This window comes from Prionailurus bengalensis, chromosome D2, assembly GCF_016509475.1.
Source record: "Prionailurus bengalensis isolate Pbe53 chromosome D2, Fcat_Pben_1.1_paternal_pri, whole genome shotgun sequence".
NCBI lineage: Eukaryota > Metazoa > Chordata > Mammalia > Carnivora > Felidae > Prionailurus > Prionailurus bengalensis.
The window spans coordinates 45,198,554-45,249,540 of NC_057351.1; the positions used below are offsets into that span (position 1 = coordinate 45,198,554).

At 45.3% G+C, this 50,987-nt stretch overlaps 1 protein-coding gene across 2 annotated transcripts; it reads right to left on the reverse strand.

The window, feature by feature from the left end:
• Window positions 1-16,624: 16,624 nt before the first annotated feature.
• On the reverse strand, window positions 16,625-50,061 carry LOC122492952 (anthrax toxin receptor-like). 2 transcript variants are annotated; one of them, XM_043596797.1, is made up of 16 exons: window positions 49,890-50,059; window positions 48,493-48,564; window positions 45,939-46,020; window positions 45,805-45,838; window positions 45,052-45,131; window positions 44,907-44,975; window positions 44,498-44,578; window positions 44,334-44,394; window positions 26,659-26,754; window positions 25,356-25,425; window positions 24,709-24,787; window positions 22,894-23,109; window positions 21,590-21,625; window positions 20,375-20,458; window positions 18,847-18,924; window positions 16,625-17,075 (listed from the first exon to the last, which is right to left on the reverse strand). In XM_043596797.1, the coding sequence occupies exons 2-16, from the start codon at window positions 48,555-48,557 to the stop codon at window positions 16,848-16,850; spliced, it is 1,359 nt and encodes a 452-aa protein (XP_043452732.1). In that variant the 5' UTR covers window positions 48,558-48,564; window positions 49,890-50,059; the 3' UTR covers window positions 16,625-16,847. The 2 variants fall into 2 exon arrangements, with proteins under 2 accessions (XP_043452732.1, XP_043452733.1); XM_043596798.1 differs by lacking the exon at window positions 21,590-21,625 and having other exon boundaries at window positions 16,675-17,075; window positions 49,890-50,061.
• Between the last annotated feature and the right edge of the window lie 926 nt (window positions 50,062-50,987).

Genomic DNA, 50,987 nt, shown 5'->3' on the forward strand with positions numbered 1-50,987 from the left:
AAACATCTATTGAAGTAAACTAGAGGTTCAAAGTATAGTGAGTTCATTGGTTAAGTTGAAATAGACTCACTGGCTGGGCTGTTGCCAAGAGTGGAGAAAAGCTTTTCTACCTCCTGCTGGGGTAGTAAAGTAGTAGCTAAAATACTATGGACTTACAAGGTTCATCTTCTCTTGGGTTTGCAATTCATGATGGGCGGTAGGGCACAAGAGCTCCTCCTGCTGGCCTCCTAACTCCATTTTAGTAAGGTTTCCTTTTATTAATTTCCACATTTCCCCCTTTTGATCAAAATCTTTTCAAGCATCACTGAGTAAGAGTCAGGTTTTCCACATTTACTGGTTTTTTCCCTCAATGCCAGGAAAGACCTTACCTGGTTATTATGTCCTACATCAGAGGAACCACTTACAAACACATTTAAGCAACAAGAGCTCTCAGACACTTCCCATATAAAGTCTATGTCTTCTCAAGGCATCTGGGTGGCTTAGTCTGTTTGGCATTAAAGTTTGGCTCAGGTCATGATCTCATGGTTCCTGAGTTTGAGTCATGCATTGGGCATTATTTCCCAGTTCGTGAGTTTGAGCCTTGAATCAGACTCTGCACTGTCAGTGCAGGGCCTACTTTAGATCCTCTGTCCCCTTCTCTCTCTGCCTCTTTTCCACTTGTGCTCTCTCTCTCTCTCTCTCTCTTCCTCTCTCTCAAAAATAAATAAATATTAAAAGAAAATAAAATCTGTGTCTTCTCAATGTCATAAGTGTTGGAAATCATCTCAAAGTGTTGAGCTAGCCAGTCAGTTGAGTGTCTGACATCAGCTCAGGTCATGATCTTGCAGTTGGTGACTTTGAGCTCTGTGCTGACTGCTTGGAGCCTGGAGCCTGCTTCAGATTCTGTGTCTTCCTCTCTCTCTGTCTGCCCCTCCCCTTATTGTGCTCTCTCTCTCTCACTCTCAAAAATACATAAACATTAAAAAAATTTTTTAAGTGTTGCGTCAGCATCACCTTATGGGATATGTCATCTATACAAAGTCTGACAGACAAGTAAAGAATAAAAAGTAATGTGACAATTCCAAATTGCATTATGGTTCTAAGCCAGGACTCCACTCTAGGTCTGCAAGCCACCAACTGAAACATTTATTGGCACTTATTCTGACTTAGGGGAGGAAAGTTTTTCCTATGAAGGCTAACCCAAAGTCATGTATGCTTCCTGGAAGTTTCTGTTTACAGCAGCCATGAAAATGGAATAGTGAACACTGCAGAATATACTGAAAAAAACTGAGTGCATTTGGGAAGATACGGTGCAGGTATAAACATAAAGCAATAACTAATGAACTTTTTGCAAGAATAGCAAAACTTCAAAAATGTTTAAAAACAATATTTCTCTCAAAAGAACTGTTTACAATCAAATGTATTGTCAGTAATACAGTCTGTAAAATTGTAAATTCAGAAATCATGAATTTGGATAAGAGTCCAGGGTCAGTTCATAGTTCAGATAAAGAAAAGACTTTTGTGAATTCTGAACCTTCTAACCCTTCAGAAAAAGCAGGTGGAAGAGTTATTTGTTATAGGATCATGATAAGGCTGTTTCTAAAAGACTATAATCATGGAAGAGTAGTCTCCCTTTTGCAAGAGTTATGGAAAGGAATATAAGGGTCCCCCCGCCCCCACCCCAGAAAAGAGATAGAAGAAACAACAGTGAGAATAAAGGCTGGTCCAGACATCTTGGGAAAGCTGTCTTGTCAGATGTCATCTGCTTCAACTCTAGAAAATCCTTACTTTCTCATCACCAGAATAAGTACAGGTCCAGTCAGGTTTGGTGCTTTCTTTATATGTGTCATATGAATCCAAGAATCTATTCCTGGAGTTTGGCAGCACAAGGGTTGGTTAGCAGTTCCTGATAAGAACCTTTCCAGCAAAGATAAAGAGTCTTTCTGGAGGTGTCCTTTCCAATAGACAAAATATCCAGGTTGCAAGGTATGATGCCTAAGGTCAACATCTGGGAGTACACTATGAAAAGACTGTTCTACCAAAGCATGATTATTGTGGGACAAAGGAGGCAGGGGCCAAGTGCATTCAACATCCTGTGACTAGCTCAAGGGATGAGTCCATGAGTATCAACAGGGATGGATCTGAGATTTAGAAGGACTAATAGCAGTGCTTTTGGCAAGATGGTTGAAAGTCTCTACACATTTTGCCAAATGAGTCTTAATAGTGATGTTTATGTGTCTGACTAACCCTGAGGATTAAGGATGGCATGCACAATAAAAGTCTTGTGAAAACTCTCCAGACAGCACAAATTTGTCAAGGCACCCAATCAGTAAAATGGGTTCCCCAATCGTTATGGAGTTTGAGGGTGGTTCCCCAGGTAGGGACAACATTTTCTTGCAGAATTTGAGCTACAAAAGAAGCACTGTCCTGTCTATAAGGGAAAACTTCAGTCCAGTGAAAAAACATACAAACCATGACTAAAACATCTTTACATCCACAAGATGGGGAAAGCTGTATGAAATCTATTTGTGCAAACAGGTTTAACTGGATTATACTTTGAACAGGTGGGACAAGAGAGGTCTTATTAATGCTTTTTATGGTCTTAATATCTCCACACAAATACTGGATCATGAACGTTATCATTTTTTCAGTAGACTAATGGTTTAATGTATGTACAATGGTAAGTAGTGAGAATTTTAGAATTTCTGGTAGGGCTGGACTGTTATTTCGTACAAACTAGAGTTTTTATCAAGCCAACAGTTATTAGATTTCCAATATTGCTTTTCCCTTTCTGGGGCCAACTGTTGGGTATCTCTTGTCAATTTTTTCAAATTATCATTTGGGGGAATATTCCTTTGGATATGACAGAGGTTTGGCTATTGGTTTCCTTGACAGCAGAGTTTTTGGTGGAAGTATCAGTGAGGTGGTTTACTTTTGCTTCTAGGGATTGAGCCTGGAATGCCCAGGAACCTTAATAATACCCAGAGCAGCCAGCAAATGTATGGTATCTAATAAATATTGGGCGGAGGAGCCATTTTAAATTTTATCCCCAATTGGAGGTAAGAATACCTCATTGTTTTCATAATATTCCAAAGTCATGAACTACCTCAAAGACATACTAACTATTGGTATAAATGTTTGTGCTTTACCCATGACTAAGGTAACAAGCTCAAACAAAGGCATATAACTCAGCCTGTTGGGTCAAAATAGCCAAAGGTAAAGGTACTGCCTGAAAGACTTCAAAAAGAAGTTGCAATAGCATACCAATCACAATTTTTATCATTTTCATACTTGAAATAAAAACCATCAGTAAGCCATGAAGAATCCGCAATTGGTAGAGGAGATTCGTATACATTGTCATGGGGAGTCAAAAAGTAATATGTCAGCATCAAGCAGTTGTGAAGGGTTTTGTTTAGATCCAAATGCATTCCTTGCTCTGAGGTCAAATGCCCTAAGTATTGAACCTGAATTTGAGCAAAGTGCAATTTTCTCTAGAGCTTTTATGTCTTTTTAAGGCCAAAGATTTTAACAGGTGGATGCTATCTTCCTGTGAAGAGGTGTGAGAAGGGGAGTATTGAAACACACTGTCTAAGTATTTTTAACAAAGTAGAGCCTGAAGAAAATGTTCTATCATCCAAATCAGCTTCTAAGGTTTGTAAAAAGTAAGAAGGACTCTGTGAAACCCTGGGGCATTACTGTCCTGGTGTATTTCCATTCTTCCCATGTGAAAGCAAAAAGACAGTGGCTATCCTTCTCAACTGGAATGCTAAAAATGTGTTGCATAGACTGATTACAGTGAAAAGTTCTTTCAGTGGGAATGGATGTTAGTGGCACACGGAGGTTAGGATCAACAGGGTACCAAGGGATAATAGTGCCACGTATTGCTTGAAGATCCTGGAAAAACTTCCATCCCAAGTCACTGGCTTTTCTCACAGGAAAATAGGGGCACTGCAGAGACCAGTGCAGGGAATAATCAGGCCTTAATTCTCATAATCTTCTATTATGGGCTTAATGCCTTGAAAGGCTTCTTTATTTATAGGGTATTGATTAATTCTGGGGAGAGGTTTTGAGGGATATATATGAATCTTTATGGGAGATGTAGTGTTGATTCTTCCAGTATCAGTTGTAGATTTTTCCCATAGAGGGGATGGTAGCTGATCCAATAGGAACACATAATCATTGTCCCCAGCTCTAGTGCCATCAGAGATGGAGCAAACAAAAGATGTTAAAATGTCACTTAACTCTCCTGGTTGGCTATTTTGATTACTACTGTCAAATTCCAGGATTATTTCCCCCTTTTGAAAGATATTCTGGCATGATAACTTTTCTAAGAAATCTCAGCCCAATAAATGAATAGGGGTAGAGGAACTAAGGAGAAAAGTGTGGGTATATCTCAAAGGGCCTAGATAAAAGGGAATAGGTTCAGAGACAGGAACCTGTTGAGGTTTATTACAGAACCTTACTATCTTAACTGTTTTAGCACTCTGAGACTGGGGCTGCTTTATAGGAATGGGGTTGAGCCCCGAAGAGCATAGCTTCAGTGTCAATGAGGACAGAGACAAATTCATTCTCTACCTGGAGACAAATTCATTCAATTTCTCAGCCATTTAAGAGGGAGATTTGGGAAGCACCCCTCTAGCTCCTTGGAAACCCATCATTAGGAACTAAGAGGACACTGGAAAGACTGAGTAGAGGCCTGAAGGTTTATGGAATGCTCATGTTTGTAACAACCTTTTGCTCAATGTTCTGGTGCTTTGCAATAATAACAGAAACTAGGAGGTTTTAAGTTCTGCTTAGGGCCCTTCATTTTCTGGGGCTGAAAACTGAGAATTGTTGTGGTCTTTCTTTCAGGTGAGTAATACAGGATGCAAGTGAGCTGGTTTGCCAAAGTCCTATCTTGGTGGATTCAGTGTATAAATGAAAACAAGAATTTCCTTTAAAAACAATTTATACTCAGTTGTAATGGTCATGGACAGGTTCATCAGGCTTTTGAGGACAAGACTGAAGTTTGTTCTAGTCAACAGGCTTGGGAAAAGCTACTGTAATTTCTCACTGGAGATTTTCAGCAAGTGTTCTAGCATCTTGCCAAAAATTAAGGGGCTGTTTCTCTAAATTCTTCCCAGGATGTTATTTGACTAGTTTCATCCAGAGTTTAGCCTTGACCTTACTAAAAAGCATGTGGAGTAATTGATATAAATCTGAGAAACTGGGTTGGTAAGTTTGAAGCACTTCAGCAAACCTACGGAGGCCCTCAATTAGTTTAGAAGGCTCTTTATGCCTTGAAGTTCAGCCATAGTCCAAGGAACATAAGAAATTTGGGGTTTATTTAGATCCTCAGAAGACTTAACTTTAAAGAGTCAGGTTTTAATATGTTCAAGAAAGGAGGGTGTGGGGAGAGGTTTAGAGCAAAAGTTAAGTTTGGCAGAGAGGATAGAGGTGGAGTCTGAGCACAAGGTGGCTGCCAAGTGTCTGTAGAAAAAGAAGACAGGGGAAGGGGGAAAAGGTCTTAGAGACCATTTTGACTTCTTTTAATTGTTTGCCTCAGTTAACTTAATAAATAGTGTTTTTGTGAAGGAGGAGTTAAGATGGCAGAGAAGTAGGGGGACACTGGGCTTTCCTCGTCTCTCAGACACAGCTGTATTGAGGTCAGATTACTTGGAACACCCAGAAAATCGATCTGCAGAGTGGCAGAAGGATCTCCACTGTTGGAGGGTGACAGCTTGGCAAGGGAGAGGTGTGTGGATGTGAACTGGGGAAGAGAAAAATGATGGTGCTGTGGAAGGGAGGGAACCCTTTCTGTGGAGAGAAAGAGAGAGGCATTGAGATAGTGTGGCATTGATATTAGCACAAGAGGAAAACCTCTCTGGAACATGGACTAGGGAGCGAGAAGTACTAAGTGTCCCAGTTCATTTTTGCAAACAGCTTTTGGAGCTCAAACTCTGAGGTTTTGGAAGTGTGTGACTTTTTCTAGATAAGAGCTGTGGTGTGTGTTCCTGGGGAGGAGGGAGCTAGCCCTGGAGTGCATAGTGGGGTGTAGAGATCTCTGGGGTGCACTGGGAGAGAACGATCCCCTTCCTGGAGTACTTTTGGAAGAGAGTTGATTGCCTCTCTGAGGACAAAAGACCTTCTAGGTGCCAGCCAAAGGCCTTTTATCAGCAGGGTGGAGAGGCTCTACTTTGGAGGAAGGGATCCACACCACGCTAGGTCCTTTAAGACTTTGGGTTGTGGAACCTAGCCATGTGCCAAAGAAAAAATGCAGGAGAGCTGTGGCTCAGGGTGAGCTACTGCCCTCGCTATTCTGTGAGAGCTACCTGAATAGTGGGGGTTGTGATTCCTGGTCCAGGCATTCGAGATTGGGGTGGCACCATTTACCCCCAAACACCAACATGGTGGGACTTCAGGGAGCAACACAGCAGCCCCCATTGGAAGCAGAACTGGCTTACATGAAACCCTGCCCCTTGGTGCCTGGCAACTGCTTATTTACTGGGGCAATACTGACTCTGACTCTCCTCCAGACAAGCACAGCCAGCACCCTCCATGCAACCACAGAGAGCTCTTTTTTTCTTTTGGAATTGGGCTCATAGTTTATTTGTTTTTTGTCATTTCATCTATTTTTTTTTTGATCAGGCTTTTTTATTCTTTGCTTTTTACTTCTTTTCCATTTTCTTCTGCTTTTTCCCCCCATTCTTATTGTTTGCTTGTTTGGAATCAGCCCTACAGTTTTTTATTCTGTTTTTGTTTGTTTTTGTTTCCCTTTCCTTTTCTCTTTTTATGGGATCAGGTTCCCCCTCCCTTTTTCCCCAGGATTGTTTCAACAAACAAATCAGAGCACACCTAGTTAAAGGTCCAAACATTCCACCACTGGAAGCAGGGAGGAGCTCTCCAAAGGACGGACCAGTGGGAAAGAGCAGCCAAAATGCAAAAGTAGAGTGCACACAGCATATACCAGAAACACTTTCTGATGTGCCAGGCCCTGGGCAGTGTATGAATCCTTTTTAATATAATAGTATTCTTAGGTGCATGAAACATAATAAGCTTTTAAAACATGCAAAAGGCAGAAACTTAGACAAAATGACAAGATGGAGAAATTCTACCCAAGAGAAAAGCCAAGAAAAAGTCTCAGCCAGGGACTTGCTCAAAACAGATATAACCAATATATCTAAACAAGAATTTTGAGCAACAGTCATAAGACTAATATCTGGGCTTGAAGAAAAGCATAGAAGACGCCAGAGAAACCTTGTGGTAGAGATCAAAGACCTAAGAACTAGTCATGATGAAATAAAAAATGCTATAACTGAGATGCAAAATAAGTTGCATACAATGAAAGCAAGGATTGAAGAAGCAGAAGGGAGAATAGGTGAAATAGAAGATAAAATTATGGAAAATAATGAAGCTGAAAAAAAGAGGGAAAGGAAATTACTAAAGTATGAGGGGAGACTTAGAGAACGGAGTTATTTCATGAAATGAAACAATATCTGTATCATAGGAATCCCAGAAGAAGAAGAGCGGGGAAAAAGGGGCAGAAGGTTTATTTGAACAATGTCTAGCTGAGAACTTCCCTAATCTGGGGGAAGGAAACAGGCATCCTAGTCCAGAGGCACAGGGAATTCTCTTCAAAATCAATAAAAACAGATCAAAACCATGACATATCATAAAGAAACTTGCAAAATACAAAGATAAATAATTATTAGAGAAGCTAGGGAGAACACATCTTTAACCTACAAGGGTAAACACATAAGGTTAGCAGCAAACCTGTCCACAGAAATTTGGCAGGCCAGAAAGGAAGTGCAGGAAACATTCAATGTGCTGACTAGGAAAAATATGCATCCTAGAATCCTTTATTCAACAAAGCTGTCATTCAGAATAGAATGAAAGATAAAGAGGTTCCCAAACAAAAACTCCAGGAGTTCATGACAACTAAACAAACCCTGCAAGAACTTTTAAGGGGGACTCTAAGTGGAAGAAAAAAAAAAGAAGAGCAAAGCAACAAACATTACAAAGTATCAGAGAACATCACCAGAAACACCAACTCTACAGGTAACACAATGACACTAAATTCATATCTTTCAATAATCGATCTGAATGCAAATGGACTAAATGCTCCAATCAAAATATAGGGTATCAGAAAGGATAAAAAAATAAGATCCATCTATATGCTGCCTATAAGAGACTCATTTTAGACCTAAAGAAACCTGCAGATTGAAAGTGAGGGGATGGAGAACCATCATCTACCCTACTAATGGACATCAAAAGAAATCTGGAGTAGCCATACTTACATCAGACATATTTTTAAAAAATTTTTTAATGTTGATTATTTTTTTGAAAGAGAGAGAAAGAGTACAAGTGGGGGATGGGCAGAGAGAGCTGTAGGCTCTGAGCTGTCATCATAGAGCCCAATTTGGGGCTTGAATCCATCAACTGTAAGATGATGACCTGAGCTGAAGTCAGACACTTAACAAAGCCACCCAGGCACCCCAGACAAACTATATTTTAGTTTACTTAAATTTTTTTTAATATTTATTTATTTTTGAGAGACAGAGAAAGAGCACGAGCAGGGGAGGGGCAGAGAGAGAGGGAGACACAGGATCTGAAGCAGGCTCCAGGCTCCAAGCTGTCAGCCCAGGGCCTGATGTGGGGCCTGAACCCATGAACTGTGAGATCATGACCTGAGCTGAAGTCAAATGCTCAACCAACTGAGCCACACAGGCGCCCCTGGGAGAAACTTTTTTTAAAACAAAGACTATAATAAGAGACGAAGAAGGGCATTATATCATTTTTAAGGGGTGTATCCATCAAGATCTAATAATTGTAAATATTTATGCCCCCATTTTGAAAGCACTCAAATATATATACCAATTAATCATAAACATAAAGAAAATGAATAATAATACCACAATAGTAGGAGACTTTACTACCTTACTTACAGCAATGAACATATCATCTAAGCATAAAATCAACAAGGAAACAAAGGCTTTGAATGACACACTGGACAGATGGACTTAACTGATATATTCAGAACATTTCATCCTAAAGCAGCAAAATACACATTCTTCTTGAGTGCAATGCACATGGAACATGCCCCAGAATAAATCACATACTGGGTCACAAATCATCCCTCAACAGGTACACAAGGATTGAGATCATACCATGCATATTTTCAGATCACAATACTATGAAACTTGAAATCAACCACAAGAAAAAATTTGGAAAGCCCTCACAGACACGGAAGTTAATGAATATGCTACTAAAGAATGAATGGATTCACCAGGAAATTAAAGAAGAAATAAAAAAAAACATGGAAGCAAATGAAAATAAAACAAGACAGTCCAAACACTCTGGAATGCAGCAATGGAAGTCCTAAGAGGAAACTACATTGCAATTCAGACCTATCTCAAGAAGCAAGGAAGGTCCTATATACACAACCTCACCTTGCAACTAAAGGAGCTAGAAAAGGAGCAGCAAATAAAGGCCAAAGCCAGCAGAAGAAAGGAAATATTAAAGATGAGAGCATAAATAAACTATAAAAACAAACAAACAAATAAAAAAACAACCCGGTAGAAAAAATCAATGAAACTAAAAGTTGGTTTTTTGAAAGAATAAACAAAATTGATAATGTCCTAGCCAGACTTCTCAAAAAGAAAAAAATGAGAGGATGCAAATAGATAAAATCATGAATGAAAGAGGATAGATCACAACCAACACCACAGAAACGCAAACAATTATAAGAGAATATGATGAAAAATTATATGCAAACTAACTGGACAATCTGGAAAAAACTGGACAAATTATTAGAAACTAATAACTGGACAAATTATTAGAAACTCACACACTACCAAAACTCGAACAGGAAGAAACAGAAAATTTGAACAGGCTCATAACCAGCAAAGAAATTAATCAGTTATCAAAAATCTCCCAACAAATAAGAGTCTTAGGCCAGATGGCTTCCCAGGGGAATTCTGCCAGCTATTTAAAGAAGAGTTAATATCTATTCTCATCAAACTGTTCCAAAAAAATAGAAATGGAAGGAAAGTTTCCACACTCATTGTATGAAGCCAGCATTAACTTGATTCAAAAACTGGACAAAGGTCCCACCAGAAAGGAGAATTACAGGCCAATATCCCTGATGAACCAGGATGAAAAAAATTCTCAACAAGATACTAGCAAATTGAATGCAACAGAACAGTAGAAGAATTATTCACCATGATCAAGTGGGATTTATTCCTGGTCTCAGGGATGGTTCAATATTTGCAAATCAATCAATGTTATACACCACATTAATGAAAGAAAGGATAAGAACCATATGATTCGGGGCGCCTGGGTGGCGCAGTCGGTTAAGCGTCCGACTTCAGCCAGGTCACGATCTTGCGGTCCGTGAGTTCGAGCCCCGCGTCAGGCTCTGGGCTGATGGCTCGGAGCTTGGAGCCTGTTTCCGATTCTGTGTCTCCCTCTCTCTCTGCCCCTCCCCCATTCATGCTCTGTCTCTCTCTGTCCCCAAAATAAATAAATGTTGAAAAAAAAAATTAAAAAAAAAAAGAACCATATGATTCTGTCAATATGATGGAGGAAAAGCATTTGGCAAAATACAGCATCCTTTCTTGATAAAAACCTTCAAGAAAATATGGATAGAAGGAATATACCTCAACATCACAAAAGCCATATATGAAAGGCCCACAGCTAAAATCATCCTCAGTGAGGAAAAATTGAGTTTTTCCCCTAAGGTCAGGAATATGGCAGGGATGTCCAGTCTCACCACTGCTGTTCAACATAGAACTGGATGTCCTAGCCTCAGCAGTCAAACAAAAAGAAATATAATACAACCAAATTGGCAAGGAAAAAGTCAAACTTTCACTCTTTGCAAATGACATGGAAAACTCGAAGGACTCCACCAAAAAACTGCTGATACATGAATTCAGCAGTTACAGGATATAAAATTAATGTACAGAAATCAGTTGCATTTCTATACACCAATAAGGAAGCAGCAGAAAGAGGTATCAAGGAATCAGTCTGATTTATAATTGCACCAAAAACCATAAGATAACTAGGAATAAACCTAAAGAGGCAAAAGAGCTGTATGCTGAAAACTATAGAAAGCTTATGAATGAAATTGAAGAAGACACAAAGAAGTGGAAAAACATTCCATGCTCATTGACTGGAAGAACAAATATTACTACAATGTCGATACTACCCAAAGCAAGTTACACAGTCAATGCAATCCCTATAAAAATAACACCAGTATTCTTCACAGAGCTAAAACAAACAATCCTAAAATTTGTATGGAACTAGAAAAGACTCTGACTAGCCAAAGTAGAGTTAAAAAGAAAACCAACGCTGGAGGTATCACAATTCCAGACTCGAAGCTGTCTTACAAAGCTGTAATCATCAAAAAGGTATGGTATTGGCACAAAAACAGATACATAGATCAAAGGAACAGAATGGAGAACCCAGAAATTCATCCACAAATGTATTGCCAACTAATCTTTGACAAAATAGGAAAGAGTTATCCAATTGAAAACATACAGTCTCTTCAGTAAATGGTGCTTGGAGAACTACTGGGCAGTGACATGCAGAAGAATGAAACTGGACCACTTTCTTACATCATACACAAAAATAAATTCAAAATTGATGAAATACCTAAATGTGAGACAGAAAACCATCAAAATCCTGGAGGAGAAAACAGGCAGCAATCTCTTGAACTTGGATGCAGCAACGTCTTACTAGACATGTCTCTGGAGGCAAGGGAAATAAAAAGCAAAAATGAACTATTGGGACCTCACCAAGATAAAAATTCTCTGCATAGTGAAGGAAACAATCAACAATACTAAAAGGCAACTAATGGAATGGGAGAAGATATTTTCAAATGACCTATCAGATAAAGGGTAGTACCCAAAATCTATAAAGAACTTATCAAATTCAACACCCCCCCAAATAATCCAATGAAGAAATGGGCAGAAGACATGAACAGACACTTTTCCAAAGAAGATATCCAGATGGCTAATAGACACGTGAGAAGATGCTCAACACCACTCATAATCAGGGAAATACAAATCAAGACCACAATGACATATCTCACACCTGTCAGAATGGCTAAAATTAACAACTCAGTTAACAACAGATGTTGGCAAGGATGTGGTGAAAGGGGAACCCTCTTGCACTGCCGATGGGAATGCAAACTGGTGCAGCCACTCTGCAAAACAGTATGGAGTTTCCTCAAAAAATTAAAAATAGAAGTACCTTAGAGCCCAGCAATTTCACTACTAGGTATTTATCCAAAGGATACAAAAATGCTGAATTGATATGGTACTTGCACCCTGATGTTTATAGCAGAACTATCAACAATAGCCAAATTATGGAAAGACCCCAAATGTCCATTTACTGATGAATGAGTAAAGAAGATATGCCATATATATATACATATACATATATACATATACATATATATGTATATATATGTATATGTATATATATATATATATACACATACATACACACACACACACACACACACACACACTGAAATATTACTTGGTGATGAAAACGAATGAAATCTTGCCATTTGGAACAATGTGGGTGGAAATAGAGTGTATTATGCTGAGAAAAATAAGTCCATCAGAGGAAGACAAATATTTTATGATTTCACTCACATGTGGAATTTAAGAAACACAACAGATGAACAAAAGAGAAATTAAGGAAAAATAGGAAAGAGGGAGGGAGGGAGAAAACAGAGGGAGACAAACCACAAGAGACTCTTAAAGAGAAAAAGTTGAGGGTTGCTGGAAGGGAGGTGAGTGGGGGGATGAGCTAAATGGTGATGGGTATTAAGGAGGGTACTTGTTAGAATGAGCACTGGGTGTCATATGTAAGAGATGAATCACTGGATTCTACTCCTAAAACCAATACTACACTGTATGTCAACTAACTTGAAATTAAATAAATAAATAAAAGTAAAAATTAAAAAATAAAAGAAAAAATAAAATACTATGCACATATATACTTATGTATACATTGATTAACTTTGGAAAGAAACAGAGGGGTTTGTAACTGAGGCTGCCTTCCAGGAAGGGAACTGGGCAGGCGTAGTGGCGGGAGACTTCTTTTTCATTGCATACCCTCTGTAACTTTTGAATTTTGTATATATTATGTATCCAAATGAATTTTTGATTAGGAGTAAATGAGTTAAAACACCCCCCAAAAAGACAGAGGCAAACTTAGAATCCTGAAAATGTTTGGAAGTTTCAAGATACCAGTTAAAACAGACATCCCATTCAATTTGCTTGTTTGTTTTCATTTGTTTTTGTTAGCTGAAGCCATGACTTTCTAATTTAATTTTGAAAAAAACAAGTGTGGGAGACTGAAAATTCCCCACAGTGGTCGATGCAGTTCTAAATTACTTTTGGTTAAGTTGGTCCACTTAGTTATAAATGTGCATGAGGAGGCACCACAGATCTTAAATCTAAAGTCCCAGTGGTGGTGGGGAAAGTCTCAAAGCATTTTGATGACTGGGATCCCATTCTTGGAGGGTTTGTTGTTGTTGTTATTGTTGTTGTTGTTGTTGTTGTTGTTAATCTAGAGCAAAAAGAACAATTTCTAAATGGTGCAGTTTCAATAGGAATGGGCTAGTTCCCAAAGAAATCAGACCAAAGGCCAGTACAGTTCAATAGCAATAGTCCATTTCCAAAAACGTGTCAGGCCAAAGGCTATACTCACAGAAAGGACAAGGCCTGAAAACAGATTCTGAATAAAACCAAGAGAACTCATACACAAAGAGTGGAGCACAAAATCCAGGAGAAAACTTACCCTCAAACTCCAGGGTTGGCAAGAAAGCAGTGAGTCCAATTAGCTCTGGGGGGTACCACCATCTGTTTGCTCACCAGCCTTGGAATTGTTGGGGGTCTTCTCTAGATCCCACTTCTGATTACCAATTATTGTTAACCTTAGAAATAAAACTGTCAGTTATTTTACCAGGAATAGCAGAGAACTGCAATTTGGAACAGGCAAGCTACTGCAAAACCACAGGCAAATCCTGAGAACAAAGGAGAGGACTGCTCTTTAAATAGAGGAAAAGGGAAGTTTGGAGGGCTGTTATAAAAAAAAAAGTCACTGGAGTAAACTGGGAATCTGAAGTATAGTGAGTTTCCATTGGCTGAGTTGAGACCAGTCTCTCATTGGCAGGGCTGTTGCTGGGGAAGGAGGAAAACCTTTCTTCCTCCTGTCAGCATAATAAAGTAGTTGTGGACTTTCTCTTCCTGTGGAGTCTGAAATTGAGGAGGAGAGGTAGGGCCTGAGAGCTCCCCCTGTTGGCCTTTTCAATTAAAAAATTTTTTTTTTAATTTTTTAGTATAATTTATTGTCAAATTGTCTAACATTCAGTGTGTAAAGTGTGCTCTTGGTTTTTGGGGTAGATTCCATGTTGGCCTTCTGACTCCATCTCGGTAAGGCTTTCTTTTCACAATGTTTCAATTTCCTTGCTGATCTTCTCATTTTGTTCATGTATTGTTTTTCCTAATTTTGTTTAGTTTTGTGCCTGTGTGTTCATGTAGTTTACTAAAGTTCTTTAAAATGATTATTCTGAATTCTCTGCCATAAAGTTCATATATCTCCATTTCTTTAAAGTCAGTTACTGGAACTTTATTAGTTTGTACTCACTGTGTCATGTTTACCTGATTGTGATTTTCAGATTCATTGTGTTGGTATGTACACATTTGACTAAACAGTCTCTTAGTCCTGACTTTACAAGTTTGCTCCGGCAGACACAGTTCTTCACAAGTCAGCTCAGCTTGAGGTTCTGGAAGGGTCAGTAGACAGTGTATTTGAGTAAGTGGGGCTTGCTATCAGGCTTTCTATTTGGGTGAGGCCACTGTCCAAGCCCTGAGGTCAGTGGAGTGATACTGGCTGGGAACAGTCAGATAGCACTGTTTTCTTGATTCCATGCACCAGTGTGGTTGTAGAACGGGCTCTGTAGTTGCCCAAGTTCTCTGGTCAGACTGCCTAGTGCTCTACTCAGTAGCATGTGGGGCCATGAACCCATTTCCCTCTCTAGGCAGGGCAGCAGAACAGACTCCAAGATGGTTCATTGGTTATAGACAAAAATCAGGCAGAACTGCCCACAAAGTTCTCTGGCCAGATAGGGCCACCACTTTGGTTCTGCAGTTGGGAAGAGTTGCTGGATGCATTCTTTGCTTGGATGCCACTGTAAGCAGTGAAATAAGATGAGCTATGCAGCTTTCAGGTATTCTGGTTAGGCTTCCTGAGTGTGAACTGGAGGCCATATTCACTCGTAGATGGGGGTAGAAATTTGCTTCCCTGCCTGGGTGAAGGGCTACAACAGGCTGTAAGGGCTGTATGGCTTGTTGGCTGGTGGCCTGAATCAGGCAGAACTGACCAAAGTTTCCTTGACTAGATGGGACCATTGGCTTGGTTCTCTTTGAGAACTACTTGCTAGTATCTGTATTCAGGGATCACCAAGAGGGGGAACACAATCTGCCAATTTCTGAACACTGGTGGCTATGAGACCTTCCTATCTATTCCATCCAAATCAAATTCCACACTCAATCCCTACAGCTTACACCTGTGATTCTGGTTAGGGAGACCAGAGTAGGTTTTCTGGGAGTGTCCCATAAAGGTGGGAAAGGCTAGATGTTCACCTTAGTCTCTCTCTCTACTCCCCCCCCCCCCACCCCGGAGAAACCATAGGCCGAAGGGAACCCTTTCACTGTAGTGCAATGACAGCCTGGGAGAGGGGTGGTGAGGTCAGAATGTAGTAATTTCTCCTGCCCTTTTCAGACACCATGGTCCAGGGAAATGCTATAATGTCACTCCCATGTTCTGGAATTTTAAAAATGGGGCCTTGTCCATGGATGGTTTTCAAACATGTTAGTGTAGAAGAAAAACTTTGATCAGGTCAACACAGACTTAATGAGAAAGGGTTTGAACAACTGGGAAGTCTGCCTCTGTCAGGAGGGAAGCAGATTTGAAAGCTCAGGAAAGTGGGCACCACGGTTCTCCTTTGTATCATGAGAAATATTAAGGGTATGGAAAAGGAATTAACATTTTTGAAGGAGGCAGTAAATACCATGGCTTTTCCCACTGGTGTTTTGGAGGTTATGTGGGTGGTGAACCTGGGGGTATACCAACCCCATGCCCTGGTGGCCAGAGCTGAAAGGCTCAGGCATGGTCTCCATTCTGACTGTCCTGACCTCACCAGATATTTCTTGATATCTCTGAGCTCATCTTTCTGTCCACTCCTAAAACAAAAAACAAAGACATTAGCTACTGTACATCTGAGTCTTTAGTAGGGATCTGGCCCTGTGCTAGGCACACTGCAGTGCACACCATCACCCTAAAGGCCATCCTGTAGAGAAGTCACCATTATCTCCATCTTTTCAATGAGGTAATTGAAACACAGAGAGATTAAGTAACTTGCCCCAAATATTAAATAATAGCCAATGACTGGTTGACACAGGGCATATTCACATTTCAAAGACACTATGGGTTTTCCTCAAAGAACAGACTTTGGCTAAATCTCCACATGACAGATAAAGAGTGGGCTGTGGGGACTCGGGCGCATCAACGTCTGCATCCACAGAACAACAGGGTGCTTTGTCCTGGCAGGAGCAGTATAGATACGTCACATACAGCGAAACAATGCTTACCAGGCAACAAATTCTTGTTGATCAGCCACAATTCCAACTCCTTTGATCGTAAACCAAGACTCAATATATATATATATCCAATTCGGTACACAAAGAGCTCTTAACAGTCTTGGGTCTTGGGGACTTTAGAGGCTGGGTTATGGGGGTGGGAGTGACAAAGTAGTTCGGTACACAAAGAGCTCTTAACAGTCTTGGGTCTTGGGGACTTTAGAGGCTGGGTTATGGGGGTGGGAGTGACAAAGTAGTTCTGGAGAGTGCATGGGCAGGAGGAGGGAGCAGTGACAGCATCCTGGAGGGTGGCTGGGAGCATATGAAGGAGGAGTGTTGGCATTGTGAGCAGCAGCTGTTGAGATGAAAGCACTCCTGGCTGGGTGGAAGGCAAACGTTTGGGCTATAGGGCAACTGCCCGCAGAAGGGATTCACGAAGTTGAAGATGATATACTTCCCCTATAGGAAAAGAAGAGAGAGAAGGTCACTGGGAAGCCACTGGAATTAGGACCAGAAGGCTTTGGTGTCTTTGGCTCAAGGGATTTAAACCCTTTGGACCAACACAGTAGGCCTTTCTTGATGCCCTTCTTCTCCTGGGTGCTGGTTTCCAGGCTGGGCTGCTATTTTAAGACTCTGTTCAGCTGCTGGAAGTCTTCCCTGTGTCCCCCAGCCACCCCAGGTTTTCTGACTCAGAACACCCTTTCCCTCTGTTATTGGACTTGATGTTCCCTGTTGGACTGGGGGCCTGGGAAGCAAGGAACAGGCCTTGCAGCTCCAGTGTTTCCCAGGCTTTCTGTGGGAGTATGTGATGAAGGGATAAGCCTTCATCTCAGCCCTCAGGCCAGGATCCAGGTCCCCCAAAGCCAGGGAGTGTAGGGGTACCTTTCCATGGGTGATGGGAAGATGGCAGCAGAACCCATCGGTCTCTTGGTGTGGGAAGAAAATGATACTGCTCAGCATTCTGAATGTCCATCTGCCCAGCCAGACAGTAAGTATTCATTGAATGTGACCAGGGAAGTCCTCACTACAGATACTGGGGACCACAACATTCTCTAGGCACTGGGCCCAGTCTTTGAAAAGGGTGTGATCATGGGGAAGCCCAGGGAATGATTCCCAGGCAAGCCTGGATGTGTGCTGACACACATCCAGTGTGTCTCCTCGGCAGGGTCCCCACTCCCAGGCATGCCCAGGAATCCTAATGCTCACCTGGCCACCAGGGACAGTCATGCTTGCCTGAACCAAGCAAATGACTAATGCAGCCCTCACTATAGATACTGGGGACACCACGTCCTCCAGGCACCTGGCCCAGTCTGAGGTTCTGATCATGGGGAAACTTAGGCACATGATTCCCAGGCAAGCCAGGAGCATGCTCTTCATGGGCCCTAATTCTGAGCCCTGCATTGTTTTTGGGGAAACCATTATGGTTTCATGAGTGCTGACCTGATGGGGGGCAGGCAGTGAGAAGGGTGGTGGCAGGCCCTGGGGTTCAACTCCAGCTCTGCCACTCCCAGGTTCTGTGACCTGGGGCAAGTTGCTTGATTTCTCTGTGCCTTAGTTCCCCCTTGGAAAAGGTGGCATATTAGTACCTGCACATACAGTTACTGACAGGATTGAACGTGAAATTATGGAAAGTTCTTAGACTGGCAGCTGGCATAGGAGGAACTCTGTAACAATTAGCCATCACAACTATTAAATTCCAAGGGGAACACCTGTAACATGCAGGCTTCTCCCCATTGTCACAGGCAGTGGCATGTGGAGGGACTCTACTAGCTGGCAAAAGCACGCAATGTTGGTCAACAACATGGGGGTGTCACCATGCCCTCCAGCATTCCTGGCACATGAGGGAGCTGCCAAGGAGAGTCTCAGAGGATGAGGGTGTGGATCCAGCAGACACAGGTTGGGGAGCTCGGTGGGGAGGGATGATGGCTGGGGGTCAGGAGAACTTGCTGGCCTGCCTCCTTCTCCAGCCTCTTTCACTTAAGCTTGGAGGCACTGGGTAACACTCTCCCCAAGAAAGTTTCTTGTCCTTCTGATGGGGACCAGCAAGGAAATGCAGGCGCCGCATCCAGAATCCACACGGGAGGCTCATGAGCACCGCGTCTCCTCCTCTGGGGCGGCATCCCGGAAGATGCCTGGACAGGGCTCTCTGTCCCATAGTCCCTAAGCTCAGCTGTCAAGGGCAAAGAGAAAAGGGCGCCTGCCCAGGGAACATCCCTGTGCCCCTGCTTACCACGTTCCTGGGCTGACACCACATCAATGGGATCTGGTTGCAGCTTTGCACAAAGTCACACAAGGTGTCCAGTTTGCCCTGAAAAGCAGATGTGGCTGTGAGGAAGCTCCAGGGCCTGGCCATCACCTCCAGAGGGGTAGCGGCCCCTCTGCCTGAGATGGCTCCAGAGGGCTCTGTCCCCAGGAACACACCGAGGCCGCCCTGTAGTCTCCGCCTGGGGCAGGGGCTTGGTGGCCTTGTGGCAGGGGCTGGCTTTCAGGGCAGGCAGTGTCACTGTAGGTCACAGATTGTTTTGGAACCCGAAATGAGTCTGTATTTCTGGTGTAGGAGGGGAAGGCAGGGGCTACTTTGAGAGGAAGGGTCCAAGGTGGGGGACACGCGGGGTCGCAAGGAGAGGTCTTGCAGGGGAACGTGATGTGGGCATCAGGGAGCTGGGCAGGAGCTGGGAGAAGAGGACAAGGGCCTGCACTGGGGCACATCAGGAGCAGGTGGGGACGAGGGCTGATCCCGGGGCTTCTCCGGAGAGAGGAGGGGAGGACACCAGTGAGAGGCCCTGGACCCAGGGGCAGGTGGCCTCCTGACTTCAGGACCTGCAGTTCAGGCCTCTCTGGGCCCTACTGAGGGGGCAGGTGGGGCTGTGCCTTGTGAGCAGGAATAAGCCCCAGGCCATGACCTTTGCCCTGTCTGGAGGCAGTTTGGCTTCTTTGAGCCCCCAGGCTGAATGTCTGCAGGCTGTCATGTTGCCATCTGGGGCTCCTTGCAGGGTAAACAGGGAGACAGCGGGACTAGGACTAATGTGCCCGGGCCCTGGTACAGCGGTTCCAACGGGTGCATCACCACAGATGCAGGACCAGGAGGAGGGCACAGCCCATAAAGGAAGAATATGGGGTTCTTCCTTTCTCAGCCAGGGCTGCCTGGCGCCTCCCCACCCTGTCTTCATGCCCCCCTGCAGGGCTGGGAGCTCCCTCCCAGGGTGCGGCCCTAGCACTTTCTGTGAGGATGTTTCCTCACAGCCTCCTCCTCCTTGAGCCCCTTGTCCCCATGTCAGTGCGTCCAAGGACAACGTAGTTAGCTTAGTCCCTCACTTTGCTGAGCTGACTCATGGAACAAACTTTGCTCAGAATTTTCTTTAAACGATTCTTTTTCTGACCTGTGGGAGACTGTTTGTGATTGAGCTTGTGTTTTACTCCTCTGCCTGGTGGCCAAGAAAATGGAAGCCATTGTTGGAGCTGCTGACAACCTCAGACAGCCTGGGACTGGTGGGCTGTGGCCAGCCACCAACATCTGCAGACCTGGGCCCCTTCCAAGCCTGGTGCCGGGCTCCAAGTGGTGTTGGTGATGGCAGGAGCCCTCACACTCTTTGACCTCTCCTGGGGCCCAGGATTGGGATGGCCTCGGCATTTTCTCTGGTGCCCAGCGATTGATGTCGTGCCCACAAAGCTCATCTCCACCCAAGCGACGGTTCATGTGGGGCCATGGACTGGCTGCCCTCCCTTGTCCCTCAGCCCCACCTAAAGGCCCTTCTCACCTCTATCCGTCTTATAGTGTCTTCCTGGTACATACAAGAAGGGACAATCACCGGGGTACGTGTCTGTATACATGTCTCTGGCTTCTAGGAAGAGAAAGCACATTCTGCCGTTTTGTCTGGGAGCTTCTGGTGCAGACATATAACATCTGTTGCTCCCGCACCTCTTAGTGGCCACTCAGCAATGGTGCATTGGGAGATTTTAAGGACACATCAGTAGCATCCTACACTATGGCAGTGTCCCACATGGTAAAAACCAGGAAATACAATTTATTTGTAAATATGACCTTTTCCCCAAAGGCTGACAAAGTCTCTCCTGTCCCTTTGGTCCCGGGGTCTGCCTTTGGTGGAAAATCCTGGTCTTAGGGCTGTGCAGTGGACAGGAGGGCTGTCAGGGTGGGAGCATTTGCAGGGGCCCGGGCTGCATTCATTTGCCCCTGGCAGATCCAGCCTCCTCAGGAAACAGTGCCATCAGTCAGTACAGCGCTGGCCAGTGGGGTCTTTTTCCTACCCAAACCCAGGCCCGGTCCCCTTCCTCTGACATAGTGTCCTGCTATAACTACTTCCTCTGGATCTCTTTTAGGCTTCTACCCTGAGGATCCACAGACAGCTCACTGGCCCTGGCTCCTTGTGCTCATCTGGGCCGGGCCTGCCTCACACAGCTCAATGCCAAGTAACACACTCTCCCCCCACCCCCCCAGCCTGTAGTCACTAAAATATAATTGTGGCCAAACCTCTTGCCCTGGCGGGTGACAGGGATGGAGATCAACAAAATGCAGCCCAACATACATCAGAGCCTGGGCAGGGACCAAGTTCTGAAATCGACGGCTCCTTTTCTGAAAGTTCACCTGTGTACTATAAATAGTCCTTTGGAAATTGATAAAAAAATTAAAAGCCACTAATATTTCAATGAGGATCACAGCACTTGCTGAAACAGGTTATCTCAAGTTACTAATTTGGTGGCAAAGGCCCTGGATCAGGCTGTGGCGCACACTTGGGAAAGGTGTTTTGAGTCCTAAGGCCTCCTGAGGCCCCTCCCTGCCGCTCCATCACCCTCTTTTTTCAGCCAGCTCTCTCTGCCCAGGTAGGTGGCAGGCAGTGGGGCAGGGGGTAGAAATGTCCCACAGGCAGGTTTTGTGAAGGTCTGTGTGGTTCCCTTTTGTGAAGGTCTGTGTGGGCACTGGGCACGCTGACATGAGGACAAAAATCAGGACTTACCATTACTATCTTCTGCACTGGTAGCTCCTTGCAGGGCTAGAATGTTAAAGAGACATGAACATAGGCTGGAGGAGCATGAAGGGCACTGGCTCAGCCATGCAGACAGAAGGGGACCCTACTCAGCAGCAGTGGGACAGAACGTGGGCTTTGGGTGTCAGTCTGCGAGCCCACTATCTATGGGATGGGGCCAACCGGCTCCAGCATCCCGAGGCTCAGGCTCCTGGGTTATCAAAGGGATATCGGACCTCCCTGGCGGTGGACAGGGAGACAGCCAGACTAGGGTGCCTGGTCCCTGGCGGAGGTGTCCACGCAGTAGTTTTCATTAGGAGCCCTTCCATGACATGAAGACAAGAGAACACATCCAATTCCCTTCCTCCTCTCCCCTCACCCCCCACAGCCCGCAGCCTTCCCTAGTCCCCACTCTGTGCTGACAGCCCCCACTCCCGCTTTCTGTCCTCACAGCTCCCCCTCCACAGCAATCCGGCCTGCTTCTGTCTTGCTGCTTTGCTCTGTCCTTTCCCACCTCTGTGGTTTCCTCTTCCTTCACCCAGCTCTGTCCCATGTCCTTGCAAACCCAGCAGCCAGTACGTCTGCCCTTCTCCCTCCCCGGGGGCCAGTGTCTCTCCTTTGCTAGGGCCCTGATGCCACAGCCTATGAGGCTGACATTTTACCCGCCACCCCCAGGTACCAATACCAGAGCAGACACCAGACTGTGAGCTCCTGTGTGCAAGATGGTGGCAGCTCCTTTCCCGTCCCTGTGTGCCAAGTATGGGGCCCATCATGTCCTGGCCCTTAGTAATGACTGAGGAAGGAAGGAGGGATGCACTGGTTGTGTGCAGAAATCTGTACGGGTTTCCAAGGCTCAGTTGCCCCAGAGGCTAGGAATCATCCCTTCCAGCAGATTCTCTTTTGTGGGCCCCAGTGCCTTCTATGGGACCCGCTTTCCTCTCTCAGCATCAGAGGCCTCTTCTGGTGCTTGGTCTCCCTGAGTTCTCCAGAAGCCTGGCTGCTGTGATGCCTCCCTTGTCACTGGGCACTGGGGTGACTTCTCCCCAGAGGACAGGGCAACTCATAGGCCACTTCTGGACACAAGCATGAAGCAGGGGGTCCCTGAGATGCAAGCTGAGTCTCTGCCCAGGAATGGTAGACACAGTCTGTGCCTGTGTTTGCTCATGTGATGAACTGGGAGCTGATGGGAACCTACCCACTGGCAAGATCATGGGGTGAGTGGGGCTTGGTTACCTTGTGGCCTGGGGACAGTTTGTGTCATAGGGCCGTGTGGATCACTCACAGGGGTCACTCACCTTCCTGCAGCAACAGAGACAGCAGATCACCACCACGATAATGATCAGGGTTGGGACGAACAATGGGAATAGGTAGTCAAGGGTAGGCTTTTCTGTGACAGCCATGGGTGCTGGTGCCTCCTGTGTGACAACTGTGGGCACTGTTGTCTTCTGTGTGACAACTGTGGGGACTGAAGTCTCCTCCTTTGGGGCATCTGTGGGCTCCGATGTATTGCCCTGCAAAAAGCACCAAAGTCAGAGTCCTGGGTGGGTCTGGATGGCCCTCACTGGGTGCCTCCCCCCAGCACCTTACACTACACCTGCACATCGCGTGTTCCCACTCAACTCAGATTTCCCCACCTCCAGGGAGCACTGAAGGCCTGGAGGACAAGACTGCACTCAAAGAGCCGCTGTGGAACCCTGGGCCACAGAGCCCACCACTGGCTTCGTTCCGAGGCTCTGGCCCAGAGTCCTCACAAGGACCAGAATCCCCATGTGTGACATGCCAGCCCTCACTGCACGCCTCAGCCGCACGCGGTGCAGTCCTGCCCTAAACCAAATGCTCGGCTTTCCCTGAGGCAGGGGAGCTACAGGGGACAGAGTCTGTGCCCAGGAGGGGGAAGCAGGGTGGGGGCCCATGAACTCAGGCTCCTCCTGAGTTCTTTCCTAAATGTGCCTGCTGAGGGCGGCCTGTCAGTTAGGTTCCTGAGGGTCAAATGGCTGAGTGTGATCTACTGGTTGATGAGTGCCTGTCCTGGCACAAGCAAACACACAATCAGAGGACTGTCCATGCTGCTGGAACCCTCCCAGCTGGGACTGGACACCAGGCTGGTGGCAATCAGGCACGGGCATTGCTCCTCCCAGGCAGCCCTCTTCCTGTGCCTGTCGCCCATGTCATGCTGCCCCGCCCCAGGTGCCCGGGTGATGTGGAGCTCCGAGAAGTGGGCACCTGGGAGCAGCACCCTCTTTCCCACGACCCGTCCCTGAGCTGAGTCCCAGGACCTCCCCACAGCCCTGGCAGTTTCCCACCTAGTGCCGGAGAGCAAAGTCCAGCAGAGGTCAGAGAGTTAGCGGAGACAGATGGCTGAGGAGCACGAGAAAGCAGCAGAGGCAGAGGGGAGGCTGATGCCCTCTGCAAAATGACAGGGGTGTTCCTCAAGTGGGCTTGGGCTTGCGGGCAGTGATGGGCGTGTGTGGGTTCAGCTGTGTCAGCAGCTGCTGAAACACCCTGATTGCACAGGGCCACAGTGGGTCCCGCCCTCCAGATCCCCTGTGTCTGGGGCCCGGGTTTGGAGCACCCCGCTGCCCCAGAGGTCCTGGACTCGGGCTCCTAACACTTGCCTCCAAGCCTCTCCCACTTGCCCAGCTGGAATGCAGGATGGAGCCCTGAGCTCCCCACCACTATTCTTGGGCCAGCAGACGTGGCAAGGGGCGAGGCGGGGTGGCAGAGCCCCAGCACCATTTCTGGACTCTGCTTAGAGCCTAACCGTTCCCTTTCCTTTGCCTTCAGGGACACCTGGTTCCCAGAGAGAGACAGCAGAGGTTCTGCAGCACCTGCTGGACAGGAAGCTACATGGCAGGTGCTCTTGTGGAAGTGCTCCCAGGGCACCTCACAAGCCCGATGTGCGGATGGTTTGCCAATAAAGGGCTGAGGGCCCCAAGCTGGCTGTGAGAAGTCGTCCCAGCTGCCTGTCTGCATAAGCTACTTTCTCAGGCCCTCCAGCATGTGTCCTCTTTCCGTGCCCCCCCCCCCCCAAAAGCCAACTATCTTCTCCTCCAATGCCAGTGCTCTTGACAGTCCCAGGATGGAGGATGCCGCCCCACCGTGGCACTCACACAATTCAGGCTGGTTACTTTCATGCTCTCCTCAATGAAGGTGACGCCATTGTTCAGGCTGTATTGAACGATGACCACCCTAAAGCACAGAAAGGTCATGTCGTGTGTACTACCCTGCAGACGTTTTGCTCTTGCACTTGGCTCAAACCACAGCCTACAGCTGTCCTCATTGTAAAGACTCTGATAAGCAGGCTTTTGGTCCATCATTGAGCACACAGCATGGATAAGAGGGGGCTCATCCCAAGCCCTACAAGGTCAACCTCTACAGTGAAGGCTGACGAGGCATGAGGAACCCTGCATGGGTCAGATGCCATCGTGGCCATAGGCTAAGTTTCCAAGGAGGTCGGCTTGGTGTCACCATCCTGACCCTTCTCTATTTACAAAGTTTTGGCTTAGCCCTGATAGGCTGCATGTAGCAAAGGCACCACCCTTGGGAACATCAGGTCTCATATTCTGCCCTCCTCAGCAGAGACTGGGCCACAGCAGAACCCTGAGCATCTCAGGGGAGGACCAATAAAAGTAGTTATGAAGGATGCCCTGAGCCCTCTGAAACAGACATGTAGTGTCACAGCAGAAGTAGCATCCCACATTCTGCATAGCACATGGTGACAAAAACTTCCCACTGGTTCCTGACCTGAGGTACTTACTGTCCAGGCTCCTTAAATACATGTCCTGGGCAAGCTAAAGATTCATCATCCTTAAGTAGAGGTTTTTTATCTAGGAGAAAACCACAAGAGAATAATGTCAATGAGCATGCCCATCCATCCATCTCCCCTCAGCTGGCCCTTGGCAAGCAGACTAACACTGGAAGATGCCAGCTTCTCTTTGCTGCCTTCCTCTGAGCCCCTGCCATGCACCAGGCCCTGTGCAATGCCTGGTTGGAATGGAAAAGGTTGAGTCCCTGCTCTCAAGGGCCCTACATTTGAGGAATGGGAGGGAGACAATGAAATAACAAAGAAGAAAATAAATGTGGAGAGGGACACTTCTTGAGACCACAATAAACAACAGAAGGCACAGCGAATAGAGGGGAAGGGACAGCTGCTTAGGAATGTGGGGCCTGTCCTGTCCCTAAGAGACACCATTTCTCTTAAGGGACTGAAACATTTACTGTGTAATGTTGTGATGTCTGGAGGTAGCTCTGGGTTTACCAGATGGCCCTGCAGTAAGACATCACGGCACACAATCTCATCAGGTCCAATGAATGCACTGGGGGGGCTCAGTGGGAGATAGTCCTACTGTACCACCCTGCTCTCTGGGCAGGATCACACCCATCTCAGCATGAGGGCACATCTACGTACCCAACATGTGCTTCTACTGGCCACTCACCCATCATGGAGGAATACCTGATGCCTGAGTATTTCCTTACATTATAGGCTTACATAGGGGATGTGGTTTAGCTCGACTGTCATATTGACTTCATCTTGCAGTAGAGGAAAAAGAAGCTGAGAATAGAACCCTCATTTGGTCAAGGTCAGACAAGTAATGTGTGCCTGTGCCAGGATTCCTGGGCCTGGGCCTGGAAGCTGGCATCCTGTCTCAATCCCAGATGCACACATTCTCCTGTGAAGCTCCCAGTGTACCTGGCCCAGGGCTGCCTGTGTTTCTCGCCAGCAGACTCAATGGATTCGGGTCCTTGTCTCTCAAGGCCAGTGAAAGCTGAGCCAAGGGAGGGGGAATACAGCTCTGGGGCACACCCAGCACACCACAGCCATTCCTGGCAAGGGTTAAAGCCCTGCTAGGAGAGGCTCTTGTGGTTGATGACTTCCCAGCTTTGAGGTATAGGTCACCAGGCTTCCCAGCCAGGTCTCTCCTTCTACTTGTCCATGCTGATCTATCCTCACAGGACCAACAGTGAACGGTCAGCAAGGGCTTTAAAGGCCTGGCTGGCTGAGGGGAAGGCAGCCTATTGTAGGGAGTTTGTCACTTAGAGGCACCAAGGTGGCTACTTACGGAGGATATTGTCGACATCCAACTTATATCTGCAAACAATTTCATCCATCGTGTGTTGATGTAAGTCAGTATCATAAAATCTCATATCATATTCTTCTGCAAAGTCAATATCCAAAGATCTGTGTGAGGGAGGGATGAGGGCTGTCTTTCCTCTGATTGGCTACTAATAGCAGGTCACCCAAAAACTGCATTTCCAAGGACTCCTCATAAGGAAGCAACTACGTCAAAACCAAGATGTGTGACCCGTGTGGTCAGATCCTCACCTGATTTCACTGAGGGTCCACTATGAGTGCTGAGGGGGCTTGAGCACTCAGGGTCCCCTCACCTCCACCCTTGATCTTTGGAGCCCATTAAGGCATTCAGCCTCATCTCCTGCATAGGGGCAATGCCAGCCCTGGGTTTCTTACCCCGAAATGTCCAAATACTCTCTGAAGGGTGTAGGAGGTCCCCTCCATGGGGTCTACCATATACATGAGAGAAGAGCTAGGATAACAAGGCTGAAAACAGCCCTGTCCCATGCCGGAGCTGGTTGTCCAGGCCTGGGTGCCTTATGACTTCCTGATGCATGGAGTTTCCTCCTCCTCCCAGTCTTTCTGTTTGCCTATCACAGGCTGAAGGCCCAGTAGCAGAGATGGGACTCAGGTGAGGCAGGCAAAGAGCCCAGGACTCTGTACAGAAGAATCTCCCAGGTAAAGATAAGTTCTGTCTTAGCTGTGGTTCTGGAAGTCTCACATGATTGCTCTTCCCCTGCCTTTGCCTGAGGCTTCATGGACTACAGACGACCCGCCCAGGATTCAGGAAGCACTTACTCTCTCAGTGTGGAAACACTGATATGTGAGGTGCAAGTCTAGGCCCTAGACCTTTACCAGGGTGCTGAGGCTTCCCTAGTGCTTCCCAGACCCTGAAGTAAACACCAGGAGACAGAGAGGACAGATGGTAGACAGGATCCCAAAGGATTCGGCCAGGATAACATGCAGGTCTTCAGCTGCAAGCCCAAAGTCATTAGCCTCCACTGCTGCACATGTCCAAGACTGGATCATTCCAGTCCCTGAAGCTTGATTAGCCTTAGGTCGATGAACTAATGGAACAATTTCTCAAAATTCCAGGGCAACCTTGGATATGGCTATCCTGATTTCTCCTGCTTCAGGTCTTCTTGCAGCTCCCACTGATTGAGGCAACATTTACAAATTCTGCTTTAAAGAAAATAGATTCTTGCCTGTAGCTGAGCAAGTCCTGCTGATATGGTATGTTAGTCTTTCAAGTATTTCCCCAAAATTGAAGTCAACATTGAAAGTCTACATATTGTCCCTAAAAATCCATATTACTAGCTTTTATGGAAAATGGGAGCACCTGGCATCAGCGGGTTCATATTTCTACATGTCAACCATTGGCTTGAACATGGGCCACTGTTTTGTTCACAAGGGAGCAGTTTGCCATGGCCAGCAGACCACCACTCCAGAACCAATCACACTGCAGTGAATCATCCTTTGTTTGGCCTGAGCCCATCCTAATGTGCATGGAACCTGCCTGGCACCTAAAGGCTCCTGCTGGCAGTGGCTCTGCCCAAGGAAGCTCATGAGTCCTATAGAAGTGAGAAGAGAGCACTGAGGTTTTGATAGAGGGCAGGTAGGGCCAGCTGATGGCCCTGTGCTAAAAAAATCTGCATGTTGTCCATCTAGGCAGGATTGATGTCCTTAAGGAATATGTTCTCTCTAACCAAGCTTCAGGGACTGGAATGATCCAGTCTTGGACATGTGCAGCAGTGGAGGCTAATGACTTTGGGATTGCAGCTGTGTAAACTGTGGTATACAGTAACCAATACCACAATTGTGTCAGGTTGCCTTCTCACTGTTCACACTTCATAAGGACCCTTCCCATCATGACACAGGGCTCTATGATTGGCCTGGAAGGAGCAGTTGGCCTTGTCTCCTGCAAACCCCTTCACCAGCCCAGCTAGGAGCACCCTCAGCAGAGCTGCTGGCCCTCAGTCTCAAGGAAGTGTCATCTGCAATTTACATTCCAGGATTTTTTGTTGCAAAGAAGCATTTCCTTGCAAGACAGAACTGTAAATTGATAGCCCACATTATAATTAGATACAGGCAGAGAAGGGAAAAGTCAGCTGGCTGCATGTGGACAGATCAGGCTACAGAGGAGGCAAAAGGCAAGTAGAGCCTTTCTTCCACAAGCACACAGGCAGAAGGAACCCTAAGTGGGCAAATCTGTGCCAGGCCCAAGCCATGTAACACCGGTGTTCATCCAAAATGACACTCCTCACTAACTGAGCATATACTATGGGCCAATCTACACTTTCCTTAACCTCCAACACCCATGAGTTAGGCATACCTATCCAAGCTTACAGAGAGGGAAACTGAGGCTAAGAGAGGGCAGATGGCCTCTCCCAGACCCCTGGCAGGTACAAGGCCAGGATCTGACATCTAGAGCTTAATCCAGGCCACTTCTGCCCCCCTCTGTTCTTGTCTTAGTTCCGAGCAGCTATCATGCCATTGCTCAGGATGTAGGGCAGCCACTGAGGATAGGACTGCTTGACAGCCTGGAACCTTGCAGTGTCTGCACTACTCGGGAAACTTGCACACTGTCCATACGTCTGTGACCTCCTTCCCACCATGTATGCCCTGCAGCTCTTCAGGCCCTGCTCAGTCATTACTTCTCCTCTACAGCAGTGCCCTCTGTGTCCCCAGGCACTACTGCTCTCAGAAAACGTCACTATGGAAAGTCTTGGTAAGTGGAAGACAGGGTGATGGTGTTAGACTTTCGAGCAGAAGGGACATGGAGTTAAAGGATTTTGCTTTGAAGCCAAGGACAGATGAACACTGGCTTTCAGGGAGCTGTGTTTCCAAGGTAGAGTCCCACTGTGCACCCGCTCTCGGGTGGCACAGGGACCATCCAGTCCCTGGCAGGGAGACCAATCCTTCTTTATAAGAGCTTTCTTTCTGGAGGAAGAGTTCTACACCAGGCCTCCTGGGCTCCAGAGAGAGGAGATGGGAAGGCAGGCAGCCCGCTGACAAGGTCAGGAGGAAGCCAAGCAGTGAGGAAGGACAACCAACCAACCATGAGACTGACAAGGGCACTGGGTGGAAGTGACCTGCCCCGGGAGGGTCAGGCTCTGGGACACCACCTGCTGCTCAGCACCGGCTCTTTGGGAGAAATTCAACTCTACTGACCAACGTTTAAGCTGTGTGTCCTCTTAATGATGCAATTCTACTTCTGGAATTGATCCCGGGAATCCTGACCCAGGCCCACAGAGAGGTGAGCCTCAGGGTGTGCACAGCTTGCTGTAGCCACAATATCGACCAGGGGAGACTAATGAAAGAAATTTCCTCCATCCGTGTAATGGAGTATGTGCAGATGGCTGGAAAATGTTATGAACTGCATGATCCCATTAATGTAAAAATACCTTGAAAAGCATATATAAATAGCTATTTGCATCTGTATGATCAATTATATATGGTAGCTATTTCTGGGAGGCAGTAATAGTAGAAAAAGGGGAACCTCATTGTAGAGGGACAGTAGTTATCCAAGCTGGTGGCAATGGTGTCTTTGCACTGCTTTTGCCTTCTGGGTCCTACTGCCCCACAGTCTGCTTTGCCTTCTGCACACAGTGAGTCTCCTGGCCACCCTGCAGGACCTTTCCACCAGCTCTCAGAGAAAAGCCCGCCTCTGCCCTGTGTCCTACTATGTGCCACCACTGATGTGCCATGGTTGTTGGGCTCTGCAGACACTCGCTCTGGGCCAGCCACACACAGGAAAAAGAATGAGAAGGTGCCACCTCCAGCTGTCCTCCCAGACACAAATATCGAAGTATATCCAGCAAACATACAGGAGTGATGATTCTCAAAACCACTGTGCCCAGAGTACCTGGCCAAACAGAATGTTTAAATACAATGTTCATATTACATGAGTCTACTGAGAAGAGATTTCAAAGGACTAAACAGCCTATGGAGGAAAAACAGAAGAATTGCCTTCAGGGGTTGGGGACAAGGATTGTCTGGCAAGTGATCTGAGGGGATTTTCCAGGGACAATGGTAAATTCTGTCTTCCTGGAGTGTGCATTTTTCAGAAGTTGTCAAAAAATACACTGAAGTTTGCTGCAATTTAAGGAGAGCTCTTAAGAAATATTAGTATAAATAGGGCCACCTGGATGGCTCAGTCAGTTAAGCATCTGACTTTGGCTCGGGTCATGATCTCGCAGTCTGTGAGTTCGAGCCCCATGTCGGGCTCTGTGCTGACAACTCAGAGCCTGGAGCCTGCTTCAGATTCTGTGTCTCCCTCTCTCTGCCCCTACCCCACTCATGCTCTGTTTCTCTTGCTCTCAAAAATAAATAAAACATAAAAAAAGAAATATTTGTGTAAATAAAGATATGCAGACTGATGGGTTTTGGAAGTGAGGTAGCCTGATGTCTGTAATTGACTTGAAACACATAAAAAAATAAGATGCAATGTGTGTGTGTGTGTGTGTGTGTGTGTGTGTGTGTGTGTAAGAGAGAGAGGGAGAGAGACAAAGCACACTGGATAAACAATAAAGAAATATGGTGAGATATTAAACAGTAACTGCAAAATCCAGGTAGTATAGACAGAGGTGTTCATTGTACAGTTGTTTCCACTTTGCTGTAGGTTCGAAAGCTTCCTTCATAAAAGGTTGGTAACACATCAAAGAACTGAATGAGAAGAATCAACCGTGACACAGCCAAGCAGAAGTCATGGCACGTTCAAGGTGAGAAGTGACTGAGAAGGACAGACCAAGGGCTGTGGGAATCCAGAGGGGCCAGTGAACCAAGAAAGGGACAAGGATGAACCTCCTGTGAGTGTGGCGTCAAAGGATGGATGGGCTGGACCCTGTAAAGTGGGGGGAAGTAGGGTCTTGTAGGAAGCCTAGTGACACCCCAGCCTGAGAGCTGAGGGAAGACCTGACTGGCCCTGCTGTGGGGCTAGGGGCCTCAGACTTCCAGGCCAGGCTGGGGTTAGGGAAGGGGCTTTCTCAGTGCCCTGAGGTCCTGTGCAGAGGATGGCCTGGAGCACAGGCCTAGAGGCAGGAAGGCCAGCAGAGGCCTCTCTGCCTCATCCTGGAGAGCACCCTGAGAGACTGAAGAGGTCAGGAGTCTCGTGCTCATGCCCTGTCTGCTTCCCAAGGCACCCTGACCCACTGATTTATTTCAATTGACAGCCTGATGAAATGCCTCTTTCTATTTCATTTGGGGTCCAGGTTCCTGCCTTGAGCTTTGCCTCCAAGTGACTGTCATGTCGTGTGGCAGCTTTCGTCAAGAGGGCGACAATCTTAAAGGTCAGAGCAGGAAATGCTGAGTTGAGCTGTCAGCGGGTGTGTGGCAGGCACCTGTAACCCTGGCCAGGCCGCCATGGGGGATGGACAACGACTGATGTTTGCACCTGCAGTTTGACATGCTGCTCAGATGCCATGACCTGCGTGTGTGCAGGGGACATAATCAGAGGAATGAAGCTGTCAGGTCGGCTGCACGGCAGGGTGCTTTAAAGCAGAAGCAGGGCAAAAGCCTACTTGTGTGGGAGTCTCCTGCCCGCCTCCAACCTCTCACTGCGAGTTGGTTAAGAAGACAGGAAGAGTCGGAGAGCTGCTGCCAACAGCTGGCTCAGTGGGAGATGCTTTCATACTGGTGATGTTACCCCCGCCCCCCTCCCCCCCTCCCCACCCGGCCACATGAGCTCAGTCTTGGGGTGGAGGCGTCAAGGATGGTGGGACTATTAGTACCACTACTATTGGTTAGGGCTTCCCAGTTTCTAGATCCTGTGCCGGTCCTTGTAAGATCGCCCGGCCTTACGTCTTACGAGAGATGTGCTAGTGGGTGTTGTTGGAGACGAAAGGGGAGCTCACAGATGTTTGGTAATTTGCTCCAGGTTGCAGCAGAGCCAGATCTGAACACAGCTGTGTCTGACCCCACGGTCTACTGCACGATAACCTTACAGTTAAGAGCACAGAGGCCGACCCGGTCTCTGGGTCTGCGTTTGGCCAGATCCAGCTGTGTGTGCTGTTACCAGGGGAGTAAGTGTGCTCATGCACCCTCCTCAGTACCAGTCTCCATGATGAGACATATAAGCCTGTACACACAGAGCTCATCGCAGGGAGGGGGCTTCTATCACAAAAGTCACTGCACAGGATGTCCTCACCAGACTGACTCAGGGACCTTTGTAGCGGGGGAGATGGCACACTTGTGAAGTTCCAGATGTCAGGAAGAGGCGTTCCCCATAGAACAAGGTGTGTTTAGTTGTATTTGTGTGGATACCTTTTGTTGGACTATGTTTCTAGTATGATGCTGGCCATTGAACTGTATCTAATTCTTTTATTTTTTTTCAAATTTTTGTTTAAGTTCTAGTTAATATACATTGCAATATGGGTTTCAGGAGTAGAAATCAGTGATTCATCACTTACAGATAACGCCAAGTGTCCTCATAACAACTGTCCTCCTTAATACCCATCACCCATTTAGCCCATTCCCTGCTTACCTCCCCTATCAAGCCTCAGTGTGTTCTCTACAGTTAAGAGTCTTTTGTGGTTTGCTTTCCTTTCTTTCATCTCACTTTCCATATGGTCATCTGTTTTCTTTCTTAAGTTCCACATAAAATGAAATCATGTTATTTTCTTTTCTGACTGAGGTATTTCACTTATCATAATACACTGTATCTCTTTGCAAATGGCAAGATTTCATTCTTTTTTATGGCTGAGTAATACTCCCTTGTGTATATATAGGGCATCTTCTTGAACTATTTATCAGTCCATGGACATTTGGGCTTTCCATAATTTGGCTATTGTTGATAATACTGCTATGAACATCAGGGTGCATGTACCCCTTCAAATCTGTATTATTGTAATTTTGGGGTATATACCTAATAGTGAAGTTTCTGGTCATAGGGTAGTTCTGTTGTTAAATTTTTAGGGAACCTCCATACTGTTCTTCAGAGTGGCTGCACCAGTTTGCATTCCCACAAACACTGTAAGAGGGTTCCCCTTTCTCCACATCCTCACCAACACCTGTTGTTTCTTGTGTTGTTAATTTTAGCCATTCTGACAGGTGTGAGGTGGTATTTGTTTTTGTATTTGATTTTGTTTTGATTTGTATTTTGATTTTTTTGATTTGTATTTTCTGTGATGATGAGTGATGTTGAGCATCATTTCATGTGTCTGTTAGCCATCTGTATGTCTTCTTTGGAAAAATATCTGTTTATGTTCTCTGCCCATTTCTTCACCGGATTATTTGTTTTTTTGGGTGTTGAGTCTGATAAATTTTTTTTATAGATTTTGGAAACTAACCCTTTATCTGATATGTCATTTGCAAATATCTTCTCCCATTCAGTAGGCTGCCTTTTAGTTTTGTTGATTGTTTCCTTCGTTGTGTAGAAACTTTTTATCTTGATGAAGTCCCAATAGTTCATTTTTCCTTTTGTTCCTCTTGCCTTCGGAGACACATCTAGTAAAACGTTGCTATAGGAAAATCAAACAGGTTGCTGCATGTGTTCTCCTCTAGGGTTTTGATGGTTTCCTGTTTCACATTTAGGTATTTTATCCATTTTGAATTTATTTTTATATATGGTGTAAGAAAGTGGTCCAGTTTCATTCTTCTGCATGTCACTGTCCAGTTTTCCTGACACCAATTGTTGAAAAGACCATCTTTTTTCCATTGGATATTCTTTGCTGCCTTGTTAAAGATTAGTTGACCATTTAGTTGTGATTACATTTCTGGATTTTACATTCTGTTGCATTATCTATGTGACTGTTTTTATGCCAGTATCATATTGTCTTGATGACTACAGCTTTGTAATATAGCTTGAAGTCCGGAATTGTGATGCCTCCAGCTGTTTTTCTTTTTCAGGATTGCCTTGGCTATCTGGGGTCTTTTTTGGTTCTATGCAAATTTTAGGATTGTTTGTTCTAGCTCTGTGAAAAATGCTGCTGGTATTTTGATAGGGATTGCATTAAATGAGGAGATTGCTCTGGGTAATATAGACATTTAACGATGTTTGTTCTTCCAATCCATGAGCATGGAATATTTTTCCATTTATTTGTGTCCTCTTCAATTTCTCTCATAAGTGTTCTATAGTTTTCAGAGTATAGAAATTTTACCTCTTGTTAGGTTTATTCCTAGGTATCTTATTGTTTTTGGTGCAATTGTAAATGGGATCGAATCCTTGATTTCTTTTTCTGTTGCTTCACTATTGGAGTATAGAAATGCAATGAATTTCTGAACATTGATTTTATATCCTGCCACTTTGCTGAAATCATGTATTTGTTCTAGCAATTTTTTGGTGAAGCCTTTAGGATTTTCTACATAGAGTATAATGTCTGAAAATAGTATGGGTCTGTTCAAATTTTCAATTTCTTCCTGTTTCACTTTGGTAGTTTGTGAGTTTCTAGGAATTTATCCATTTCTTCCAGATTGCCCAGTTTGTTGGCATATAATTTTTCATAATACTCTCTTATAATTGTATCTGTGGTATTGGTTGTGATCTCTCCTTTTTCATTTCTGATTTTGTTTAATTGGGTCCTTTCTCTTCTCTTTTTGATAAATCTGGCTTGGGTTTACAAATTTTATTAACTCTTTCAATGAACCACCTCTTAGTTTTGTTAATCTGTTCTATTATTTTTGTTTGTTTGTTTCTCTATTATTTATTTCCTCTCTAGTTTTTATCATTTCCCTTCTTCTGCTGGCTTTATGCTTTATTTGCTGTTCCTATTCTAGCTCTTCTAGGTGTAAAGTTTCATTGTGTATTTAGGACTTTTCTTGCTTCTTACGGTATAGCTGTTTTGCAATATACTTCCCTTTGGGACCACTTTTGCTGCATCCCAAAGGTTTTGTAGTGTTGTGCTTTCATTTTTATTTGCTTCCATGTACTTTTTAATTTCTTCTTCAATTTTATGGTTAACCCATTCATTCTTTAGTAGAAGGTTCTTTAACCTCCATGTATTTGTGGTCTTCCCCAATTTTTTCTTGTGGTTGACTTCAAGTTTCATAGCATTGTCGTTTGAATATATGCATGGTATGATCTAAATCTTTTTGTGCTTGTTGAGGGCTGATTTGTGACCCAGTATGTGATGCATTCTGGAGGATGTTTTTGTGCACTCAACAATACTGTGTATTCTAATGCTTTAGGATGAGATGTTCTAAATATATCTGTTAAGTCCATCTGTTCCAGTGTGTCATTTAAAGCCATTGTTTTCTTGTTGATTTTCTGCTTAGATGATCTGTCCCTTGCTGTAGTTGGGGTGTTAAAGTCCCTACTATTATTGTATTATTGTCAATGAGTTTGTTTGTTATTAATTGATTTACATATTTGGGTTCCTCCAAGTTGGGGGCATATATAATTGTTAGATCTTCTTGATGGATTATGATATAGTGCCCTTCTTCATCTCTTTTTGGGTAGACAAAAGGACCACGGAAGAGGGTAGGAAGGGTGGAGAGGCGGTGCATGCTACACAGACTGGTGGGAGGGAGCCAGGGCGGTGGAGGGGCAGCCCGCCCAGAAAGGCAGAGCCCCTGAAGTCTGGCTAACAAAAGCAGAGGGGCCGGACTCTGTGAGTTCTAACAGCCAGAGGGACTTAACATCTGGAATGTTAAAAGTCAGCAGCTCTGCTCTTGGAGAGCGAGGAGGGCAAGGGGACACCAGGAGGGAGAGTTGTTGAGACCCAGAAGACAGAGCTCAGCTTGGCAGGGGAACAAAGGCTCTGGCAAGCGCCATCTCCCTCTCCCATCCCCCAGCTGAAATTCCAAAGGGAACCAGTCCCCATCACCAAAGTTGCTTGTACCATGCAAACACCCAAAGCTGTGCTTCTGTGGAGCCATCCCTCTGACAGGGCTGCCTCCCTCCCTGTGCTGCAGGGCCCCTCCCACAGGGGACCACTGATGGCAAAGCGAGCTAAGCCTGTCCCTCCTACCCCTTTGCACCTTGCGGATCCAGCCCGGCTAATATGCCAGATCCCATCAAAGCAGCACCACAAGCCTGACAGTGTGCAAGTAGCCCAGACAGGGGCCACACCACTCCACAGTGAGTCCTGCCCCTGGGACAGGGGAAGATAAGGTACACACCAGTCTGACTGTGGCCCCAGTGGTGGGCTGGGGGCAGACACTGGGTCTGACTGCAGCCCCACCCACCAACACAAGTTACTCCTGACAGCACAGGGGAAGTGCTCTGCAGTTTGGAGCCACTACAGGGACCACCCAAAATGATGAAACGTTAGAATTTTCCTCAAAAGAAACATCAGGAAGTAGCGACAGCTAATGAATTGATCAAAAACGATTTAAGCAATATAACGGAACAAGAATTTAGAATAATAGTCACAAAATTAATTGCTGGGCTTGAAAAAAGCATAGAGGACAGCAGAGAATCTATTGCTACAGAGATCAAGGGACTAAGAAATAGTCATGAGGAGCTAAAAATGCTATAAATGAGGTGCAAAATAAAATGCAGGCAGCCATAACATGGACTGAAGAGGCAGAGGAGAGAACAGGTGAATTAGGCTGTAACAAGAGATGAAGAAGGGCACTATATAATAATTACAGGGTCTATCCATCAGGAAGAGCTAACAATTATAAATGTCTATGTGCCGAATATGGAAGCCCCCAAATATATAAAACAATGAATCACAAACATAAGCAAATAAGAATGTGGTAATTGCAGGGGACTTTAATACAGGGGACTTACAACAATGGATAGATCATCTAGACACAGGATCAATAAAGAAACAAGGGCCCTGAATGATACATTGGATCAGATGGACTTGACAGATATATTTAGAACTCTGCCTCCCAAAGCAACAGAATATACTTTCTTCTCGAGTGCACATGGAACATTCTCCAAGATAGATCACATACTGGGTCACAAAACAGCCCTTCATAAGTATACAAGAATTGAGATCATACCATGCATACTTTCAGACCACAATGCTATGAAACTTGAAATCAACCACAGGAAAAGTCTGGAAAACCTCCAAAAGCATGGAGGTTAAAGAACATCCTACTAAAGAATGAATTCATCAACCAGGCAATTAGCGAAAAAATTAAAAAATATATGGAAACAAATGAAAATGAAAATACAACAATCCAAATGCTTTGGGATGCAGTGAAGGCAGTCCTGAGTGGAAAATACATTGCAATCCAGGCCTATCTCAAGAAACCAGAAAAATCCCAAATACAAAATCTAACAGCACACCTAAAGGAAATAGAAGCAGAACAGTAAAAACACCCCAAACTCAGCAGAAGAAGATAAATAATAAAGATCAGAGCAGAAATAAACAATATAGAATCTAAAAAAAACTGTAGAGCAGATCAATGAAATTAAGAATTGTTTTTTTTGAAAAAAGAAACAAAATTGATAAACCTCTAGCCAGGCTTCTCAAGAAGAAAAGGGAGATGACCTAAATAGATAAAACTGTGAATGAAAATGGAATTATTACAACCAATCCCTCAGAAATACAAGCAATTATCAGGGAATACTATGAAAAATTATATGCCAACAAACTGGACAACCTGGAAGAAATGGACAAATTCATAAGCACCCACACACTTCCAAAACTCAAATAGAAAGAAATAGAAAACTTGAACAGACCCATAACCAGCAAAGAAATTGAATCAGTTATCAAAAATCTCCCAACAAATAAGAGTCCAGCACCAGATGGCTTCCCTAGGGAATTCTACCAGACATTTAAAGCAGAGATAATACCTATCATTCTCAAGCTGTTCCAAAAAATAGAAAGGGAAGGAAAACTTCCAGACTCATTCTATGAAGCCAGCATTACTTTGATTCCTAAACCAGACAGAGACCCAGCAAAAAAAGAGAACTACAGGTCAATATCCGTGATGAATATGAAGTAAAAATTCTCAATAAGATACTAGCAAATCGAATTCAACAGCAGATAAAAAAAAATTATTCACCACGATCAACTGGGATTCATTCCTGGGCTGCAGGGCTGGTTCAACATTTGCAAATCAATCAATGTGGTACATCACATTAATAAAAGAAAAGATAAGAACCATATGATCCTCTCTATCAATGCAGAAAAAGCATTTGACAAAATTCAGCATCCTTTCTTAATAAAAACCCTCAAGAAAGTCGGGATAGAAGGAACATACTTAAACATTATAAAAACCATTTACAAAAAGCCCACAGCTAATATCATCCTCAATGGGGAAAAACTGAGAGCTTTCCCCCTGAGACCAGGAACACGACAGGGATGTCCACTCTCACCGCTGTTGTTTAACACAGTGTTGGAAGTTCTAGCATCAGCAATCAGACGACAAAAGGAAATCAAAGGCATCTAAATTGGCAAAGATGAAGTAAAGCTTTCACTTTTTGAAGATGACATGATATTATACATGGAAAATCCGACAGACTCCACCAAAAGTCTGCTAGAACTGATACATGAATTCAGCAAAGTCACATGATACAAAATTAATGTACAGAAATCAGTTTCATTCTTATACACTAATAATGAAGCAACAGAAAGACAAATAAAGAAACTGATCCCATTCACAACTGCACCAAGAATCATAAAATACCTAGGAATAAACCTAATCAAAGATGTAAAAGATATGTAGGCTGAAAACTATAGAAAGCTTATGAAGGAAATTGAAGATACAAAGAAACGGAAAAACATTCCATGCTCATGGACTGGAAGAATAAATATTGTTAAAATATCAATACTGCCCAAAGCTATATACACATTTAATGCAATCCCAATCAAAATTGCACCAGCATTCTTCTCAAAGCTAGAACAAGCAATCCTAAAATTTGTATGGAACCAGAAAAGACCCCGAATAGCCAAAGTAATATTGAAGAAGAAGACCAAAGCGGGAGGCATCATAATCCCAGACTTCAGACACCACTACAAAGCTGTAATCATCAAGACAGCATGGTATTGGCACAAACAGACACATAGACCAATGGAATAGAATAAAGACTCCAGAATTGGACCCACAAAAGTATGGCCAACTAATCTTTGACAAAGCAGGAAAGAATATCCAATGGAAAAAAGACAGTCTCTTTAACAAATGGTACTGGGAGAACTGGACAGCAACATGCAGAAGAATGAAACTATACCACTTTCTCACACCATTCACAAAAATAAACTCAAAATGGATAAAGGACCTGAATGTGAGACAGGAAACCATCAAAACCCTAGAGGAGAAAGCAGGAAAAGACCTCTCTGACCTCAGCCGTAGCAATTTCTTACTTGACACATCTCTAAAGGCAAGGGAATTAAAAGCAAAAATGAACTACTGGGACCTTATCAAGATAAAAAGCTTCTGCACTGCAAAGGAAACAATCAACAGAACTAAAAGGTATCCAACAGAATGGGAAAGTATTTGCAAATGACATATCAGACAAAGGGCTAGTATCCAAAACCTATTAAGAACTCACCAAACTCCATACCCCAAAAACACGTAATCCAGTGAAGAAATGGGCAGAAAACATGAATAGACACTTCTCTAAAGAAGACATCCAGATGGCCAACAGGCACATGAAAAGATGCTCAATGTCGCTCCTCATCAGGGAAATACAAATCAAAACCACACTGAGATACCACCTCACACCAGTCAGGGTGGCTAAAATGAACAAATCAGGAGACTATATATGCTGGAGAGGATGTGGAGAAATGGGAACCCTCTTGCACTGTTGGTGGGAATGCAAACTGGTGCAGCTGCTCTGGAAAACAGTGTGGAGGTTCCTCAAAAAATTAAAAATAGACCTACCCTATGACCCAGCAATAGCACCTCTAGGAATTTGCCCAAGGGATACAGAGGTGCTGATGCATAGGGGCACTTGTACCCCAATGTTTACAGCAGCACTTTCAACAATAGCCAAATTATGGAAAGAGCCTAAATGTCCATCAACTGATGAATGGATAAAGAAATTGTGGTTTATATACACAATGGAATACTACTTGGCAATGAGAAAGAATGAAATATGGCCTTTTGTAGCAACATGGATGGAACTGGAGAGTGTTATGCTAAGTGAAATAAGTCCTACAGACAAAGATAGATACCATATGTTTTCACTCTTATGTGGATCCTGAGAAACAACAGAAGATCATGGGGGAGGGGAAGGAAAAAAAAAGTTAGAGAGGGAGAGAGCCAAACCATAACAGACTCTTAAAAACTGAGAATAAACTGAGGGTTCACAGGGGGTGGGAGGGTGGGGAGGGTGGGTGATAGTCACTGAGGGCACCTGTTGGGATGAGCACTGGGTGTTGTATGGAAACCAATTTGACAACAAATTTCATATTAAAAAAAATCTAGTTCATCTGATATAAGTATGGTACTCTGGCTTTTTTTTTTTTTTTTTTTTGATCTCCAGTAGCATGATAGATTATTCTCCATCCCCTCATTTTCAATCTGGAGGTGTCTTTAGGTCTAAAATAAGTCTCTTGTAGGTAGCATATAGATGGGTGTTGTTTGTTTGTTTGATTGTTTGAATCTATTTGATACCCAGTGTCTTTTGATTGGAGCATTTAGTCCATTTACATGGAAGAGTGATTACTGATAGGTATGAATTTAGTGCCATCATGTTACCTATAAAGTTGGTGTTTCTGGTGATGTCTTTTTTTCCTTTATACTCTTCGTTGCTTTTGCTCTTTCATTCCCACGCAAAGAGTCCCCTTTAGTATTTCTTGCAGGGCTGGTTTGGCGTTCATGAACTCCTTTAGTTTTTGTTTGTGTGGGAAACTCTTTATCTCTCCTATTCTGAATGACAGCCTGGTGGATAAAGTCATTTTGGCTGCATATTTTCCCCATTCAGCACAGTTTATATATCATGCCACTACCTTCTAGACTGTCAAGTTTCTGTGGACAGATGTGCCATGAACCTGATCTGTCTTCCCTTGTAGGTTAAGGACTTCTTTTCCCTTGCTGCTTTCAAGATTCTTTCTTTGTCTGTGTATTTTATGAATGATATGTCTAAGTGATGACTGGCTTTTGTTGAATTTGATGAGAATTCTCTGTGCCTCTTGGGTTTTGATGTCTGTTTCCTTCCCCAGATAAGGGAAGGTTTCAGTTAAATTTGCTCAAATAAACCTTTTTGCCCCCTTTCCCCTCTCTTCTTCTGGGATTCCTATGGTATGTTACTACACTTTAAAGTGTTGCTGAATTCCCTAAGTCCACATTCATGATCCAATACTTTTCTTCCCCTCTTCTTCTCAGCTTCATTATTTCCCATAATTTTATCTACTATATCACTGATTTGTTCCTCTATTTTGTCCATCATCTGCATTGTACCCAGTCGGTTTTGCATCTTGTTTGTAGCATTTTTAATTTCAGCCTAACTAGATTTGAGTTCTTTTATTTCTGTAATAAGGGATTCTCTAGTGTCTTCTATGCTTTTCTTAAGCCAAGCTATTATCCATTGTGATTACTGTTTTAAATTCTGGTTCAGGAATCTTACTCATATCTGTTTTGATTAAATACCTGGCTGTGATTTCTTCCTGTTATTTCTTTTGGGATGAATACCTCCATCTTGTCATTTTTGTCTAGGTCACTGTTGTGTGTGTGTGTGTGTGTGTGTTAGGAAAGGCTGTTATATTCCTGATCCTGAGAATAATGGCTATAATAAGAAGGGGTTCTATACTGTCTTGTGCCTGGTGCTTCAGGAAACGTTTCAGAGTGTGGACTCTACTGTTGTGTTTTGGCTGCTCCGTCCCTCAAGTCAGTCCTCTGCAGAGTTTTTCCTTGCTTACAGTACAGAGTGGTTGGACCTTGTCCACTATATGGAAAGTTTTAGGTGTGTTTTGGTCTGCTTGTTAAAAGAAGCTAGATCTTATTTCCTCTAGGCTGAAGCTTTGGAGCACTGTATATGATCACTGAACTTGGTGCATGCAGGGGGTTTGTTCCAGTCTTCTGGGGGAGGGGCCTGTTGTGCTGGTACTCAGAGTGACTTGTCCTTGTAAAGATGTACCTGCAGGTGCAGTGGGGCGGGGCTTGGTGTAAGTCGCTGCAGCCTCCGGTGGAGTTGATGTGCTGCTCACCAAAGTCTGTTTGTATTAATGTGCAGGCGGAAAATGGTGTCATCCCACTCCTTCATCCCTGGAGAGGGGAGTACACACCTGCCTCTATTCAGGAAGCCATCACAGAAGAGCAAACAATCTCGACTCTTGTATCCCAGATTTATGTCAGAACGCTGCCTTCACCCCGTCTGTCTGAGCCGTCTGTCTGCCTGGCAGCACAGTACTCCTGTGTTTTATCTCAGGCATGTGACTGGGTTTCAGAGCTCAAAATTTAGGGACCTGGTGTGGCATGGACCCACACTGATCCTCTGGGGGAGAGTCTTGCTGTGCTATGGCTGGTGTTTATTTGTGCCAGAAAAACAGTTGCATGACTGTGCAGTGGTTTGACGTTTATGGTTAAGCACAGAAAAAGCCATAACCAAGGTTTGCTGCCTTCAGCAAGTGTCTCTGTTCCTGTTCTAGTGAACAGGGCAGCATGTTGGTGCCCACCAGCTCTTTTTTTCCTGGGAAGCCATGCCACCTCTCCCAAATGCATTCCAAGAAGAGGAACTGTCTCCCTGTGTGTCTCGGGGGATCCTCAGACCACATTGCCCACTCCTGGGCTTCTGGTCTCCTTCCCCATAAGAGCACTACTAAGCCCACCAGGTACGACCCTGGCAATGGCATGGACTTCTAAAACTTCAGCCTTTGAGCTCTGCTGCTTATAAAACCTTGTGGTAGTCAGTCCCTCTCCTTTTCCCAGTCCATGGTGTTGGGGAAGAGTTTCTCTTGTGCAATCCCCTGCACTCTGCTTTCTCTCTCTCTCTCTCTCCCCGCCCCCCCCCCCCCCCCCCCCGTCTCTATGATCAGGGCTCCCTCACCTCCAGAGCACATGCAGTTCTTTTATGCCCTGAATAAACTCTCTGCAGTTCCTACATTTAACAATGTGGCCATTTTTCTCCCTCTAAATGTGCAGTTTATTTTCTCAGCCCTCAGATCGATTTTTTTGGGTGCTCAGAATGATTTGATATTTATCTAGCTATGCTGAAGGGACAAGGCAAGCATAGGATCCCTCTACTCCTTCACCACCTTAACTCTTCCCCCCTTCTAATTCTTTTATTCATCCATTGAGATAATCATGTTTCTCTTCTCCACATTGCTGATATGGTAAGTTACATTGATATTTGAACTACTGAATCAGACTTGTATTGCATGGGTGGTCCCTAATTAGTCTTGATGTTTTGTTCTTTTAATATGTTCTCAGATTTCATTTTGAAGTGTTTTGTTGAAGGTTTTTAAATATACTTTATTCTTATTTTGTATTAAACTTTTGGTTTTGAGATTAAAAAAAAGTAATTACAAAGATCTTATTGTGGTAATCATTTTACAATATATGCATGTCAAGTCATTATATGGAATACCTTAAACTTATACACAGGTGTTTGTCAGTTATATCTCAATAATAATGGGGAAAATAATTACACACACAAGCACACCACAACCCATGCTTGACATGCACACTCCAATCAAATGTAGACACACCTGTATACCCCAGGCACACTCATATATCCAACATATTTCTACACTACCATGCTACACATGCACAACACACTCAGATACCCACACACTACCCACATGCCACATATTCACACACCTCACAGAGCCCCCCCACCCCGCCCACCACTCTCCATTCTGCTAGAACAGTGACTATAGCTCTTACCTCCTACACAAACAAAGTAACTCTCCCCAGCCATAATTTCATGACAGGAATTTACCACCAGCTGGAAATAGAGAGAGGGGTGGCAGGTCAGGGATAGTGACATGGGGGGAGGGACACGGTGAGAAGCCATCCCATTGCTCTTCTCACATTTAGCCCACACTCACCATGTTAACGATGTCTTCCAGGGACTCGAATCCACTGTTTACCCCATAAAATTGGTCATTTCTTTCTACAATGTCTTTTAGCTACAAGAGAGAGGAGGCACCTTGGGCACATGGCCTGGGCTTGAGGACAAAGAAATCTCCACCCCAGGAGACAGTCTCTTCCCTTATGCCATATTAGACTCCAAGAGCCAGACCCTGGTGTCAGGCAGCAGCCCACACTTATGGAAGGGAAAGCTCTTCTGCCTCCACTGCTGGTGGGCAGGTTTTACACGCTGTTATTCATTTCTGGAGTGGCTATCTGCTGTCCAGACACCGGGGTGGGTTACAGGACCACCTTTGGGAAAGCTGACTTTGAAAGCATATCCCACTTGGGCTCGCAAGGGGCACCAGGTTACCTGTTCTGAATTACCTGGTCATTCTTATAGTCTTTTACACCCACAGAATAAACTTTGGCGCCCCTTTCACGAGCCTTCTCAGCCTAAGAGAAAGAACCCTTTGAGTACAAAGTACCAAATACATGGGGCAAAACACTGGTACTGATGGGTTGGACTCACTTCAGACTTAGTCTCCTCAAATGTCCTTGGTGTCAGTGGTCCTGCGGTCAGACCAATAATCAGACTGGGAGCATTGTTGCCTGCAGGGGAAATGGGGAGTAACTTCATTGGTAAAGATACACAAAGTGACTCTCTGCAGGCTGCTGGGGCCACAACACTGCTCCCCATACTTCCTCCTCCAAGGAAGAAGTGCCCAGACCTGAGCACCTGCCATCAGGAGTGCCTGGAGAGCTAGCATCCCAGTCCTGGAGGGAGAAGGAGACTTCTCTCTCTTAGATGAAGACAGTTCTGGGTAGAGCACAGCCTTTTCCAGTGTTGGAGACACAGTTACAGGACATCAGCCGAAGGGAAAGAACTGAAGGAAAAAGGAGCCAGGGCCAGAAATGTGATACAGACAAAGTGTGGGCGACAAAGGGTAAACCCAGCTCTTTTTTTCTGAAAATGGAATCCTTCTGCTCTTGGTTTCCCTGGCTTCCTGTTTTCTTGTTCAGGCAGCCCAAGTGTTGGTCAAGCACCTCACAGTTACCAAGAGCCTAGAAGGTACACACATGATCCCATGTGGTTCTGAGACTCATCACTGGGGGTGGTTTTCATCCTCACTGCACAGAGGAGGAACCTGTGGCACAGAGAGGGCAAGCACCTTGCTCCAAGAGTCAGCGCTAGGAAGGGGCCGAGGAGGGTCTGCACCTTGCTGAGGCCCAGGCCTGGCTCTGTCCCCACACCTGCCCGTAATGAAGTCACCAGGAAGCTTACCTTCATAGATTGCTTTTTCAATCTGCTCATTTGCCTGCAAGGAAATGAAGGAGTGTTGGAGAGGGTGGTGGGAGGACCCAGGATAATCTAAGAACTCCATAAAGCAGAGATCCTCAGAGCTCTAGATTCGGTACCTTTTTAAATCCTTTATGCATGTTTGCGGCTCCGGTAGGCACTATATTCTGAATTTTTTCAAGACTATTATGTATTTTACTTCTGAAAAAAAATTAGAAAAGGGGTTGAGGTATAATCTGGGGTTGAATTTACAAGCAGCCCAAGCTGTCCTGGAGCCACTGTGCACTGTGAAGACCTGTCTAGTCGGGACAGGATACAAGTCAAGTAGCCTGGTTATGACCTTATGCTCTGTGTCCTCGATATGAACAGGCCTTGCTCAGGCCTTCTCTGTCCCCCATCTGGTGAGCATGGGGTGGGGGGAGGCTGCTCTGCTGCTCCCATGGGTATGGCCTGGCTTTCTCTGCACTCACCACTGTCTCAGGCACACTACCTGGGGGACCCTCAAGAGCCCTGCCTTGACCATCCGTGGTGAACGTGGGGCACACTCATGGATGTGCCACTGTGAATCTGCACTCACAGTGTGACTGGCAGGGCTGCTAGCACCTACTGGGTCCCTTGGGAAGGCACACTCTTCCTTCAGCAGGTAAGGCTGAGTTTGGAAAAGGTCATCCTGCTGATAGCTCTGCTCTGTCCCATCCTCCCCTGTCACAGAATCCTGAGATTGACTTGCACCTGCCCCAAGCCTCTTCCCCTTCTGGATTGGCACCAAAGGAAGGAGAAAGCTCCTTAATGAGAGAACTAGGGCTCCTGGGCTTACATACTCCTGAAGAAAAAGGCCAAAAGCTGGGGAAGTGCCTCGAGGGCTGCCCATGTAGGTGGAGGGGCAGTGCTCCCTTGGCCGCCATGGGTATGTGGCCAGGTGGCTGCTGTTAAGGGGGATTTCACAGGTGGGACTGGGGACCTAGGTTCAGGCTAATCCCATGTGACAAGCTGAGCTGGCACAGCAAGGCTAGGAGAGCTGGGACCCTGAGAGGGCTTCTTACTGTGGGGAGTGGAGATGTTGCTGTGGGGTGAGACCTGAGAGCTCCAGGTCTAGCCCCACCCAGCCCAGGAGGTGAGGCCTGGCACCCATGGCCAGTGGAGATCAAACCAGGTGCTACCCGGCCCAGCAAAAATATTCTCCCTCCTCTTGCCACATTTTGGAAGTTTATTTAACTGAGCCCCCAAATCTGGGGTGACTCTCATGCTTCCCCAGTCTATGGCCCAGGAGCCTCCTGGTCAGGCATATAGTTGCCTGAGCCAGTGCCCTTAAGGGAGTGATGCCCCTCCAGCCCTACTCCTAGCTCTGCATTCGGAAGGAATACAGGCTCCTAACACCCTCAGCTAGACTCCTTCCCTTAAAACATTACTTCCTCAGAAAAACATAATTTCATATAGTTTCCATGCCCCTGGCCCCATTCCCACTCCTGAACCCTGAATCAGGGAAGACATTACTGTGTTCACACTCCAGAGAGGACCAGGCGGGTCCTCCCTGAGCCCCCTCCCCGCCACAGCTTCTCACATCTGGGCCCTGAGCCCCCCACCTTGGAGGAGGCAGAGGTCTTACCCTCCCCAGTGGGCAGCTCTTCCTCCAGAGCCCCCTGCCCAGCAGCCCTGCATCTCTCTGCCACCTGCCAGCATCTCTCCCAATGGACTTGCTTCCTTCCACTTTCAACCTACTCAGGTCTCTCTGTCCTGAATGCAAAACCCCACCTATGCACAAATTTGTGCCTCCACTAGTGTTTGGGGCAGCCAGCCCTCTCTCCCTGCTTGTCCTGGAGTCAGGCAGAAGAGTGCTGCTACCTCCAAGCATTGACACCACCACTCTGCTATGCCTGGCTTCTCTCCATGGTCCTGAATGGTAGCTCTGTGCCACAAATATTGGGGCCCATCTAGTCCTAAGAGGTGCTCAACCTCTCTTTGGTGTTTCATTGGGTTCCAGTAAATTGTGTCCATGGGAATCTTAACCTCCTTAACCAGCTATTCAGAAGCTCCATAACTTCCAGACTTTTGCCCAAACTGCTGGGCTCACCATGGCCCACCTAGTATGCAGGCATGTCTTATCTTCCTCAAGCACCCTATCCCAGCCTGATGTTCAGGACCCCACTCATGGGTTTAGACCCACCAAGGGAGCAAAATTCCCTCCACTGAAAACATCAATGCTTCGATGCTGCCGATCTCTTCCTCCCTGGTTCTGATCTGTCTTCCACCCACCCCTCCTTACACACTGGCTCAGGGCAGAAAGTGACATATAACAACAGTAGGTGTCAGACTCGTATCACTGTTCATAAAGGACCTGCACATCCGCTCCCTAAAATCCTGGGAATCCTAGCTAGCCCATTCTAAGAAAAGGGAAGAGCATGGAGGGAAGAACTCAGGACAGCTGTAGGTCAGGGCTTAGAGGGGTGGAGAGGTCTAGCAGCACAAAGTCTGCCAGTGTCAGTGCAGCCAGGGGTCAGAGAGAGCTGGGGGCCCAAAGCTAAGGATCAGGGTGCACAAGGAAAGAAGTCCAGGCCAGCCCAGCCTGCAGACCAGTGGGCTCCCCACTGTGGTTTCAGGGAACCCCTCAGCCTGTTAGCTCTCCCTGAGACCTGGTTTTCTAGGTCTGCCATTGGGGATCATATCAGCGCTTACCTGTCAGAGGTGAGATTCATGATGGTGTAGCTCTGTGTGGAGTAGGTGATTAAGGACATCCTCATTTTTGAACTGTGGAGGAAGCATGTGCTTGTGAGATGCCATCAACACAGGCTCAAAATGAAACCAATGAAGCTCAGAAAAACAAGGCTCAAGGCAGCCAATGAGGGGGTCTATGTCAATTGCTATACTTCCCACCATAACTCTTCTGCTTTGGGACCCATTTCCCAAACCTGAAAGTTGCCGTAAATTTAGTGAAAAATTTTTTAGACTGTAAGATGTGTGGCCTCCTTAGAATAGAATGCCAAGATGGCATCCTGATCCATTCTTACACTCTTACATTCTTACATTCCAAAAGACAGACAGACACACACACACACACACACACACACACACACACACCCCAAGCCATGTGAACAGCACATTGCAAGGAGATAGACACCTGCACATTCCTGCATGAGGGGTTCCCCCTGGTCTCTCTTCTACATTCTTTGGACCTTCATTCCTTTCTCTCCTAACTCCTTCTGTACTTCCTTCTCTTGTCAAAGAAATTAATTCTCTTTCTTGGCAGCCATTTATCTAAATCCCTCTCTTTCCATCCTCTGGCCACTGTCTTCTGGCCTGTTGACCCTCATTATCACTTAGATAAATTGGTACAATAGGTCCCTAGCTGAACTTCTTATTGTTCTTGGCTCTTGATCCAGCTCATTTTATCCACTATAATAAGAATTCTTTTCTTGAAGCACAACCTCGATCATGTGAGACCCCTGCTCAAAAATCCTATACCCACCTATTGCGCACAGCAGGAAATTCAAGCTTGTGGTCTGGCATAATGAGCCCCTATGTTCTTGGCTCTTGGCTTACTTGTCCAGCCTCATCTCTGGGTCTTCTCCTTACTAAACCTACTCTGCAGCCAAACAGACCATTCCCATCACAAGAAGCCTCTTTGATGGTTCCTGTTATCCTGTCTTCCCCTATCTTTCAAGGCCTAGTTCAAATTTCCACATCTTCTAGGTAGCTATCCTTGGCTTTTTCTCTAGGAATTCTTGCTTTTTCCTCCATATTGCCATGCAAGACTTTTGTCCCTTTCTCTTGGCCTTCAGCATCATTTAACCAGGTTTTTGGTTACTGAGTCAGTCTGCTTTAACTTCCTCTCCAAGCCTGTAAAGTCCTCAGAAGCAGACTGTGTCCCCCTTAATGTGGACTGACCTTCCAGCAAGAGTCAGTGAAAGCTGCTAAGAACTAATGGAATCAGTGTGATTTTCCTTTTTCCCTTTTTCAGAACACCACCATGGGCTCTGTGCTCCTGGCCTGAGGGACTCCCATGCCCACTGAGTCTAAGCAGCTGTGTATCCGTCTGGCAGAAGAAAATACCCTGGAGCATGGAGAAGCCTTACTTTGGAAACCTCTTCACCAGATCATCCACAAATTTATAAATGTCCTTCCAAATGCTGTTTGCATTGTCTGACCTGAAAACAAAGACTTGAGTCAGAGGGATGAAAGACAATCATCAGGAGAGCAGTTTCTGTCCCCACCTCCCACAGTCCCTTTAGCAAGCTCCTCTGCATCCCACATAACTGAAGCCTGCCACATACCCACCACCCTGGTGGTGATTTTCATCAGTGTGAATGGTGGGGAGGTTGAATAACCAGGCCTGTGTCCTTGGGACCAAGTGACTTTCATGGATTAAGGACTTTGGGTGGCAAACCAGGATGGTTGGTTTGGCCATGGAAGGGAGACAAGAAATGAAGGAGGATGCATTCATTGGAAAACACATTCTGATTTTGAAATGTTGGCTCTCTTGGCCCCCCACTTCCCTTTGGAATAACCATTAACACTGTCCTCTTCTACCCCTTAAAGGTGTGTAGTGGGATGCAAGACAGGGTTTTCTTGCACCACATTCCATCAAATGCCTCTGGAAAGCAATACATCTAGGCTGAGAGAGTGACCCAAGCTTTCCCTGTAATTCTTTAACGGACTCTGGATTCTTGGGTATCAGAGCTATCCTGACATACCTCCTTCGGTTGGGGATCCATTTGTAGGCCAAAGTCTGACCTGCCAACCATTCCTCATGACACACACACAGATTCTGTTCATACTTTCATGTTTTCCGGCACTCACAGAGTAGGAAAAGACATTCCCAACAGGAGCCTGCACCTCAGGCAAGGAAGGCTATGCCACTCAGACTATTTAATTTCCCTTCCTCCTTCAAAGCTGAGCCACTCTAGACACAGAAGGCCTATTCCAGCACTACTGCAAGGGGAGAGATAGGAATAGACCTAGGATACTGATCTTCTGTCACCATCATGCTCTGGCCAGCAGGGAAAGCCACAGGAAAAGCCACTTCCTCTTCTAATTTTCAGTTTCTCACACTCATAGGCTCCCACTTTAGTTCCTAGTTGGTGAAGACGCTCAAGCAGGTTAGAGCCTTATGATGTCTCCTTCTGTCTAAGCAGGAAGCCCTTAAGTGAGTCTTACCAGCTCAGGGTTCAATG

Coding starts and splice junctions, on each gene's coding strand:
- LOC122492952 (XM_043596797.1), bottom strand. CDS start 48,557: ATGAGGATGTCCTTAATCACCTACTCCACACAGAGCTACACCATCATG. Junction 20,459..21,589: donor CAGTGCAGAAGATAGTAATG/GTAAGTCCTGAT, acceptor TTCTCTTCCTAG/AAGCCAGAGACATGTATACA. Junction 17,076..18,846: donor GGTGTCAGCCCAGGAACGTG/GTAAGCAGGGGC, acceptor CTTTTCCTATAG/GGGAAGTATATCATCTTCAA.